The 72,089-nt window shown below is 46.7% G+C and overlaps 1 protein-coding gene and 1 long non-coding RNA gene across 3 annotated transcripts; one reads left to right on the plus strand and one right to left on the minus strand.

Moving 5' to 3' along the window:
• Positions 1-20,299: 20,299 nt before the first annotated feature.
• On the plus strand, positions 20,300-42,339 carry LOC142576397 (monocarboxylate transporter 12-like). Of its 2 annotated transcripts, XM_075686518.1 has the most exons (7): positions 20,300-20,444; positions 21,312-21,435; positions 23,637-23,831; positions 25,370-25,513; positions 32,691-33,033; positions 34,913-35,445; positions 41,691-42,339. In XM_075686518.1, the coding sequence occupies exons 2-7, from the start codon at positions 21,333-21,335 to the stop codon at positions 41,855-41,857; spliced, it is 1,485 nt and encodes a 494-aa protein (XP_075542633.1). In that variant the 5' UTR covers positions 20,300-20,444; positions 21,312-21,332; the 3' UTR covers positions 41,858-42,339. The 2 variants fall into 2 exon arrangements, with proteins under 2 accessions (XP_075542633.1, XP_075542632.1); XM_075686517.1 differs by lacking the exon at positions 20,300-20,444 and having other exon boundaries at positions 21,308-21,435; positions 41,691-42,338.
• A 607-nt stretch (positions 42,340-42,946) lies between these two features.
• On the minus strand, positions 42,947-45,300 carry LOC142576398 (uncharacterized). Its single transcript, XR_012826837.1, has 2 exons — positions 44,844-45,300; positions 42,947-43,150 (listed from the first exon to the last, which is right to left on the minus strand). It is a non-coding gene; the product is annotated as an uncharacterized LOC142576398 (long non-coding RNA).
• Positions 45,301-72,089: the final 26,789 nt, after the last annotated feature.

The raw sequence follows: 72,089 nt of genomic DNA on the forward strand, positions 1-72,089 counted from the left end.
CTTCCCCAGACGTATTTTATATTACGGCGTAAGCTGTTATGGGCTCATTCCAACAGCCGTTTCTGTTGGCGATGGTGTCCCCCGTATCAGCCGCCGCCGCCAGTGTCCCGTGTCCGTAACAGACATCACCGGGAATGAGAAAAAGGGTTTCCAGTTTTCACCGAGACATAGCCTAGGTCCACTGTGTGGGAGTCAGCTGCTCTGCCCCCGAGCCACGAGAGCGTTTGCTAGCATGCAGCCGAAAATTGTCCTACAAACAGGTCCCAGCGCGCGAGGAGACATGTGACCTGCGCGCCGCATAGAGTCGATACACGCACATTTTGCATCGTAGTTGCATATCACTAAACCAGATAGAACGCCATGTAGCGGTTAAAGAAGGCTTGAGGAAGAAAAAGAAGTTATTGTGCACCTGATTAAATCAAGCTGCCAGCGTGAACATGTCACTACCACGCTTTAAAGGGGGTGTCAATAAATTATCAACATCACTAGCATTATATCGTGCCGGTTGCCTTGAGAGGTAGGATGCGCGCCGCGTGGCGTCTATACGTGCTTCATTTGCATTGCAAGTGCATATTATTATACTAGATGGCACGCCATGAAGCAGTTGCATATGCAGCGTAACAAGACAGAGAAATCACGAGAAAAAATGATTACGGAGATGTATAAGTATATAAGTAATGGAAAACTTGTATGGCAAACCTCATTAATTCAAGCAAGCTAGGTGACTGTCACAGTCCCGTTTCAAAAGAATGCCAATAAAAAATCATCATCATCACTAGCATCGTATCGTGCCGTTTGACACGCGATGTGGCATACGCGCCGTGTACCGTCTATACGTACAAATTTTGCATTGCACTTCCGTTGTATTCCAGCAGGTGTCTCAACATGCATATATCGCTTGCATGCTTGAACTGCATGAACCTGGTTAGCTCAAGCAGGCTTGGTGAATATTTGTCACCAGGCCGTTTCGAAGGGGATTCCAAAAAACCATCATTATCATCATAATGAGCAGCAGCGTGTCATGCCACGTATCAAGGCATGTGGCATTTGCGACACGTAGCCTGAATATCTGTGTTTGCTCTTCGGTGCATGTTATGGCCCCTCCTCGCAATGTAGGTACCGCTGCTGAAGCAGTGAATCGCAAAGCTACACGCGCGCAGCTGCAAACAGGAAATATCGGTCTCAGCAGGCCCCTCTGCAGAGAGCAGGGCAAGCCGCAGCCCAAGCCGCAGCTCGCCGTTGACACCACGCAGATAGTTCAGATTGTTCTGGTGAAAACGAGGCGAGGAGGCTTCGACGCGAAGACCATGTAGTGAGTGGTGCCGAAAATTGAGGTCCTCTGAAACCACTGCTCCTGATCACACTGTGGCTGTGTTACGTGCGCCACGCAGGCCTATGACATTTATGTTTGCACTTTAGCTATCTTCCTTTGCCCTTCCAGAGCAAGCTGTAACCTATCAGTGTAATGGTAGCAGTAATAATGATAGGTTGTGTTAGACCGTAATATTTCAGCCGAATATCTTATTTCAGATATATCAAAGCGATAAAAAAGCTTGCCTGGCACATATTGTTGCTTTAGCGCGTAGATTGTAAGAAAATGGAAAGAACATTCACTAGAATGTCGCGGACTTTTCATAGATAATGTCCCTTCTATCAGGAGCATCAATACTTTTTTTCTAGTCATGAAACTCTTGCGTAACGCAATGTGAGCGTTTCATCAATTTGATGAAACTTGTCTAAGCACTTGTCTAAGCCGCAAGAACAGCCTCTTACAGTGACATGGTATATGGGGTTTTTCATGAAATTTGTTTGCAATTCACTAAAAATTGCGGAGCCAAGTTTATGAAATGGTTTTCTCTTTGTTGCTTTCAAGACCACCATACATTAGAAGATGACTCCGAATAGTTAGGCAAGTATGGAAATTTAGGCAATTCCCCATTTAAAGGCCAACTGCAACTAACTTTCCCTTGGGCTAAGTTGCCTATGTACGCTTAGCATAGATATGTCATCAATGTAATCTTGATAATGTATATTATTACTGTAACAGGCGCCTTAGCAGACGACGCTTGCGCCTGGCTTTGAGCGGTAGTGAGGCGGATACGCGGATAGATTCAGAAGCATACAGGACTGCTGATCTCTCCGTTGCGTATAGGCGCCCAAGATCACTGACAGTTTGCAAATCGATGGGTGTCTCTCTCGGCACGCTTTATCGTTCCGCGAGTGATTTTATCTGTCGCAATCATACCCACGCGTTGCTTGGCCGTCGGGTGCTTGAACACGTACTCGAAGGCGAGCGATGTCTGGGCAGCGCACAACGCTGCGTAGAGGAAGACCCCGAACACATCTTTCCTGTCCCAGCATTCAGAGCTTAAGCTGCAGGCAAGCGCAAACTGTGTACCATGCGGAACAGCTAACGCCCACAAAGCAACCAAGATTCTGAATGGTGTTGCAGAAGTCGTGGGGCGAGGTAGTCTTGAATTTAGCTTCCCAAGTTTGCGGCATGAGGTGATTATATTTCTTCAATCGTGTTTTTTTACTGGTTGTAACAACGTGTCATTATTTCGTATTATTCGCGGTGCCTCCAGGATACCAAAGCGGCAATGGGCACACCAGAGCTAGAAGCCGAATTGGTGCAGGGTTTGGGGCTTGCCGAGGCTCTTACCCACTGACTGGCCTGGTTCAGCTTTGATGCTACCGCTGCCCCTTGGGTGTCCTGAAGATCCTGTGCTGCCTGTTTTAACATAACATCCTGCTGCCTAAGGCCTCGGTTGCAGGTTGCATGTGCCCTCCTTGAGTAGTACTTGTAAAAGATCTAGTCTATCGTAACTACTATAAAAGCAACCAGCAACGAAAAAAGGGCCCGCGTCTTCTGCAACACCACTCAGAACCTTGCCAACAAAGCATGCAGGCTGCAGTTCACGTAGCTGTACAGGCTACATTTCATGTGCACAGTCACCTGCCTGTGCAAGATCTGCTTGCCAAACACTTTCTCGGGATGAATATAAGCATTATAATCTGCGATGGCGCACGAAAAAAAAAGCTGCATTCAGTCGCGATATGCTCGAGCGATAATTTCCTGTAGTGCATCTTCGAGGCTTCTCGCGCGTCTCTACATCGGCCGCGTCGAAGTATACGATAACGCAGCACCAGAAACGCTGCCAGCAGGAACCGCACGCCAGATTTGTCACGAAGAAGAATGCGACGCGGAGGCCATTGCGTAGATGTGGCGGCAAGCCATGCAGGAATTCGATGCCACCAGAGCAAAATGGGTGAGACCCATTTCGCCCTGGTGGCACCGACCAGGGTTGTCCGGCCTATCTGGCCTTGACTTCGGCACACTTTGCGCCGAGCCGGCCGCATGCCGAGTATCAGAGATTTCTCATCCTTTAATATAGATGGCGGTAGTCATCTGGTCAGTGAAACCTCATGCCGGAGACGTTAATATCGTTAAAACGTGACCATGCGCGTTACATTAACCTAGTGCGCCTAAAACGTGGCCCGTAGCCACCATATCAGCGCAGCGATCAGTTGTTGCCGCAGCACAAGCGCACAAGTGCGCGGCGAGTGAGCGCTTCCTTGTGTCTCGAAAGCGCAAACTCAACACTCTTCATTAAGTGAAACCGAACTGTGCTGCTTCCCAGCCAAGCTGATGCAGTCTGCTCCAGTGACTCAGGCTTGAGGGATAGGATATGTTCCAGGCACGTGCCCAGAGAAGGAGCATCCCGCCCCCCCCCTCCGAAATTAAGCGGCATAACTCCCCCTTTCCCGCTCCCTTACGCCACCACTCCTCACACACGTTCCTAAAGAGCCGACAGATAAATCTATGCCGCGGTCGACATTTTGCTGCATTTTGCAGCGAAAGCTGTATATGACTAACCTTACGTAGCTTCTTCGGCATCCCTCAACAGAAAAAATAACAATGTGTGCCCGCCCTGGTGATAGTGCAAAAAGTGTCCAAGCTCAAAGGCACATACCCCCGAAGGCTCGAGAGAGAGAAAGAGAGGGAGAGCGAGTAAACTTTATTAAGAGCAAGTAGTTTAGTCGGCTGGGCCTAGGCCTCCCTCGATGGGATGTCGAGTTCTTGCCTTTTCGCCGCTTTGTAGGCCTGCGGAGTAACCTAGAGTTGGTCGTCGAGAAGGGACCTGTGCACAGCGGCGTGCCATCTCGGCGAAAGGGTCACGGAATTAAAGTCTTGGTATTGATGTTTTGACTCCCATAGCACGTGGGGAGTTTTGCTGATTGAGTTTTATAGATCTTGCACGTGTGGCTTGGGTAGATGTCGTGGTATGCGATGTGATAGCATGTGAGGGAGGGGTATGTATTAGTCTGTAACAGGCGAGGGGTGGTTCCCTGGGCTCTGTTTAACTTCCGGTGCGAGGTGGGAAAAGTTCTTCCTAGGTAAAATGACTTCACAAAGTCGTTGTATCTTGTAAGGTGGTTGTGTCCTGTGGATGCACCTACGGTGGGTTACACATCCGGCACGGTTGACTAGTTCTCGTTCTACGGTGTGTGTAACCTAGTTTAGAAGTGCGGCTGGACATCGCCGGCGTGTGCCGAGATCTCGACGAGGGTGATTTGATTTTCAAACGAATGCGGGGCTTGTTGTAAGATATGGAGTGATTGTTGAGAAATACCACTCTTGATGTAGTTGTTGATTGCTATGCGAGAATCGCTCACTATGGTGTAACAAGCTTGGTCAAGTGTGACTAGGGCGATGGCCTCTTCTTTTCTTTGGCCGTCTCGGTATATTAGGTAACGATGCTGAAAGCTTGTTGAAGCAAGCCGCCTGCTGTAGTAACCGCCGCAAAGCGACGTCCATCTTGCTATTCCGGTGCGTCGACGAAGGTGACGCCCCGGTGCAGGCGTAAGCTTTGATAAGGGAAATAGCTCGTGCCTTGCCTTGCTGCGTCCTTTGTTGTGGTCTGGGTGCAATTTCTTGGGAATAGGGTCGGCGTGTATCCATTGCTGAATGTCGCATGGTATTGGGTGTTTGTCTCCACGTTGGCGGTGGTAGCTGATATAGAACTATCTTTTTAAGATACCTTTTTTAAATAGTCTGAGCATCTCCAAGCGACAGCATACAACCTTATGTCGTTCGATCCGGCTCCGTGGCATTTGCATGTTTATGATGTTTGACACAACTTGCAGATAACGCCCAATATAGGTACGCATAATGTACCCTAATCAATGTTTCATTAGGTCTGGCACTTTCAAACGGCAAACTAAGTTGTAATTTCAATGGGACGTGTGAAATATCGAACCTATTGACCAATGAAAGGTTGTAGTGCCCAGTTTACGTGATCAGCGGCTTGATGTCCCGTTTCCACTTGCGATCAAAATGCAGTAAGTCGCATACTCTACGTATAACAGTCCGCAATAAATAAATAAGTTGATGTAGCCTGATGTCCTGAAACCTTACTTGGAAAATTTCGAATAAAGACACCCGTAGATCAAAAACATGTGCAATGGAAGATTCCTTCAGAACCCAGGTTCATGATGACTGTCGACGATAACGCGATCAGAATTTAAGCAAAGTAACGATGCAAGTATTCTTCAAAACACGTTTATTTAAAACATATTGTGGTTCAGAGACTTGCCTTGTTTCTTGAATCTTGTTGATGGCTTCTGGCTGTTATGCCTTATTACAGGCCCGTGATTGTTTTACCACACATACACTCCGTACCCTTCATTTTGCCCTTATTAACAGTCATTTAACATACTGTGTAGAATCATGGGGTTTGAAATAAAACACTTACCTTGATCCTATCCGGCGATTACAAAAACCGGCTTTCCGAATTATAACACAAACCAAGTATACCGAACCAAGTAAACCAATTTTCCAGTTATTAAATATCCTTCCTTTTGACCTTTTGCGGTCTTTAAATATAGCGGTGTGTGTAAACAACATAGTAAAATATAACCAACCTTTCAATGCCTCCCTGTTTCGCTCTCCTTCTCGATTCACGAGAAACCTCCCACATAGTAACTTTAATCTCCCACCGAATAATACCATATACAGTGAAAGATTGGTGTAGTTTTCAGGAACCCAGTCTTGGAATGCTTTACCCCCAGAAATAAAACGGTCCCACGAAACAGATAAAGCAATAAGAACACCCTTTATGAGCCTTATTTGATCTTTGTGACAGTCGTTAGCGGTTTGTGTTTGTTGTACCGTGTTGTTCATTACAGATCTTTATTCATTCTGCTGTATAATGCATATTATTTTATTTTCTCCTCATTGTTTGCTGTACTTTGGTCTTTCGCCGTGATTTTGGGCTTTCCATTTCACACAAGTGCTGGGTCATTGCCATCCTGTATTGTTGTTTCTGAACCCCACACTAGCCTCTGGCTATGGGTTCAGTCAGTGTTTTGATAATTTGTATGGCAAGAGTAGCCATAAAATGAAAATGAAATGAAATGAAATATGGCACCTACAATGTTCTCAGTCATCAACCTCCGCAGTGTAACGCATTCGCTTGCCAAGATATGCCATGTGCATCGCAGCATGACGACGACGACGCAGGGGCAACGATAACATGTCAAAGAAGGCCTAACGTCGGAGGAATGACGAAGGCGCTGTGTCGACGATTGCATTACCTCAACAGTTTGAGGACAATTGTGTGACGACGATGGCATGACCATGACGTGTTGACAAGGGTCGGATGCCCAAATTATAACAGGGACGAAGGAACAACCACGATGGCATCAGGACGATGGCATGACGACCAAATGACGCCAATAGCTTGACAAGGGCATCAGGAGAATGAAATGGCGACGGTTGTACGAAAACGATTGCGTGATAAAGAATATGCGAGAAGAATCCGATGACAAAGCTTGAGCGACGGCGATCAAACAAGCACGACGCCATCACGACGACGGTATTACAACGTCTACGCATGGCGACTGTATGAAGAAGGTGTGACGACGACGACATGACGAGAATCCTATGACGAAGCTGGATTTACGACGATGGAAGATCAACAATGACGTCACAATGACGATATGGAAACCAATGCATCACAACAATCGAACGAGGATGTTGTGGCGACGACGACATAACGAGAGTCGGATGACGAAGATTTAATGATTACAATATAACGACCCCAATGACATGAAGATGACGAATGGGTGAGAACTGTACGACGACAATGGTATGGTGACGACGCCATAACGAGTGGGACGCCGAGAAGGTGGAATGACCAAAATGGTGCAGCCACGACATCATCCCGACGACGATATGACAATGAATGAATGACGATCGTGTGATGATGAGGGTTTGACGATGACAGCATGACGAAAGTCGGACAACAAAGCGAGAATGACGACGATGCAGCGGCCACGATGGCATCACAAACCCTAGCACATAGCTAGTGACCCACTCTATTGGAAATCTTGGTCCACTGGGTCGACATGAAAGGCGTCATGACGACGGTATGAAAAAATAGAAATGACAAAGCCAGAATGACAACAATATGTTCACGACGGCATCACGACAATGTTATGACAACGAAGAAATGCATGACGAATATATGACGAAGATTCAGTCAAGACGACGGCAGTAAAAGATTCGGATTACGAGGCTAGAATTCAGTTATGGTGCTTTACGTGCCAATACCACATCCTGATAATGAGGCACGCCGTAGTGGAGGACTCCGGAAATTTTGACCCCCTGGGTTTTATTAACGTGCACCTAAATCTATGTACACGGGTGTTTTCGCATTTCACCTCCATTGAAATGCAGCCGCCGTGATCGAGATTCGATCCCGCGATCTCGTGCTCTGCAGCCCAACACCATAGCCACTAAGCAACCACGGCGGGTACGAGGCTCGAATGACGACGATCCAATGACCACGATTTCATCAGAACCACGAGCACATACAAAGAGGCCCAATCTATTAGATTCTTGAGCCATTCGGTCGGTATGATAGATAGATAGATAGATAGATAGATAGATAGATAGATAGATAGATAGATAGATAGATAGATAGATAGATAGATAGATAGATAGATAGATAGATAGATAGATAGATAGATAGATAGATAGATAGATAGATAGATAGATAGATAGATAGATAGATAGATAGATAGATAGATAGATAGATAGATAGATAGATAGATAGATAGATAGATGGGCTCAATATGCCTGGCGTATGGAAATAATTCTAATTGCACCTAAACGAGTAGAGTTTGACTTCTATGACCGTGCTATGTCCCAAGGATGACTGCTCCGTATAAAATAGAGGCTATAGTGTTACGAGGCATCAATAGGCTCTAGTCTTTTACACCGGTAGCCGCAACACCATTAATACGGTAGGTTGAGGTTCGTAAAGAATGAGTGCCGGGAGCGGCGAGGTGATGACACTGAACTTCGTCCTCGTGGCTTCAGCTCGCCAGTGGTCTGCTTCTCCGCGACACTAATCCACCGGCAATAGAGCGCCGTCACGGAGCACGCTACAGTAGGGTACTCAAGGCGGGCACGTTGGGCTTCAAACCAGCAGAAGCTTCATATGGGCGAGTTGGTTTTGCATACTTGAAGAAAAGGGCGCTACCAAGACGGGGACTGAAACAGGAACATGTACGACGGACAAGGCGCTACTTCCAACTAAATGGTTTTTTGAACGAACAGTATTTTAAATAGATACAAGCTAGAATAGCCCATCGTGGCATCACGACCTCCCTATCTCATTAGAAAAGCTATCTCTTTTTCGGTAAGCGTCACTGAAGGGCAGCTAATGCACGTGCCCTCGAGCTTTGCAATGTAGAAAGTTTCTAATATCTCCCGTTCTAGTTTATCTATAGATCGTGCCAGAAACCTGGTGGCACGAAGATACAGACGGCCATTGTGAAGTTTACAGTGTTCTGCCAGATGGTCTCGCGCATTCTTATTTACTGCCCAATTGTCCTCACGCACCTTTTCATTAAAACACTGTCCGGTTTGACCGATATAAACCTGTGGGAAACTTAAGGGTATCTCATATACGACATTACTTTTGCAAGCCGTGTACTGCGCTGCATGTTTCTTAGAGCATGGTTCGGGTTTTGCCTTTGTCAGCATAGTGCATATCTTGGCCAACTTACGCCGTACACTGAAGAGAAGATTAACACTGTGCCTTTGCGCCACCTTGTTGAGGTTCTGCGACACCCTGTGCCAATAAGGAATCACATGCAATCTTTTCCTATCAAATGGCTTTTTTGTGTTCACGCCCTCTCTTGCCTCAATGATCTTGTTCTTCTTCATGCGTTCGATGAGCTTCTTCTTCAGAAGAAGACGCTCATCGCACACGCCGTACTAAGTACGCTTCAAACCAACAGCGTGAAATACGTTCGTTTTTGGTAGGACCGATGATGTACCCGGATCGGCAGCGGCAATCTCATTCGTGATAACGTGGCAACAGAGAGAGAGAGAGAGAGAGAGAGAAGAAAAGAAGGACAGACAGACAGGTCAACCAGACTGAGTCCAGTTTGCTACTCTACACGTGGGGAGGGGAATGGGGAGTGAAAGAGAGAGAGAGAACTTAGGTGTAGGATGTCTATAGTCGGGCACTCAAGTCTGTTGCCTTCAGGTAGTGAAAAAGCGCTCGAACTGCTTTCTGCGCAAATAAACTGTGAGGCCAGGCTCCCAAGATCCTCGCTTCCGTAAATGGCCTGTCATCCAGTCTATTCAAGGCACACTGGAGAGTCTCACATTGATTATCGAAGCGAGAACAGTGGCACAGAAGGTGACAGATGGTCTCTTCACACTTGCATTTAGCGCACATCGGTGAATCCGCCATTCCAATACGATAGCTTTAGGAGTTGGTGAATGCTACTCCTACCCACAGCCGACATAGTAGTGTTGCGTCACGTCGTGGAGTTTCGCTGGTAATTTAAGTTTCAGGGATGGGTCGAGGCTGTATAAACGACACTTAGAGTTCTGTGGTGTGTGTCAGTAACTTAACGTGATGCTACGAGCGAGACTACGAAGCTCTCTTGCAGCATCGACCCTCGATAAAGGTATAAGGAGTGTCTGTGAGCCAGCCTGGGCACGTCGGGCAGTGTCATCAGCGAGGTGATTAGCAACGATGCCATAATGTCCCGGCAGCCACTGAAATATGATATCATGTCCTCGTTCGGAAGCGCGATGGCAGGTTTCGTTGATTTGTGACACCAGCTGTTCATAATTGCCACGTCGTAAACTTCGTAAGCTCTGGAGGGCTGCTTTCGAGTCACAAAATATTGCACATTTGTTGGGCGGTTCTTTTTCAATATATTCGACAGCAGCGCGAAGAGCGGCCAGTTCGGAACATGTAGATGCCGTTACGTGTGAAGTCTTAAACTTGATGACGACCGATTGAGATGGTAGAACAACGGCGCCCGTAGAATTTTCCGAGACGGAACCACCCGTGTAAACATGGATTCGGTTAGCGTATGAACGATGCAAAAGTTCCAATGTGATCTGCTTGAGAGCCGCGGTGGTCAGGCTAGCTTTCTTCACTATTCCTGGAACAGCAAGGTACACAGGAGGCTTTTTCAAGCACCACATAGGGGATAGCGTTCTAGTTGCGGGTGAGTGCCTCAAAGACAGAGTCCCGGTTAGCCGCAATGGATCTGGAGAACGCTGCCTTGGGTGTTTTCTCGGGCAAGTGAGCGAGATGGTGGTCAGGCACTCTGGATATATGGCGAACATGCACCCGGAGTCCGTCGATAGCTGTATAAGTCCATATTGGGTGGTCTCCCACGGCGGCAATTGTTGCCACAGTTGAAGCATTTCGAGGTAGCCCCAGACATGTTCGAAGGGCTTGGCCTTGCATGCTCTGTAGGACATGGATGTTAGTTTTGTTAGCATTGCACAGCACTGGTGTGCTGGATCACAAGTATCCTAGGAAGAGCGACCTGTATAGTTGAAGCATAGATGCCACGGATGTGCCGCACGTTTTACCGGCAAGAAACTTTAGTATATGGAAGATAGAAGTAAGCCCCTTCTTCAAGTATGAGATGTGGGGGCTCCATGAAAGGTCTCTGTCGATAATAACGCCTAGGAATCGGTGAGTTTTTGCGTAGGAAATAGGTTGGTGGTCAATAGAAATGGGGTACAAGGTCATGGACTTGTGGGTACAAGCGACTAAGATGCACTTCTCGGTCAAAATGCTGAGGCCTTGAGCACAGCTTTTGTGTTATTCCAATAGGACGTGACCCAGGCCGCAGGAACAGAGGGGAACCAGGTAATAAGTGGATGTCCCTATGGTGCTTGCCGTAGCAGGTGTTAAGTAAGCATGTAACGCCATGAGGTGCATGTGCGCTATTTGACTAGCTAGGGCAGCCAGGCAAGTTGAATAGCGACCATAAGTACTCGATGCGACAGGCAAAACAGGATCACAGCCAAATAGTAAATACGATGGAGAGTAACAAATGGTTAAATTAAAAATTACGTCATTTTACGTACCAGAAGTACGATCCGATTATGACGCCCTTGCCGTATTCGGGGCTCCGGAATGATTTAGACCACGTGGGCTTCTTTAACGTCCACCTAAATCTAAGTACACCGGTGTTTTCGCATTTCACCTCCATCAAAATGAGGCCGCCGTGGGCGCGATTTAATCTTTGGACGTCGCGCTTAGCAGTAAGCCCCGTAGCCACAAGCAACCACTACGCGTAATAACCACTTAACGGTTCGTCGTAAGGTTCATAACAGTGCAGAAAAGTACACGGACAAATCGAAGGTAAAAAACGAGAACGAAGCACTTACTGGCAATTGACTTTTTTTAAAGGAACGTCTAACACATATGTAAATGCCAGTTGAAAAACCGTGGCATACGCGAGGCACAGAGATACATTAAGGAAGCGTTGACAGAGTTAAGCATAGTCACAAGTGACAAAAGTAACAAAATTCCTTGTCAGGAACAGAGCTAGACGGTTTGCTGATAGACACCTTGTCCCTAATCTTGATACTGTAATGTTCAACGATTTCTCTTATTAATTGCCTCCCGTGTTTATAGATGCAAACAGTTTTTTTTTATTGATAGGGTCCGTAACGGCACGACTTGCAATGCTGCAGGAGATAAAGTGGGCCTTGTATAGATACCTCATGCTCCAAAGTCGAACATTCACAGAATGCTTCGTTTGTCCCATGTACTCTCTACCACAAGATAATGGAATGGCATTCACAACCTGCTTAGTGATGTACGTGCCTGTTCACATGTTTGACAGTGTACTTTCCCTTTACTCGCTTATACTTGAGCATATCGTCAATTATCGGCATATGCGACCTACCTTATCTTTCGTAGAAAAACGAACAGCGATTCCCTGAAGTCCCTGAAGATCAAGTGCAGTTTCTAGACCTGAGATTACCCTTTGGTAAAAATCATGTGTGCTTAAAACATGATTCCAGATCTGTTAAGCCCATTTTGAACTATAAATGCGGTCATTATAAGGTAGTGAATAGGGCGAAAACAAAGACTATGCTGCACTAAAAAAGTCGTGTCTTCATATGTCGAAGGCTGCTTTTTCTGACGAGGTTTACTAGATGCTGGTTACACTGAAGTGATAATATTATCTGTTTGTTATAGGTTGGTGCCACGCGCAAAGAGAATAAATCACCAATGTGGTAAAACTTAATTAGAGTATAAAAGAAAGAAAGAACGTAGTACCGTAAGCACAAAACTTGGCGCATGGGCTTAAGACCGTCAGTCGAAGGTACGGCATCGATGTTTGTTTTTCTGTGGAACATGAGGCAAGTCGCACACGCCCAATAGCTGGCAATATGCTCTAGTATATGCAAGTCAAGGGAAAGTGCAATGTCAATCCCGTGAACGGGCACATCACTTGTGCTAAACAGGTTGTGTATGCCATTCAATTATCTTGTGATAGGGAGTACGCGGGGCAGACGAAGCGCTGCGTGAATGTTCGACTTATTGAGCGACACGATGGGGGCGAAATGCGAAGACACCCGTGTACTTAGATTTAAGTGCACGTTAAAGAACCCCAGGTGGTCAAAATTTCCGGAGTCCTCAACTACGGCGTGCCTCATAATCAGAAAGTTGATTTGGCACGTAAAACACCATATTTTTTTATTGAGCGATAGCTATCTCTTCAAGTGTTAGCGCCACTTGATTTCCCAGAGCATTGGAACTCATGCGTTTGCCACTCCTATTTAAAAGAAATGTAATTTATAAACACGTGGGGCAATTCGGGAGAAAATGGCTGAGACTTATATTACGATTAGGGACAAGGCGTGTATCAGCAAACGTCTATCGCTCTTCATGAAAAGGAATTTCGTCACTTTCTTCACTCTTGATTATGCGTAATTCGTCACAGCCGCGTTAATGTATCTCTGTGTCTCGCGCATGCCGGGTTTTTTAACTGGCACCTATATATGCGTTAGACGAACGATCAGTTGACACTCAGTACTGCGTTTCCATTTTTTACCTTCCTTTTGTCCGTGTCTTGTGTTACGCAGTTGCGAACCTTAGGATGAGTCCTAAGCAACTGGCCCAACTTACTGTCTTGATTCAATTAACTGTGTCTGGCGAGGCAAGGTACATGAAAAGGGATTATATAGCAGAAGAACGTAATTGTTAGGTTCAGGTGGACTTAAGCTGAAGAGAACAGAAATAGCGACTTGAGGCGACAACCGGACAAAAAGAAGAAAGGGAAGAAGGTGCAGTAGAAGCAGAGTCAGGTTCAGAAGACTGTATAACTGAAGAAGGCCTGTAGAGCACTCCATCGAGGAATAGTGGGTCGAAGAATGTCGAGACACAGAAGCAGGTCGTGAGGACAGCACTACAGGCTTATAAACGAAGCGGTAGTTAGGTGGCCGGCAATAATCACTTGCGCCGTAGTCTTGCGGACGACAGGGGGCGTACTACTCCAGAAACGCAAACGTTAGAAGGAAAGGTAGGCATGGAGGATCTTTCGTAATCTTCGGGGAAGGGCAGAATTCATCACATATATCTCGACTTCGGTGTCAACCAACTCAACCATCCACCTCAACATATAGTAAGCAACAGAGGATTTTCGGACCTGGTCGCTCACGCAGCGTCACCTTCGGTAGAGCTGCAACGGCTTGTTTTCCACAGGAGTAAAATACCGGCGCCAATGGAGAGGAGCCTGTGGCAAATCAGACTTTCGGCGTAGGGGCGATGTTAGTCCTAAACGTCTAGTTCCGCCTTCGTTTTTCGAAGTCTGGGTGTGCACAAGAAAATGGCGTGGGTTTGGCTCCGGAGGGTTGTTCGGAAATCTCCACTGGGATAACGATGCGCAATGATTGCGTCAGTGTCGTGCGGTATCTCCAACGCGCGAGCAATTCAAACAAACTGTCCTCTCCGCCGATGCTCTCCAGTCGGCCGGTTGAGACGAGTAGGAAATGTAGGACGCTAGTAGATAACAATAAGAGAGTCCGAAACAGTGCTAGTAGCTTCAACGGGAATAAGGGGAGCAAAACCAATGTTGGTGATCGCTTGTCGAACAGGGGCCTGTATCTGCGGTGTGGAGGGCGCATTATCCTGGCCCCCTAAGTGAAAACCAGCAAAATCTATAGGTTCCAGCTCACGGCGACTAATCCGTGTCAAACGTTCCTGGAATTATTTAGAGGTGGTGGGTTATCGTACGAATGTGTCGCAGCCGTATTCTGGGCAATGTCTGTATCTGCTGAGGCACAGTTCTTCCATATGAGAAGACTCAAGATGTTATCTACGGCTACGTCATGTTGGTGTCGAGCTTACGACTGAACGGGAGAATATCCTGAATGTGCGAAGTGTGAGAATCGGTTGACGTCCTTGCGTGGCGGGCAAACTCCTTATTTGTGACCTGGTGAACAAATGGCTTTCCGAAAAGTTATCGTAGCTTTCCATTAAAGACGTACTTGGTCGTCATGTCGACTTAGTGCGGCTCATACTAAGCTCGCCCTCTGCCTCGGAGATAAAATATAGGGTTTACCAACACTACCGTTGCGTCCCGCCGGTGGTGATCGCTTATACGCTCGTAATTAAATCGCGGACTACGAGCAAAACTAACGTCCGATAACAAGGAAATATAGTGGCATTGCAGACAGCTGGCCCTGCAACAGTGGGATGAGACGTGCAACGAAACGACGGGTGGTCGAATTAGAATAGGTATTAAGTGGAATCTGCTTAAAAGCCTCGTCAACGATAAACAGTCCAGGAGTGCGTTAAATCACGTCGTCGATAGTCTCATACATAAGCAGGCCCCGTGGGGCCTCACAAAGGAAGTAATTGCGAACGACCTGGTGCGAACCTACCTACCCGTCAAGGTAGGAGATTCCAAGGGCATACGCAAGAGAGCGGCCCCACACAGGGTTAGACAGGCCAGAATTAGACAAACGTTTCATAATTTCGCAAATGGGAGACGCATTCTTCAAATTAAATGGAAGATTGGCCCCTGGGCCGGATGGGGTCACTTACGAACTCCTCCGGAATCTGTACGACACAGCCATCGAAATCCTAACGGCAGAGGCAAACGAGGTGTGGAGCTCGAGGCAGGTGCCGTCGGAATGGCATACCAGCAGCGTGGCGCTCACCCCCAAACCGGGGAAATCTCCGCGCATAAATAACCTGGCCCTATCTGTCGAATATCGGGTATGAGCAAAGTGGCGGAACATGCAGTACACACTCGAATCGTCGAACACATAGAAAACGACGAACTATTTAGGCATAATGTAATAGAATTTAGAAAGGAACTCTACACGAAGGACGCGATGCTCCTCCTGAAACGATCAATATTCGAGAACGACACTTAGGACAATCCGCCGTGGTTGCTTAGTGGCTATCATGTTGGGCTGCTAAGCACGAGGTCGCGGGATAAAATCCTGGCCACGGCAGCCGCATTTCGGTGCGGGCGAAATGCGAAAACACCCGTGTACTTAGATTTAGGTGCACGTTATAGAACACCAGGTAGTAAAAATTTCCGGAGTTCCCCACTACGGTGTGCTTCAAAATCAGAAAGTGGTTTTGGCACGTAAAACCCCATAATTAAGAGAATCGGGACGTCCAAGGCATCGTTGCACTCTACCTCGCTAAGACATTTGATAAGGTGGCTCACGAACACATCATGAATGAAATTGCCTCTCTCAACCTAGCGCGGAAATTTAATTGCACGCTCTCGTTCCTATCGGAAAGGAAAGCGTTCCTTCGACGGGGCCCGATCTCGGGCGGTCCTTACGAACTGGGCAACTGTGAAACCCCTCAGGGCTCGTTCCTATCCCCACTACTATTGAATATCGCCATACATAAACTCTCCGAAGCGCTGGCCGAACTCCCAAAAATGGGCCACGCAATTTGTGCAGACGACATTACAATCTATTCCCGGGGGAATCTCTGGCCGATCTAAAGGAATCTCTCAAGACGGTCATAGATGTAACAGGAGAATTTCTTACATGTACGGGGCCTCAACCTTTCACCGACCAAATCTGAATTCCTTTATTGACAATCCAGGCAGGCCGTTAGGAACCTCTAAAATCTGGAAATGCTGCCAGTCGAAATTACGAAAATTACGACAGGAAAGAGCACCCCATTCTAAGGGTGAACTCTATCAAAATTGTTAGGCTTTTAATCGATGCCAAAGGCACTAATGCACAAGCTTAAAACAGGCTATGCGCGCAGCCCAGCAATATACTAGGACTCATCACTAGAATCACAAGCAAAAAGGAAGGACTCAAGGAGGACAATCTACTCAGGGTACTCCAAGCTTTCTTTATCAGTCATATTACTTACACGGCACTTTTCCTCAAACGGAGAAACATCGAAAAGAACAAACTCCACCTGCTTATCAGGTCCGTTGTCGAAAGAATGCTCGGTATTACACAGTCCGCTAACACGGTAAAACTACTCGAACTCGAAATTCCCAACACCACAGAGGAATTATTTATTCGAAGCACAGTTTTTTGCACTGATCTCCAGGATTTCATAAACTAAGCCGGAAATTTAGATTTTTGATGAAGCTGGTATATTCCCTATACAGGCACTGCTCGTGAGGTACTCCGTGTCTAAATTAGCCCGGGATGGCCTGAAGGTAGGCCCCGTACCGAGGCACATCCACCCGATATATAACGAAGGCTGCAGACGAGCACGGGCTAGAATCATCCTTCAACGAATCGATCCATGCGGGGCAGACACATTCTTCGTCTACGCCGCCAAACACGGCAGCCTAGATAGGTTTGCAATCTCGGTCGTTGACGCGCGTGGAGAACTTATCAGTGCCGCGTCAATCTACACCAAACACGCGATCGAGGCGGAGGAAACCACGATAGCCTTAGGTCTTCAAGCCGCTAAAGGCCCGACGACCATTTTCTTCGACTCGCACATGGCGATCAGGGCTTTCTCTTCCGCTCTAGTTTCTAAAGACGATGCCGGCTTCGTCAACAGATCCTTTCGTAGTACTACGGGCGAATAAACTGTAAGTCATATCATAGCGTGGTTTCCTGCGCACGTGAACGATATAACTAACCAAACGGGTTGCAACCCTAACGAACGGGCCAACTGTCCGGACCGTGAATCCAGGACCCGCGCCCGAGCTAACAGTCCAACTCTCCCACAGGATTGCCCCTTCATAGATCCTCTTACCAGCTATCACGAAATTATGTCGCATAACAGAAAAAGCAGGCGGAAATTCCCTCCCCTCAGCCCGAAACTGAACAGGACTCACGCAGTTACTTTCGGGATCTTACAGACGAGATCCTACTTCACCTCCAGAGCGCTTACTTCATAACCCTAACTTCGCGCAATCGTGCTCCCAATGCGGTGACGCATGGTGCTCCTTCGACCACATGTTCTGGCTGTGCCCGTAAGACGTGGTCTCCGAACTTCACTTCAAGTCCAAGAGGGACGCATTGCTGAATAGCTCGGAGTTCCCACACTAACTAAAGGCCGTCCAGAGGACCCGCGACGTCGTAGAGAGTCCCCACCTCCCGCTCCCATTCTTGGCAGAGCCACCAACTGGATTGGGCAGCCTTCGGCTTACACCAGTCAATCTTCTCAGAACACTTCGAGAAAGTTCTTGTCATGTGATTCTTACAGAAAAAAGCAACTGCATGATAGCGTTTCCTCTGACACCCCGGTTGAGCTTTAATCCAGCTGTTCTCCAGATGGAGGCAAGTTGTGAGTAAGCTCTGAGGCAAAATGGTGAGTAAAAACACTTCTATTCATCATTTTTCAGAGTGCACCTCTTAGGCGCCCATACCTGCGGCGAGCGTTGTAGTCCTTCGGTGTCGTATCGCAGCGTAAAAAGGCGGAAGCGCACAGCGAAAGAGGAAAGTTACGCGGAGCGCCGCGGGGGAGGAAAGATGCGTGAAGGTGACGGGAGAGAATGGGGCAGCGGAGCCATGCAGTCGAAGTCGGAGGAAGTTATGGGAAGCAGGTGTAAAGATAAACGTAGTCGGGACAATGACTACGAGACAGCGCGAGCCGTGCCGCACGTCGTCAGTGAGGTCGGCCGGCGCCGGCTGTGGTGAATCGCGCCCCCGTATCACCCACGCGCTGGCTCTCGCGACCTCCAGATCAGAGAGGCAGTCGCGCCACCGTACGCTCCTTTTGCGACGTCCCAATCGAGGCAGATTGTCCGCGCCACCCATTATAGCGCGAAATAAAAACACGTTTAAAGCTGCGCTCAAAATGTGCATTAGGGAGTATCGCACATGCCGGGGAATTTTTATGTTTTTATTCCCACAAGAATGAATGAATGAATAAATGAATGAATGAACGAACGAACGAACAAACGAACGAACGAACGAACGAACAAACGAACGAACGAACGAACGAACGAACGAACGAACGTCTGTTGAACTCTAACCCGAAGAACATATAGTTTATGCATGCAGATATTTGCGCACTGTAAAAAATAACCTTTGCATGTGGAAATTATTTATTATTCCTATCAGAATAGGATACAATTTACGCGTGAGAAGACGCTTTTTACAGTAACTGCTTTCATCGTGTGGCGTCTGTTCAACTGCACTGTATTTCCAGAAGCTCCTTATTTGGAGAGAGGATAAAAAAAGGCGTGCGAATGGGAGTGTTACAAGTGAATGGATATTATTCGCTGTTCTTCCATAAACGAAAGCCGCGTTTATTAAGACAAAGCTGGCTATGTTGACTAAGTACTGAGAATGTAGAGGAACAATGAGATCGGAGGGAGACTGTGGCAGTTCACGGCTGATCCCGAGGTTGTTTATAAACATGTTAGAGTAACGATAAGACAAAAAACATGAAATTAACCGTCCTCGAGCCGTATTCACAGAAATCTATTGCGTTAAATTGCTTGCAAGAGCAAATTCCATTCAATCTTGATGTTCACTATATCATTAGCAAGAGCCACGTGCAAAGAGCAGTTAGTAAACAAAATTGTGGCTTTGACCACTAGACCACATGGATGCGACGCGAAGCAGGGGTACTTCTCGGGACTTGCCAGTAGACTCAGCAGAAGGAGCCCTGAAGAAAAAAAGAAGACTTAAGCGAAACTTAACAAGAACTTAGCAAGATATGGATCAAATAAAGAAAGAGATGGATAACAAGGCAATCCTCTTCATGAAATCGGTGATGACATGGCCGCATCAACGAACGTTATTTTACTTTACGAGCGTTATTGATCCTTTCAGATAAACCAGTTCAAAAGGTTGTATAAATGAGCTGCGGGAACTCACAAGAAAAATAATAAACTAGGTTGATGCTCGAAAAAACACAAATGGTGTTTCTGTCACCAGCGCTGACTAATTTTTACTCAGCCTAGTTTTTAGGAAGCACCGACGCTTTCCTTATTGTTCGTAGATCGCTGGGGACATAGAAAGGTCTTAACACGCAAAGCTTTAGCGCTTACATACCTATCACTAAGTTGCGATAACCTCGACAAGGAACGTTCATTTCTGCACACGATTTTTATTCCCGACGATGCGAATGATCAAACAGCCCCTAAATAGCTTTTAAATTGACGAAAGGACCATTTGCCGACTGAAAATTTGAGGACTTGTAGTTTATAGGAGCAAACATATAGAATCGGGCCAAGTGATCATTCTAGGAAATTTCTCTTTATTCAGCCACTGTGTAAAGCGTGAAACAGCATCTGGAGAACTTTTGCCGACGCCTTTATTCGGCAAAATGAATATGCTGATGATAAAAGCGATAACTCTTCCTCGTTGCGTTTGCGTCCACGTCGCCTAGGACGCACTGCACTTGAGGAGGTCGCAACGGCCATGAATGCAAAACTTACCAGAAGAGGCCACTAGAAACTCATGGGCGCTTTTAGTGCGACGCGGCTGCTTTATCAACGTATGTGTGACGGTCTCTACGCAGGAGCCGCGCGGCTTATCTTTCTCTCGACTGCTGCACTGTGTGATGCGCGACAATAGTCCCGTTCAGAGTGTAAAATTAGCCACACGCACATGTCGCCTTCCAATGGAAGTAAAGCATAGGAATATGGCTCGCTTATTTCGCCCACTCTATTTGCCGTCCATGTAAAAGGTATGTTTTTAAACGTTCCATCATTTCCCGGCGGCTGAATGTTAAGCCACCCCGTATCTATACATTTGCTAGAGAATATTTCTATTACATAACAGTGTTCATAGGGTCTGCCAAACACAGATTCGGACATTTGGTCACGTAAGCTTCAGCCCACGTACAGCTAACGTAAGGCTTAATTCCAACAATGCAGACACATATATAACAGCATAACGTAAAGGAACACAGGCTGTTATGTTAGACATTATGTCGCAAAGACGCATTATGCTAGCCCCTTCAGGGCACTTCAACTCAAGAAAGTGAGCGTCCTCCGAAAGAGTATGAAAAATTGGTTCAGGCGCCTTAATGATAAATGTGCCCGTAACTTCAGCATGCGTGAAATTCCGAAACGACTCTTGTTCATATTAGTGTTTGAAATCTTGAGATTTCTCGTTGAAAATTGTAAGGACATGTCATTGAGGAGGTTACGTGAGCGTTATTGCAATTGCTAATTTGTCAGATTTAATGTCACTGTTCAGCATAATACCTAAATCGACTTTCTTGCGGGTGTTATGAGACATTTTCCGTGACTCACAGTAAACGCGTTCGCTGCTATTTAGGCCATTGTTTTAGTACGCGTTTCTTCTCTTAATGCTACGAACCAGTTGATGGGCTGACATATTCGTGACTTCTTCAGTCTCGCGTTGCTCATTATATCAATTTGCTTCGTCCATGGGTTGAAGGTGTCGTTTGTGCACTTTTAGCAGTATTTGGCGACCGAATCGCGGTGAATCAAATTTTCTGAACCGTTCTCGTAGCCTCCGCGGCAAGTGTTTTGTTTGTTGTCCTCAAACATCTGCTCTTATGTACTTTTTTTCTAATACGACACAGTGCAAGCATCGACTCTTCACTATGGTGGGCGATTGCACGACACCCGAAGAGCCCCCAAATGGGGTACATCGAGGAGAAGTCATCAAAGCAAACCTTCCTGACCGCGGATCGTCCAATCGAACCGGTATGGTCGAAATCTATATGTAAGCGATAGCAATCCTCTCGCAGCATTTTTGCGCTCCAAATAGGGCTTCCAGCAATTAGGCTATACGAGCTGGAAATTCTGCATGTGTGCAGGGCCACTGCAAGACAAAGGCCTTTGCTTGGCTTTTGTTCTACAGTTGGCCTCTTTACCCACGCGTGCATATGTATATGTATTTGTGTGTACTTAAACCTGCTGGAGCTTCCGCGTATCCGTGTTGGCGCGTGTGCATTTACCTTTGTACCTGCGTGCTGCTTGGTTCACAAGCACCTGCGCGTGGGTTGGCGTATGGAAGTAAACATTATTTTCTTAACATATATTTTCTGTACTCTCTTCCAGAAAAATTGAATCATTGGGTGCACATTCATAGGGTTGTCGCTTATTCATGTGCGTGTGTGTGTGTGTGTGTGTGTGTGTGTGTGTGTGTTTGTGTGTGTGTGTGTGTGTGTGTGTGTGTGTGTGTGTGTGTGTGTGTGTGTGTGTGTGTGTGTGTGAGTGTGTGTGTGTGTGCGTGTGTGTGTGCGTGTGTGTGTGTTGTGGCGGGCTCACATGTGTACACATTCTATACCATAGACCATTGCTAATTTATTTCAAATATCCAGCGAGCACTCGACTTTTGTTGGTGCAACACGTACATACAGTAGCTGTCCTGAAAATAAATAGACATGCCGTGGCTTTGTGCGCTCGTAGGTTTCATCGCGAGACCAGTAGTGGGCTAAGGGGGCGGGGAAGAGGGGTAGCTAGCTGTTAGCTTCACAACACAATGAGCTCAGTTGGCTTCAAGCAGGAGAAGTGAGTAAACTCGGTACAGGGTGTACCGATGTTTTGGTGCTGCGTTATGGCAGCACTGGAGCGAACGTGGGAACATTACCACGCTGTGGAGGGAGCCCCCGATCGTGTTCCATGAATGCAAGAGAATCGTCAATAAGCTTTTTGTTCCCTTCGGGATTAGGGTAAATGTAAGTTTCTGCGTAGAAGTCGCAAAGACGCGGAGGTAAGGCATCCCGCGCGTGCTTCAATAGATCGCAATGCCATGGGGTCTGTAATATCGCGTACATCGCTCTCTGCCATGATGTTTTTTTTTTACCGGAGAAGGGGGATACCACGCTTCACCAGCCACCATTCATGCACGCCCTCGGCCTCTAACTTCTTCCTGCTTCCGAGGATGATATGCGCATTCGAAGCACACTAATTCAGCGTCGGGGAGGACGCCCAAAAGCCAGCAACGAAGGTAGTCAACGAGATTGCAGAAAAGGACTTACGATACGCCTACATGCAGTGGGAAACTGGCGGGTCTCGCGGTGTCGCTGCCCAAGTTCCTTATTTTGCCCAAAAAAGTGCCGCCTATATACTCGGCCTCCTTAATTTCAGGACAGACCCAGTATCATTGAAGCAATGATGAAGCACAGTTCTGTGCAGTGCCTTACTTCAACAAAACGAACATGCCCGCTACTCCTGCGTATACTTCAATAATAATAGACGCGGATGTTCTCCACGCAGCGATGCGTTCAGCGTAACAACTCGCTGTCAGTAGTTCCGTGCATCCTGCATCTACAAAATACACTTCGCTCTGGAAACAAGAAATCACTGGCACGTCGCATAATGGTTCATATGCCGCAGTGATTGCCTAGCCATGGGAATAGCTCAATTATTGTGATGATGACGTGACAACAGGTCGACATCAACATCGAAGACGACACAGGCAACGTTCAATGAAGACAATAGAAGATCACGCATCTATTTACAGCCAGCACGTATTCTTTTAAAACTTGGTGTGCCTTTCTTGCTATGCGTGAAATCATGACACAAACGCAGAAAACGGTGTCGGCATATGACGTATTTACCCAGAATTGTCGTCCCAGGCTGGGGCTATAGTAACTACTCCACCTTGAAGTCGCGGATGCACGGTATTTTTACCAATTTTAGTTGTTGCCCAGAAACAACAAAACTCTTGACGGTATGACTCGGCGGTTGGAAAAGTATGTGGATCACGGTTGTCTAACCAGCAACCTTACTTTTATACAGTTCCTTCGCCAGTCTTCTTCTCACTTGCAAAAGTATACTAAGTTTCATATCGGAAAACTTCGCTATCGCTTCACCGAAGCCTAGTTAATTACAACACAAAGAGCACAGTGGCGCAGATGTTGATGTGCTTTTCGCAATTTCCGCTCTTCAAACTGCAGACCGATTCTGTCAAAGTGCCCCTATGGATAGCTGCTGGAGCGTGCCGGTGGCCATGGCCGCTGCAGCATTCCTTGTATGCATGCCGTGGTCGTGGTTCGGCCTCTTATTTGTGTTCTTCATGGAGAAGTTCGACATCACGAGGGAGATGGCGTCCTGGCCGAAAAGCACCGCATCCATGCTGAGCCACATTTCAGGTAAGTTTTGCGCTCCAAGCGAAGCGCAGCCAAGATTTGCCAGCGGCTTTCATGGTGCTTCATATTGCGTGTACAAAGCGTGTTTCTTACAGTGAATTGCATTATTTAAGCACCAGTGTAACTGAGCGGAAGGATCTTCGAGACCGAGTCCTGGTTTTCGACACGCGTAAGAGTTACTGAATGTCGAAAATACATCGGCTTGAGAGCCAATACAGCATGTTTTTCTTTTATTTTAGTTAAGCTAAAATATTCTGTCACCAATGCACTTATCCATATGTTTATGAGTTACGGAAGAATAGATAATACCTGGAGGAGAAATCTCTCGTGTTATGAGGATAGGTAATAAAATATCCACTCACTCTTTAAGTTATTCCCATTATGTCTCATGCTGTATTTTCTAAATTAAGACCAAGGAGTAATTAAGACCAAGGAGCCCTTGAGAGGAAGATTTAGCTCGGGCCCAACTCCGACGCGCCTATTTAAATACATGTAGAATGCAAGAACGTTTCTCAGAGATAAGCCCGGGACCGATGTTAATAAACTTTGTTGCATTTGAGAGCGAAAGCTAAAGTCTAGTGACTGTTGGAAGCGGAATGTCTATTTAGGGCCTGAATTTTGTTAGAAGGATTTAAAAAAAATTGAAAGCTGGAAAAAAGTAGAAGCTTGAAGTTTACAAATTCGTAGCTGTGTATCAAGCACAAATATCGAGGTTCTGTAGGTGGCACCTATTAGATAACTAAAAGCTGAAAAATTCGATATGTGATTTTATATTTTACATGAATTGTTACTTTGTGTACAAGGGTTCTGCAAAGGCCGTATTTGCATATTACTAGATTTTTTTTAAGATTCATGTGTAACATATCACTTGCGTCCGCTTTAGATGTGCTATTAGATGGAATTCACAGAACTTAATATTCTTTTTCATTGCTGAGTTACAGAGTTGTAAACCTTATAGTTTCCGTTTCTCAAAATTTTCTGATTTTGCCAATTTCTAATAAATAATTGACCACCTAAATTACAATTCGGGACCCCCAGTCGCTAGATTTAAAGTTTTCTGTTAAATGCAACAAACCTCGTCAAATTTGGTACAGTGGCTGCCGAGAAAAACCAATTCTACTTTTACGTGTATTCAGATAGGAGCACCCGAGCTAAAGCTTCCTTTTTAAAGAAATCCTAACACTAACGCCAATTTTCTGACATATGTCGGTAAAATGTCTTCCTCAATACACAATTATTCAGTCTACAATATCGCCAAACACGCGTCTACCTCTGCGAGATGATCTGAACTAATGGATTTCAAGTCCATTTCGTGGAAGAATTTCTCAAATGTGGCGTACCACATTTCCTTAAATAAAACGTACCCATATTGCACCAATATATTATGTTAGAGGCGAGCGGCTATGATAGACACTTTTTTTACACGTCTGTACTTATTCTCAGAAAGTGTGTATCTCCGAGTGTATAACATACTATTCCTGCATGTAATCCTTTGGGAGGAAAGTATGTCTTAATATCACATAATGTCCTTCACCTTACAGGACTGGCAGTCTACGCCCTTCAACAATGCAGCAAAACCTACTATATCGTGTTATTGAGCACCATTCTTTGTTCAGCGGCTTTTGTTTTGTCGGCATTTGCATCGAACATATTCTGGATGACAATGACTTTTGGCGTGATGCACGGTAAGAAATTTTATCTATTAAAGTTGTTGCGAGTGTGTCTAATTTATCGCTTCCATTTCATACACTAACTCTCCGAGCCGCCTTCTGTATGAATCAGAGGTAGCGCTAATATTCTCGTAATGCATATCACCGTTTAAATAGCGCTCCATACGTATGACGGTATCTGCGGCGTTATATTGACTGAAAACGGTGCTTTCGGCCGACTCATTGATCAAAGTTACTACCACTTTGTTTGTAACCTGAAAAGAAGGAAAACTTAGATATATTCCCGGAATGTCAGGCGCCTATCTTTAGGGTGAGGCCAAGCTGCTGCGAGGCTATCCCGTACTCTTCATCTACAATTAGTCTAATTCTAACCGAAGCCGCTTGCCTTAGCCCATTATCCAACACGTCAACAAATGTTGCTGAAAGGTGCTCTTGAAAATGGAGCATATTATAAGACATTTTTACAAACGCTTCGAAAGCAAGGATAGCTCACTATATGATATTGAATGATGACACCAGTTATGTGTGATAAATTCAGCACCATATAAGAAACTAACGTGGAAAAGCAGTAGCGGTACTCTAAATTGTCACTTAACCAAAATCCGCAGATAGCGTCCTATAATTTCAAAAAAACGTCAGCTTCATCCACCATTTCTTGCTAGATGAAATCGGATCATTAGTATTTTAATTGGCGTGCTCAAAGAGATCACTTGTGACTACTGTAACCATCGCAAAGGTGCCTTAGTGCGCTGTTCTCTCTTTCTTTTTTTTGACCAGAAACGAATTTTGAGGGCTCCACTGTTTATTTTTATGCTCTGTGCCTCACCATAAGTATTTGTAATATACCAGGTTCATGGCTGTTATTGCGGTGTAGAATAGTTCTACAAAAAGAAACATTGTTGCGACGTTTTTATTATTCTGGCGAGAGAGCAGGGATCATAACGCCACCGCGCTTTTGCAACTACTTTGAACTTTGCTAATCCTGTGTCACAGTATTCAACCTCGACCTCTAGCATAGTGCATTATTTTTACGAGGCTTACTGCCATGGAAGAAATGGCAGACACAATATATTTATTCTATAACTAAACGATAGCTCAGTAATCTCATTGTCAATGCGCATGATTTGCTGCTTCAGGAAGTTATCATCATCATCAGCCTGGTTACAGCTACTGCAGGGCAAAGTCCTCTCCGATACTTCTCTAACTACCCCGGTCATGTATTAATTGTGGCCATGTCTTCCCTGCAAACTTCTTAATCTCATCCGCCCACTTTATGCCGCCCCCTGCTACGCTTCCCTTCCCTTGGAATCCAGTCCGTAACACCTAATGACCATCGGTTATCTTCCCTCCTCATTACATGTCCTGCCAATGTCCATTTCTTTCTCTTGATTTTAAGTAAGATGTCATTAACTAGCGTTTGTTGCCTCAACCAATCTGATCTTTTCTTATCCCTTAACGATACACCCATCATTCTTCTTTCTATACCTCGTTGCGTCGTCCTCAATTTAAGTAGAACCCTTTTCGCAAGCCTCCAGGTTTCTGCACCGTAGGTGAGTACTGGTAAGACACAGCTATTATACACTTTAGGCACCCATTAGCTATTAGGCACCCACAACGATAATGGAAGAGAGAATAGTCTAGCGGAATTCGAAATCCCACAAGTAACGGCGGAAGAAGTAAAGAAAGCCTTGGGAGCGATGCAAAGGGGGAAGGCAGCTGGGGAGGATCAGGTAGCAGCAGATTTATTGAAGGATGGTGGGCAGATTGTTCTAGAGAAACTGGCCACCCTGTATACGCAATGCCTCATGACCTCGAGCGCACCGGAATCTTGGAAGAGCGCTAACATAATCCTAATCCATAAGAAAGGGGATGCCAAATATGTGAAAAATTATAGACCGATCAGCTTACTGTCCGTTGCCTACAAAGTATTCACTAAGGTAATCGCAAATAGAATCAGGAACGCCTTAGACTTCTGTCAACCAAAGGACCAGGCAGGATTCCGTAAAGGCTACTCAACAATCGACCATATTCACACTAGCAATCACGTGATAGACAAAGATGCGGCATAGAACCAACCCTTATATATAGCTTTCATTGATTACGAGAAAACGTTTCATTCAGTCGAAACCTCCACATTCATGCAGGCATTACGGAATCAGGGCGTAGACGAGTCGTATGTAAAAATACTGAAAGATATCTATAGCAGCTCCACAGCCACCGTAGTCCTCCATAAAGAAAGCAACAAAATCCCAATAAAGAAAGGCGTCAGGCAGGGAGATACGATCTCTCCAATGCTATTCACAACGTGTTTACAGGATGTATTCAGAGACCTGGATTGGGAAGAATTAGAGATAAGAGTTAATCGAGAATACGTTAGTAATTAGCAATTCGCTGATGATATTGGCTTTCTTAGTAACTCAGGGGACCAATTGCAATGCATGCTCACTGACCTGGAGAGGCAAAGCAGAAGAGTGGGTCTAAAATTAGTCTGCAGAAGACTAAGGTAATGTTTAACAGTCTCGGAAGAGAACAGCAATTTACAATAGGTAGCGAGGCACTGAAAGTGGTAAGGAAATACATCTACTTAAGGCAGGTAGTGAGCGCAGATCCAGATCATCAAACTTAAATAATCAGAAGAATAAGAAGGGGCTGGGGTGCGTTTGGCAGGCATACTGAGATCATGAACAGCAGGTTGCCATTATCCCTCAGGAAGTTATCAAGTATGTATTAATATTGTATTGTAAGCCTCTCCTGCGCATAAGTAACACAATATCAGGCCTTTGCTGCCAATGGTTGAGCCATTAAAAGCCATCTGTGACTATACGCACGCTTCTTCCCGTAACATCATTGGAGGAGTTGCTGGGTAATCACTTGCGCAAGACGGAGCACCGCAGTGGACGTAACCTGGCCGCCATGTCATCCGAAGGAGAGAGTTCAACCACGGCCCCGTCGTCGCCACGGACGGTCATCCTGGCCCAGCCTCGCGACCCTGGCATTTTTATGGGATTGACAACGTTTGCGTCGATGACTGTTTGCAGACTTACGAATGGCTCAGCGCACGCAACAGGTGGGATAACACACTTATGCCGGCTAATATCATATTCTACATTAAGAAAACAGCACGGGTCTGCTTCGAGACACACGACGAGCTTAGAGATTTGTTCGGCAAGCCCGTCGGCTGCCAACGTGCTGCGAAGCAGGACCTTGGGACCCGTGCACAGGCGTCCACTGAATCTTACGTGTCGGATGTCGGATATCCAGGACGTCCTCGCTCTTTGCCGCAAAGTGGATTACAATATGGCAGAGGCAGGCAAGGTACGCCACGTTTTAAAAGGCATAGCGGACGACGCGTTTAACCTACTTGTTTACAAGAACATAACAACCGTCAATAAGTACACTAGCGAATGTCGCCGCTTTGAAGACGCGAAGAGTCGCCGCATAGTTCAACAGTTTACGCGTCTACCCGATACCGCAGCTTCATCGATGTGCGAGGACATTTGGCCACCGCGTGAGCCCAACTCCTGCGAGAACGTCATACGTATCGTTCGGCGAGAAATCGAAGCAGCGTCTCCTGCCACGCCAGTGACGCAGTGCTTTGACAATTCCAGGCCGTTTGTGTCTCTCATTCAGTCGGTCATTCACCAAGAACTTGCCAATATGAGTCTTCCGTCTGTCTGCTCCACCAGCCATCCTAACTTTGCTTCGTCTGCTGCCTCTGCCCCTGCTCACCGGAGCCAATAGGGTTCATATCCGAGCTACCGCAACCCGGCCGAATGGCGCACATGTGATGATAGGCCCATCTGGTTTTACTGTGGACGGGTGGGCCACATCTCTCACCACTGTCGAAGTTCCTAGCCAGCCCACTCTGGACCAAGCTTCCCCGCCTAGCGCCGCTCCCCACTGAATCCTCGCCCACCACCAATGTTGAATACGCACCTGATAACGCTCGAGCCACCGCGACTACCAGCTCGCCATCACCACATAGTAATCGCTCCCGATTGCCCCAGGTGCGTCGCTGTCCATCCTCCGCTTACCGTCGCTGCTCTTCGACGGGAAACTAACTCGGGCAGCTCCTGGAGTTGACGCTGTTCTAGAACCCCGGCCTGAAATTCCTCTGCTGACCCCGTCTACTGATCTGAACATTCTGGACGTGGTCTTGAATGGTTTGCCCGTTACAGCACAAATCCGCACTGTAGCCTAAATTTCCATCATGAATGCGGAGCTTCGACAGCTCTTGAAGAAAGTACTTACTTCTGCTCCGACTCAACTACTCCAGGTCGCCGACGGTGGAACTCCCGCTGTACTTGGAATGTGTACTGCCCGTGGCAGTGTCACCGGTCGCCGCACGTCCATTTTGTTTAGTGTACTCGAATGTTGCCCTCACAATGTGATCCTCGGACTCGACTTCTTGGCCGCCCATTCTGCTCTGATTGAATGTTCAGCCGGTGTTGTACAATTTGACCTACCCCTGCCTGTTCCCGTTGACCTTCCTGCTCAAGCTCCAACTCAGCTTTGTTCCGCGGATTTTATTCGCCTGCCAAGCAGCAACCTGCATCCCTGTTTTTGCCTACCCACCTGTACCTGACGGAGACTATGTTCTTACTCCAGCGACTTCAGTCCTACTTTCTCCCAATGTCAACGCCCGCTCCGACAGAAATCCGGACTGACCCCAGTGGCTACGGCATCGGCGCAATTTTATGTCAACGTCAATGTGGACACAACCGCGTTATCGCTTACTTCAGCCGTCTCCTTTCTCCGCCCGAGCGCAATTGCTCGATTGCTGAGCGCGAGTGTCTCGCCCTCATTCGGGCGGTGGGCAAATTTCGACCCTACATATATTGTCCACCATTTACAGTTACAACCAATCGCAGCGCCCTTTGTTGGCTTTCCTCCATCAAGGATCCCACCCGACGCCTCGGTCGCTGCGTCCTACGGCTGCAGGAATAACCATACAATGTTGTGTACAAGTCGGGTCGTCTACATCATGACGCCGACGACCTGTCTCGTCATCCCGTCGATGTACCGGACAGTTTAGTGGATGTCGCACCGATCTGCGTTCTTTCACTCTCTGCCTTGCAAGACATCGGCATTGAACAACGACGCGATGAATCGTTACGGCCCCTTATCGAACGCCTGCTCTCTGATCCATTTGACCATCCCTTCACATGTTCGTGCTACAAAGTGGCATCCTGTACCGCCGCCACATACACCCCGACGGGCCCGAGCTCCTCACCGTCATTCCGTCTCATTTTCCACTGATTATACTGCAACAGCTGCACGACGTTTCCACCGCTGTACACCTTGGCGTCACGCGGACCTATGACCGAATTCGGTGACGGTTTTTCTGGCCCTTTCTCAACCACTCCTTCGGGCGTTATGTGGCCGCGTGTGAGTCGTGTCAACGCAAGAAAAGGCCATTTGTGCATCCTGCCGCTCTGCTGCAGCCTTTGGATGTACTGACCGACCCTTTTTTTCGCGTTGGCGTTGATCTTCTCGGACCTTTCCCTATATCAAAATGACGGAAATTGGTGGATTGCCGTTGCTACGGACTATACAACTCGCTATGCCATTACTAGAGCCCTACCGACCAGCTGCGCTACAGACGTCGCGGACTTCTTGCTTCACGCCGTTATCTTACACCACGGTGCACCTCGTCAACTTTTCAACGATCGCCCAAGATACTTTCTTGTCGAAGTCATAGACGACCTACTTCGATCATCTTATACTAAACACAAACTTACTAAGGCTTACCATCCACAAACTAACGGTCTTACCAAACGCCTGAACCGCACATTAACTGACATGGTAGCAATGTATGTTTCCTCCAGTCATAGCGACTGGGACGTTGCTCTACCATTTGTCACGTTCGCCTATAATACATCACGCCACGACACAGCTGGCTACTCACCCTTCTATCTCCTCTTCGGCCGTGACTCGACTTTGCCTTTCCAGACTCTCCTTTCGACCACAGTCGACTCGCCGACAGAGTACACTCGGAACGTCATTGCCACAGCGACACAACACGCCAGATTGCCCGCATTCGTCTTTCTGCTTCACAGACACGCCAAAAGATCCGCTACGACCAGCGCCATCACGACTTGGGCTACGAACCAAGTGCTCTTGTGCTAGTTTGGTATCCAACTCGGCGTGTTGGTCTTTCGGAGAAATTCCTCTCGCGATACTATGGCTCTTACCGCATCCTTCGCCAGTTGACCCCTGTCACATATGAAGTGTCTCCGCTGAATGCCACCGTGCCTTCACCTCTTTCTGACTACATCCACGTCAGCCGTCTCAAACCTTACCTTTGTCAGACCGATGCGGCGCACCAATAAGGTGCATTTTCCGACGGGGGTCACATTTTCCGACGGATGTCACTGTCGGTAATTTGGGAAGCAGAGGACGCTGATGGTGGCCTTGGGGACGACGAAAAAGAGTTTAATCTCATCGCATCTCTACGCTTGTTGGCTCAGCCATTAAAAGCCATCTGTGAATAGCCGCACGCTTCTTCCTTCCCGTAACATCATGTTCCTGAGGTAACAAGCTGATAGCCTATGCAGATAACGAGAATAGAAGGAGAAGGAGAAACAATTTGAGTCTAGCTCATCGCCGTTATCGACGACTTATGTCATAAAATTAGAAACTAATTAATTAAATAATTAAGGCAAGCGCGGTACATTAAGCTTACGAATTTTATAATCGTACGTATCAGAAGAATGGCCACAACGTCTACTAAAGATAGTAACACCTCGGAAGAGACATGCTCTAAGCATGCGGGGCAGAAGCCTACCTGAGAGGTTTGCGGCTAGTGGAACTTTGCAATGTTTCTGAGCAACCATATAATCTGCATAATGAACCTGCAATAATTAGGCAATTAGTCTGGCTAGCACTCCTCTTGATTTCTGAAGTTTGCTGAGGCTTCTGGTTGCATCCATCACATACTCCTAGCAAAATATTATGATGCCCCTAAGGTATCACAGAACCAAAAACTGGTCAGAAAATGCGTGATGACAAAAGCATTGTTATAGGTCAAGTGGTGCACTTACACCCGAAAAACATTGATGAATTCTTTCATTCATAGATACTCTACAAATTTACTACTCGGTCACCTATTTCGCGAACTAAAATTAAAGCTGAAAGTGGTCAGTCTATTAACGACCTAAATGTTTACTGAGCTACTGTTCCTAACTTGCAGGCTTAGGCCATGGAATCTTCGTCACGTCGTCCTGCATATACACGCTTCTCCACTTCGAAAAGTACCGCGCCATTGCAACATCATTAGGCTTCCTTTCGTTCGGGGTATCCGCAATCATCAGCCAGTTCGCGCTGGCTTACCTCGTGGAACTATACGACCTCGATGGAGCTCTGCTAGTCTACGGCGGAGTGCTTCTAAACTCTACCGCCATTGTTATGCTAGCAAAGAACCCTCGGGAACTCAGATGTTCTTGGAAAGCAAGAAAGTCCCAACCTCTGCTCAAGGCGGACCTCAACCCAAAGCGTTATGAGGCTACCACTGAGCACAACGCTACCCAACAAAGGTAACGCAACCCCGCTACTTACTACTTGCATTTCTCAGAGGTAATCACTGGGTGCAAAAATATTCATGAGGACTTATTGCTGAGAACATCGTTAGCAGCGACTCACGATTACGCTACATTGTGCCTGGCAAAGCACGCTGATTGCTAGTAACGGAACATGTAGGCAGTAGCAGGGCTGTTGACTCGTCACTTGCATTGCCCGACTAAGACAAGCTTTTCTTTTCTTTTCTTCTTGCGGCACGATTGCGCTAATATTACTGCAGTGACATCTACAGCTTTTGTTTTCTGGAACGTTCAAGGAAACACAATGCGCACATTGCATTAAGGATAAAATACAACTTCCGCGAAAACAGTTTAATCCTCCACACCAAAAATTAAATTGCAGCATCAAACAAGCATAAAGACTAGGGGATTACGCTTTGAAACTACTCTTCGTCTCCGCCAAGGCATGTCATTTGAAATCGGGGACTGTAGTCTAAAGTTATACAGGATGGCGAAATTTCCAGTGCGTTCGTCAATTTCTGGTTGCGCGCCCGAATTACGAAATAATACCAATTTTTCAACGACCCTTTCATCCACTGGCCTTTTTCAAGGCCCACTGGTATACGCTTTTAATATGACATGATTCGCTTTCAATACGGTATAGTTGTCATTTATTATATTTACAATAAGTTCTGCTACTCCGCTGCTCATCAAAATTGCTAGATGATGCGTACACGAACAAACAAATTCATCGACAAGAGGGGTCAAAATTGCAGTAGGTGCCCAGTACAGAAACAGTCTTTGTTTTCATGGTGTTGAGAGCGCATCTGTAAAAGGTAAATTTAAGGTTGACATGTAGCATGAGATCCCTTGCTGCGTGTAAAAATGCATGTTATAGTACGAGCGTAAAGAAACATTCCAACAAGCGTTCTTTTTTAAATCGCAATGGTTCAGAGATGTATGCATAAAACTAAACCATTCACTAGGCTACTCGCATTTCCTAGACGGAGGTGGACGGTTCTTGGAGGTAATAATTGCATTATCCATGCACGCAAACTTCATTTTTGAAATTTTCCCATCTATTGTGAGACACGAGAAATAGCGCTCCACGATATTATGATGTTTTTTGTAGTGCAATAAAATTTGGAAAAGCAACTAAATACAGAGAAGAGGGTATCAATTATAGAGCTCGTGAGACCCAGCTTTCAAGATGTCGGAGCGGAAAGAAACAACGTGTCATTAAGAGACTTTACAGATTACCAAGCATCATAGCTAGATGATCACCCAAAGCATGGTCAATCATGGATTCGCGGAAAGAAAATATATTTTTTTACTGATACTGGCGCTGCTTTCAAGGAGAAATGCATTTGAGAACCAGCGAAAACATTACATTTATTCATTGCACTGTTGTAACTGTAAGTTAGGCTTCACCGATATTAGCACAAAATCTTAGATAGAATAAAACGTGCTCACGGCGCAGCCTTCCGCGTTTAATTTTTCAACAAATCCTTATAGGAAAAATGAGTGCTCAATCAGAACAATTTGCCCTCCTTACCTGTGTTCATAGGCGAAATGAAAGATTTGCGGTATAATTCTCAAAGAGAGTTTCTGTTAATTGATGTAATGACAATGAAGGTTTAACAATGATGACGGCAGCTTGAGAACCGTGTTTATAGGAGATACCGAAAGCAGTTTTCCCAGAGTCAGCATTTGTGGCAAGCATCTTTGCTTTGATGTTCTGCGTTTAGGGCGCTACGCTATGCCGAAACCACTACCGATACCGAACAGCCTGTAAATCAAAGACTTGGCCAACTTGTTTTCTCGACGTCGCGTCATGTTTCTCTAGCGCAGGTGAGAAATATCATCTAATGCTTCATTTTTCTTTTCTTTGCGGAAGCCCAGGCGAACCACAAGGCCTATATTTGCCAGAAAAGAAGGCACTACTGGAGAGCTGTACCGTAACGCAAGCTCTGGCACTGCTCTGCACGCCAGCGTTCTACGTTCTTTTGGTGACTGTCGTTGTCGGAGATTACACGTATCTGGAATTCTCGGCGACCATCGTGGACTACGGCATCGACAAAGGCATAGCCCTGGACAGCGCCAAGCACCTGATAACGTTCAGTGCGGTTGGCCAGCTTGTGGGCCGTTTGGTGGTGCCTCTTCAGGCAGACTTCGCACCCTTCACGCGGCGACTTCTGTACACCCTTAGCTTTCTGACCATTTGTTCCTGCATGGTGGCATTGCCATACGTTTCTACCCCTTCGACCATCTTTGCGCTGGCAACTGTGACAGGAGTGTCACAGGGATACGTAATATGCATCAAGTACGTGTTCCTTGCGGAATACCTTGGCGTCGAACGGACGGCTGCTGCAATCGGCATCATCGGCATCTTTATGACGCCGGTGTTTCTGGTCAGCCCAACAATTTTAGGTGAGCGGAAATGTCCTTCGTCATAACAAATTCCAGCAGATATTCTTTTTTTTTGCTGTTTCCAGTATGGCTATAGTCAAAAGCCACAACTGTTGCCGACATTCTGACATTTATTGTACGATATTTAACAGTTGTTGACACCTTCGGGAACACGTAGCAACACTGTTTTGTAGTGGCGTGTTGTGTATATCCGCAAACATTGTGAAGCCGAAACGCTCCTAGCCATAATTTACCGCTAGGGCGGCCGCCATGAATGCAAAAACACATTTTTCTTCGACAGAGGTTAACAGTACCGAATAAGCACAAAAATAAAGGCAAAAACAAGCGCAATAAGCGCAAATAAGCGCAAAAACAAAGCACAGCGAGACACGCCAGCTCTATTTACTCTCTCACCTCCTATGCCCATGTCTCTGTTTGGCGCTATAACTCTCTCGGGATGCACCATCAAGGCCGAACAGCTCACGTGTATCAGAACCTAGGCGTCCTTTTATTGCTATATCAACTATGTGCGGGTGATTGAAAGGCCCTGGTGTAGGTTTATATACTGTGCAATCAAAACCACGTTCCGCAGGAGACATTTGCGGCACACGGCATTTTATGAAGGCGCCTGGTCATATACGGAACTGAGCACGTGCTGGTGGGCTAGTTGGTTACACATTATTACAAAGAAGGCGCCAAATAAAACAACAGACGAAGGATGGAGACACGAGACAACCACGGAGGCGCCTACGTGGTTGTCCCGTGTCTCCATCTTTGGTTTGTTGTTTTATTTGGCGCCTTCTTTTTAATCATATACGGAAACATTTTTGTACCTTCGGCAGAGCAGCATTTAGAAAATGCCTAGAAGACGGTTCACCTCGTCTAGCCGGCATCTTTAGAACCCTGCGTTTCTGTCAGGCAGGCGGCAGTAAAAGTTGATGTTTACATGGCTGGCGGTAGATGCATACCTGGCTTTCCTTAGATAGATGTGCCAAAAAAAGAAGTAGTGGGGCGTGATAAAGAGCGAACGAATGTATAGGGCTGCTAATGATAAAAAACACAGATTTTGTGCATAAAATACTTAAGTGCTTGACCAGCACTTGCGAGAGACTTGCGCGACGATCAAAGTCGATGCGGAGCGGTGATGCGCCTTTCACACATTCTCAAAACCAGAGAGATGTACATGCTGAGCTCCATGAATTGTGGCATAAAATGCAACTGGTGACTATTATTTAGCGAGAATGTTTAACAGAAAAATATAATGCGTTGCCTTGTCCCTGCGCGATGCAACCGATTGATGAAGTAATTTACGCTCCTAGCGAAGATGCTGTGCCACATTCACTAATAATCCAATGGCACTTGATCCGAGAGAAGGTGTTCTTTGCAGCCCCTTCCACGGAACACAACTGACAAGGGATTTGAGCAAAAGTTGGAGAGTCGAGACGGGAGGAGGGCAATATGGTAGCTGAGGGATGGAAGAGAGCATACGTTTATTGTCTCAAACTATTTTTAAACTACTATCTGCATGATTTTTCTAAACTTGCTGCGGACAGGTGGAAAGTTTCGAACTTGGCAGAATAGCAAATAAGGTGATAAGTGATCGCTTAAAGAATATCTTAATGTAGTGATGTAAAGAACATTACAGCTATGCCGGCGCATGCTGTCTCAATCTCGTAACAATTTATAAGCTCGAACAGTGTTAACGATCCAAGTTTAACTAGACGTAAAGTAAGCAAACACAGTTTAGCATTTGCTAACCATCTGCGTTACTGTTACAGTGTCTAAGTATTGTGAGGCAGCTGTGTATTATTGAACTTCCTGACCTCGCCCTTCAATCAACAAAAAAAAAAGAGTGACCGTGAACCAAACACTCAGAATACGTACAGATAAAGTTGAGGACACTCATGAAGAATGTACACACAAATTTTTCCAGCGGGTCGAAAACAGTCAGCCTGGACGCGTGTAAGGTGGAGAAGGCGCGCCGAGTGAACGGCTTCAAGTGAGAGATTTGCACAATTTCTGTTCCGCGATAACGATGTACTCTTGAAGCAGAGAGAGGAGAAACGAGATAGCTCGAAGGGGATGCTTGAGCAAGGATCCTACACGGGCCGAGCAAACGGTTTCGGAGCTTTTCACCGTAACCAGGCGACGGCACAAGCGTCCACAGTAGAACTTCGTCGCCTGGACGAGAGGACACAGTGCAATGAGCAGAGTCACAGCGGAGCTTACGGTGCTGATGGCTAGGTTGAGTATTACTTCGCGTGCGTTAGCGGCAATGTGCAATTTTTCAGCAGTAATGTTCGCCTGGAGGATGCGGCTGGTACATAGGCCGAGAAGGAAGTGGTATCGAGGACAGGCGAAGGCGAAACGACCATAGACAACGAAAATTCGGGAATGGCTGGTGGTGCGTTGTACGGCTCTGCTGTGAAGCGAATCAGATGAGCGGAAGGCTGACGTGTCAATTTTTGTAATCGGCCTCGATGCAAATAAAGGTCGTATTGGTCAGTGTACATTGAAAGTGCTTGGTCGAGCCTTTGTTTATGGTGGACGGAGATGCGGACATGCGCTGCACGGACATGTACTGGAGGTGCTTTTTTGTTTAGGTTGTGTTAGAGGTCCCAAAAACATTGCTGCGTATGTTTGAAAGAAATCTCTTGCCCCGCCCACTGAAAAGGACGCATGGAGCGCCATGGCCTAAGAAACTACTGAGAACAAAGATATCTCCGACTAAAATATATACGCATGTTCATTAAAACGATTAACGGATGATTATGCTAATTACTCGTAGCTTCACAAATTGTACCCAAACGGTACCTGGTGAGCAAAAGTACAAGAAAGTTGTCTGCCCGCCGCAGCAGTTCTACTGGCGCTGAACTTATACACGGAGATAGCAGAAAGCGCGAAATGAACAGCGCCATTGTTCCAAGAACAACTTGTGCACTGCAACGCGAACAACGAAGTTTTTGTTTGCTGCAGTATTGTCTGGAACGTAGGCGCATAATTGCATGAGCAGACGCAACCACCCACAGAATCAAGGCTTCGCAGTGATCCCCGCGGATTGATATTGGCACAAGCAGATATTCATCTTGCGACCTGAAAACAACACATGGCGTGATAAGCAAGAGCGATCACTCATTGAATCGAGCAATCTATCAATTAAATAATCAATCAATAAACCAATCGCAATATCTTTGTCTAGTTTGATAAAGGAGCAGAAAAGCAGCGGATAAAAGCTGCTTTTCTGCAGCTTAATGAGCACGCTGCATACATGATTAACAACGGCACAGAAATATGAATACAGATTACATCAAAATAAATGTACAAGGGCAAAAGAAAACCGATAACACAAAACGAATTTCGAACTTAAAAATTGGGGGGATTTACGTGCCAGAACCTCGATCTAATAAGGAGGCACGCCGTAGTCGGGGCTCCGGAAATTTTTACACCCGGAGTTCTTCATCCCGCACCTAAATCTGAGCCCCACGGGTGTTTTAGCATTTTGCCTCCATCGAAATTCGGCGGCCGTGGCTGGGATTCGATCCCGTAACATCGTGCAATGCAGGCCGACACTATAGGGACTAAGCAATCGCGCCGGATAATTTCGAACATTTAACAGATATCGCAGTAACAGTAAAGTTGGTGAATTGAAATTCACCGACAGTTATTTGTAACTCTTCCTGAAGACGGCCTTGAAACGGCGTCCCTATCACCAGGCCTACTGAAGGCATTTTCGCTAGAGGTATTGAGTATCAGACGTGTGAAAGCCATCGGTCCGAATGAAGGACCATATACGCCATTAGTAGTCGTGCCAAAGAATTGCCAGTATCTTTTGCATCTTCCTTAATAATCAGTGTTCGGGAGCTTGCAATAACAATTCTAAGGTCCATCATTACTAGAGTGTAAGGCTGAAACTGCCATTGAAAGCGTGCTTCTCCTACATAAAGAACGTGCTGTTCTTGCAGTGCGTCTGCCTCTTTTCGAGCCAAAGATGTCCATCCGTTGGCCGTATGCCGCCTAGGGAAATACACACGTGGTTAAATAAGAGCAAGTCATCTATTTTTAAACGGAAGCTTTCCTTGCATCACCAGTTGACTTTGCCACTGCTGCTGCTGTCTTAGACGGCGTGTCGAGAGGCGGTTGAGTCTTCAGAACGCGCTTATAAATTGCAGGAGCGCGGCAGAGACAAAACGCAACTCAAGTAACTCCTTTCCTCTGTTTCATCGCGCCCCTACAATGCCCTCTGGAACGTCCCTGGGCATTGACATAATACCATTGCAACAGCTTTAATTATCCGCGAAGCACCGCAATAGCATTGTAGAAAGTGCAGCCCCTCACCTTAGCATTCGCGTGCAACAGTTCACAGGCGAAATAGATAACATAGCCTTGGTTAGATAATAGCAAGATAAAGATGAAGTAGGAAGAGTAGGCACAGAACAGGTAGAACGAGCACGCTCCGAAAAATAGTGAATAACTACTCTTGCCACTTCTCAATGCCAGCTCCCATACATTATAGGTGGGCGGTAGAAGGAAAAGGTGCCATAAGAAGGCAACCAAACGATACAACTAAACACGACAGTGGTTGCAAAAAAAAGTAGATAAATTTAGGTTAAAGGTATGATGCGGTATGTTTCTTCTATTTATGAGCATAAATACTGTGTGAATTTCTCAAGACGACAGCTGACGCAGGGCGTGCAGACGCAAAACATCATTAAAGCACCGTAGTGCCTAGGCGGCACTACGGAAGTTGCCGCACGTCAAATCGCCACTTCTGTACCCGCCACTACAGCTTTGCACCTAAGGCTCTGCTCGAGGCGGCGGGTTCTAACCTGACTGCTGCAGGCGCATTTCAATGGGATCAAAATAGAAAAAAAAATACTCGTGTACTTACATTTATTGGCACGTTAAAGAACTCCACGGTGCCAAAAGTAAACCGGAGTCGCCACTACGGCATTCCTGACAATAAGATTGTGGTTTTCGCACATGGAACCTCATAATTCAATTAAAGCTTACCACTTCTGCCACGATGCGATGTTTCGCATGAGGCAGGGGGCAACGCTAACCTTTCCGGAGGTTATAAACAATAACTCACAACAATCCCTCAAGCAAACACGTCTCGTGGTGTATTCTGTGTACTAAGCAGACGAACAGCAGTGATGTGCGCACAAGGTAACGTTTAGCATTTGCTTACCATTCTAGCATTCAACTAACACTGGAGAAATTGAATATTCACTGTCAACAACGCCACTAACGTCTAGCAAAGCGCACAGAAAAGAAAGTTTAACTTACATCGATTTCCCACAATGCGTGAAATCTGCGTGATGTTCTCGCAGGTCTTGTATGCTGGTGTGTAACGCTGCTGGTGATTTACCGCTCCCATTTATCTAGTATAGCACCCGCCTGACGCGTATCCTTTTGCGGAGTAAATCGTTGCCCTTAAATTGTCGCTACACATCTGCCTACCCCTTTTATGCCTTTTTAAAGCGCGACGCTTGCTTTTCCACCCATCATACCCGAATATTCTATATTTCTATATATTCAGTAAAAATAACGCCAGACAATGGGTGAAATTAGCGGTACAGACAATATTCTAGGTATATTTTTTTGGCTCTGAGTAAGCTTATGCCATCTGGCATGGAAGCACTACTGCGGCAATATGTCATGCGCCTTCCTCAATTGCGACACCACACGATGAGCACAGATTTTCTATTCAATTAGGGTAATTAGCGAAGACCAGAAGGTAGTGCTTTCTGGGCGTATATTATTGGGGGCGTGGCCTTACGGGGACACCTAACTTCAGCCCACATGCGCAGCGTTGCGAATACTGCATTGTTAGCAATCAGTACTCGAACGTACAATGCGTGTGCGCAGAGTTTCCCTACACTGTAATAGCTGCACAAATAAGTCAATCATTACGGTGGCTATAAAGTTAAACGCTTGTGTGCTGTGAGTGTCTCACGCGTTGCGATTTGCGCAGAGTATTTTCCTCTTTATTTGGCACTGAATAGTGCCACGCAGCTGGTACTAGACGTGTTATGCCTGTTAAAACAACTTTGTGGCTTTAAATTTCTTTCTCAAAAAGAAATCGCTATACTTTGTTTAGCTTGTGGGATGGCTGGCTCTTCTGTGACCTTACTTTAGGGGATCGATATCACTACAAAAAGCCTGAATCTTCACAGGTATGCGCGACACAATGATATGAATCGACAACGCATCTCCCGAACAAAGTTAATGTTTGATTGTCTTTGTCTTCTGCATTGTTTTCGCAGGGCAATTTCGTGATGTTTCGGGATCATACGATGGCTACTACCAGCTCATGGGCGCCGTCAGCTTGGTGGCAGCTGTGCTCTTTGCGACACACGATGCCTGCAGCCAAAGAAGGACACAGCGGATGCACTGCCTTACAAATAAGTCTCCTGCCAGCCAAGCAACATAAATCTCTAGCTATCAAAGCGGATTCGTTCTTTACATTGGTACCCGACACCTTCATAATGACATGAAAGTTTCTCAAGCCACAGGTAAATTGCGCAATTGATCTCCTACAAAAAGTAGTCATGCGCCTTCTTCGAGACTTATCCGAAAATATGGATACCATAATAAAGTATTTACGGACGCATCGGTAAGCAGCGATGCTCAAGGCGCTGCAGCAGCTTTCTTCTGCCGTTCTACTGACATAAAAGGATGTTTCGAATATTCATCCATCCTCATCAACAACTCCTGAGCTGCAGCGATTGATGTTGCTCTGAAGTACGTACAGGAAGAAATAAACACATCGAAGTTCGTCATCTTTACAGACTCCCGTGCTGCCCTTAGCAGGCTGTTGAGAAAGGATGCCAATAGCCCAATTCTACGCGGTATAATAGAGTCCGCCGACAAAGTTACTTCTCGTGCGGTGTGTCCCTCATTGCCAACAGGATACTTTCGCAAGTGGGTATTCCTTGAAATCAGGAGGCTGATCACCTCGTTAAAACTGCTGCTCACAACGAGAGTGACTACCCAGAAATTTCTTGTATGATTGACAACTCCCATGTAGTCTAAAACAAATAGAGTTCCGGGCACTCTCTTCAAGGGAGTATCTGCTTGTCCCAATATTTACTCTCTTTTCGAGAGTAGATCGACCCTCTTTGAGAGAGAGAGTAGAATAACTCCTCCTGACGTAGTTTTATTACTCGACCGCAAGGGAGTACTAATACTCTTCCGCATAGTGTTAATACTCTGCCCACAAGAGCCATAGTACTCCCTTAGACCGAGTGCTGCTACTCCTCCAAACCGAGTACTTCTATTCCTCCAAGGCGGGTGTTTCTACTCCCCCAAACAAAGTTCTTGTACTCCTTCAGAATACAGTGCTAGCACTCTTCCCAATACTGTGAAAGGACGACGTAGAGCCATGGTAACGTTAGAAGGGACCCGTAAAGCTTACATGTGGGGAATATTTGATTCCTTCATTAGCAGCTCCTGCACTTATGCTTGGTGAATTGCATGTAATCTGCTGTAGCCTACTTACTCAAACGAAACATTTTCACTCTCAAAAGGTCAAACTCTTTATTGATCAGTCACAAGACAAACTGCATAACAATTTGAGAAACATACTCTCAAACACATAAAATCAGATTAAAATGATGCCCATGAACTTTGCAACAGATCTTGTAATCAAACATAGATATATTCTCTAAAGTTTCATCAATATTACAGTGTAGAAATATCCTTTACTTTCAATGGACTCCACCATCTGAAAAGTAAATACAATGGAAAGTTAAATATAGAACAAACCTTTGGAGACTCAGAAAGTATTGACACTACGATCGAAGAGAAATATGCGCCACATTACTGACCAGCAAACGCATTTCTGGCACAAAATGCGCGCACTCATTTGACAGAAGTTACCAGATTAGCTGCTAAACACGGGGCAGGTAGCGTAGATAAATTGTGCAAGAAACTTTTTTGTGTGCCGTACTGTAATACAGCAGCTCATTTGATAACGTCCTTACAGCGGTATCGATGCTCCTGGCTAAGAGTACAGTGCATTCAGAAAAGTGTTCTATATTCCCACGTGAGGGCACAGGTGTAGCTAGCTTCGCTTATGTTTCACATATAGTTAATCGTCTATGGGCTGCACCCCCTTGTTTCTAAGCGTGTCTTGTCATGGTTCTATAGCAATATCCTGCCAGTCTCAAAGTGGTACAGAGGCGTATCATGTTTCTTATTCGGTTGGCCTCCTCATGAAAGTAGTTTGCTGGTGCTGTTGGGATTTATCCATTACACTTCCTCACAAATAAATAAAATTAGATTTAATATGTTATCTAGTGTGTGGAAAATTACTATATACTGCAAGGAGCATTGCCATTAAAATCTTGCGCATCTAATTTCTTGTCATATATGGTAGTTTTTCATTCTACTTAAGGTAAGAATGCTATACTTCTGAGGAGCAGCTTCCATAATTACATGATCAATTATTGTGATTAGTTGAAAATGCAATCTAACTAAAGTATAGCATAGCTTCAAATGTGAACCAAAAATCAGATGAGATGAATGTGATGCATCAAAGGCAACATTAGCATTATTACAGGCAGGGGAGTGCACGAAAAAGGCAAACAAAGAAGCAACTCATACACTGGGAAAGGCACTATCCTGTTTCACATATCCCTTCCACGCATGTGGATTTTGCATGCGGCTATGCATATACTTGCACAATGAACCAACTACCTGAAACTAAAGGTTTTTTTTCCTGCTGAATTGTTTAAAGTGCACTAAAATAAGAAAAATTTTCGCGCTTCACAGAATCGCATCTTCGTTTCAAAACAAGTACATATGTGTGTGGGACGATTAATACGTAGCCTCACTGTGCATTCTGTCTTAAGTCAAGAAATTCACAGTGTGCAAAAATGGTTTAAGTTTATTTTGCCTCATAAAAATTATGTCTACAGAAGCCATGAAACTAAGGGGTTTTTGCTTGAATAACATCACATGTTCACATCTGCCAATTGATGAACAAATGTTGCACTCAGGTGGTCTCAGTTCTTTCATTGAACACATCTCTGCCTCCACTAGCATACTTGGTTAGCAAATAGATAGATAGCAAATAGCAAATATGTCACTAAGGAAATGTGTCATTTCATTGCACTGCTATTTTTTTATCACATGGATATATCTGTTGAGAGGCAAGGCAAAAAGCAGCCACTTCTCACAAAACTAATCAGCTTTTTTAACATATTTCGAATTTTTCAATGACACTTGTTCCTAAGTGTTTGCCTACAGAGAGCATATTTGATCTTGACTTTCCCATCTGCGACAATACATAAATATACCATAATAAGATGACTGCCTAGAACACGTGAGAATTTTGATCTTGGCGTGACATACTGTATTCTGAAAGCAGTGTTGACATTTAGTCAAATGGTACACCCGATATACCCGCATTCTACCTTTCTAGTCCAAATTGCATGGTAATGTATTTTGATTCTTTGACTTGCGCTGCTATGCACTACGTGGAGTCGCAATGAGCTGGCTCTTTGCCATCCTTGTGTCCTTGCCGCTGCCTTCTTGCATTATATAAAGTGGGTGCCCGAAAAATATCGTGTGCGAAAGTCAACACGAGGGTATGGTGTAAAACAACATCAAGAGAGTCAAGAAATAAGGTCACGGCACTAGAATAAAGTCTTAGCTCTTAGTCTTCCTACTGAAATGCATGCGAAACATTTTAATGACTGCAACAGTAAACTGCTAAACTAACTTCAATTTTTAGATTTAAAGGAAAAAGAAGTAACTGACAGTTCATACTCGCTCAGGCACCAATGTTACAATACTCCTACTAATAAATAGAATATTTGTCATTGTCAGACGCCATAAGTCTCTCATCAGTCTGGTGTTTGACAAACACCACTCGTGACACATCTTAAGCACGTCTCCAGTGTTCTCCCCGCAGCATTTCTGGATGAGCCACTGCTCAAGCCATAATTTGAAGATCGTATCTGCAAACATGATGCTAAATAGGTATGAAAATATGGTCCTCCAATTCAATGAATGTGACTGGATGTGCCTATAAGATGGAGCAACAAGGCTTGTTGTGGCAGACTTACCCACATTTCAGTACCAACAAGAAACAGTTCACTGCGGCCTGCACGTAACCTTACTAAAACGCACGAACTTATTTTCTTTTGTGAGGTGCGCATTGCAGTTCATTTTTGCATTCTTGAAGGTGTATAAACGTCGCAGTTAGACCTCAGTTATTAGTTTATTAGACCAAGGGCCCTATAACGTAAAGCTATTCCAACATTTTCTATTCCAATCTCCTGACGTCAAATTTGCGTAACCGCCGACGCAAGGATCGGGCGGTCACACGCTGTCAGAACAGACCAATCAAACGCTCTCCTCGTTTATAGAGGTCACTGTTATTTGCTTTAAAAACGAATAGCATTGCCTACACCAAGCTGCTTGTCGTATCTAACTGGCTGACAAGAGACGATGAGCACGTTCTAGTTGAGAGGGATTCGATGGGGCCGAGCCAGTTGACTGAAGATTGATAACTGGATCAAGGAGGTGGTGCCGGCGTCTCCGGTTGGTCCGCTTTGCCTTACTTAGCTTGCGGTGACTTGCCGAAAACCGCGGCGGCATGCAACGGAAGCTTAAGAATGACGCTGATACGGATCCTTAGCAAAGAATATTTGGCAGAACAAGGTCATAAACGTGCCGAAAGTGCTCGAAAACATTACACGACCAGGCAAAAAGTTTTATTATACGCAATTAAACCCATGCTCTCCGGCAAGTGCGAGTCGCCAGTGCCTGAGCGATCGGTGGCCGCCATCTTTTATTCCTTTTGGAACGGGGCAGCCTGGGCTATTCAGAAGAAAATTCAGTTTTGTTCGGCACATTAATGCATCTTTATCGCGTACACGTCACTTTGACGTGTGAGTTTTCGCGGTTTTGTGATGGCGCGTGACAGGCAGGTGAAGTGGGTGCAGCCCGAAATCTTTTGACCAATAGCCGAGGGCTAATGGCAAAAGAGGGTCGAATCAGAAATAACTACTTTTCTTTTGCTCGACCAAATTATACATAATCAGTGTGTACACGTCATATCAGATGGCGAGCTATCACGGTTTCAGTGACGTCGCTTGACAGACAAGTTAAGTGGGGTGGTCCAAAAAAGTTTTGACCAATCGTGGAGCGCTGATTGTAGAATTGGAATAGAAAACTTTGGAATATTTTTACGTTATGGCGCCCCAACACTTTGTTTTGTGTACGACAGACGACTGGTAACACGGAATTAAAGCAATGTTTTATTTTGATGCTTTATTTCTCCACTAAAAATATTAAAGCGATAAACACCTTTTGATCTGCCTTGCAGTAGAAAAATGCACACATTATGTTTGTACACCCCCAGAGGAAGGGTGATTTAGTTGTTCATTTTACATAACTCTGAAGCGCCAGCTCATTTTAGTAAATGCCGAGGCATGTGCAAAACAGTAAGCGTATGCAAAACGCCCCTGCAATTGTAATTCCACACATCAGCCGTTATACTTGATGCCGATGCATAACTCGCTGCTTGACAATTCACCGAATTAGTACACATAAGCACCCTTTCAGATTCTCACCGTGCTCGGAAACCACAACAGGAGGCATAAAATCAGACATATAATCGCACCATTCCAATACATGAGCAAAAACAGTTCAGTCTTAGGGCTAGACCTCACGAGAGTGATATTGTGCGCGATGGCGACGATCGACGGCTTCGACCTACAAAACGGGCCGTCGCTTGAATAGATTGCTCGGTTCTAGAAATTTAGAATTCGTTGATCGTCCCCGGAAGTGCTATGAGCGACTAGCCAATAGCGCGAAGCCGGAAGTGGATGTACATCACTCAAATATTACTGATTGTCCCACGGAACGAGCAAACTATTGAATTTTTATTACGTGCAAGGATAAGAACCTCCTGCAAAACATTCACAAATATTTTATGCTGCATTTTACTGTAAAATACATCAACTTAATTTACTCAAGCACACGTCACGCTAGTTGCCACGTGTGTTTTCAGCCCTCATATCGGCAACACCGGGGAGACGTCGCGCAAAATCGCCGCTCGCACGGAGGGCGACTTGTATGCGAAGAGCGAAAGCGACAGCCATCTCCATCGCATCGCTTGTCGCTGTCGCCCGCAAGATAGCTTATCTGGGGCTTATACTTTATTCAGCGTCAAACATTAATTCCTCTTGCGTTTTCAGTGAGTTCAAGATAACGCGCCCAACTGACCCCTTGCAGCATGCAGATGAATGCCTGCGGCAATGTTTCTAACTAGCACTGGCGCTGGACGTAACTTCGGTGGTCGCAGATTACCCATGGGCGAAAGACACCGTCAAGCGCGCGGATTATTTATAACGAAAGCATGCCGCCAGCAAAATGACGTCTTATGTTATGTGACTTGTGGACATTTACTGTGCACTTCTTCATCATCTGTATTTTATGATCATCATGTGTGTGCCCTTCATCGTGCGGGTAGTCGCATCGTCATAGTGAGAGTGCGCCGATGGTCCTTCGCCGCGTCTCTCAGGCTTAATAAAGGTCGGCCCTTACTGTGACATCGAAAGTGGTGGGGGAGCTTCTTGGTCTCCCGTCCTGTGCACGCCTGGCATACTCCCTGGAGCGTTGTTCAGGTCGCCGCTTGTGCCGCCTGTCCGCCAGCATGTCGCAGGACGAGCAGCCTGGCGCTTTTACCGTAACCGTCTCGACACCGCAAGCCACACCTTCTCGGATCATCAGTGGTCACCAGCGTGATCCCCATCTGCTCGCTGGTCTTCGCGGTGAAGATGAGGACTAGCTGGACGATTACGAGCTTGTAAGCTCTGGTAATCTGTTGGATGACCTACTCATGCTCCACCATGTCTCGTTCTATGTGACAGGTGTGGCGAAGACCTGGTTTTTAAACCATCAGATTGATTCCTTCGATTGGGCCACCTTCAAGCGGCAGCTTCAACAAGTATTTACAACGCCGGCGGTTCGCTCCGCCCTTGCGATGTAAACTCTTGATGCTCACAAACACTCCGGTGAGTCCTATACATCGTACATCGAGTATGTGCTTGCACTCTGTCGCCCTCTCAATGATGCTATGGTTGAGTCGGACCGAGTACGTCATATTCCTAAAGGTATTGGGACTGTTGCCTTCAACGCGCTCGCCGTGAGGAAGCCGGCTACCGTCGTTGACATCGTCTTGACTTGCCAGCGCCTCGACGAGCTCGAGTCCATACGCTTGCAGCCGGATTGCGAACACCGTACTACGGCTGACCCTGACCTGCGTGTAATGATTCAGGCGATTATCCGTGAGGAACTTCAATCACTTCACTTTTCATCTCAGTTGGGTCTTCCTCCTCAGCCTTCTGGTGCAGCGTTGCGCAACGTCATCAAGGAGGAGCTCGCGTCCATAACCTTCTCTACGCATGTTGACCCTCCTGCTCCTCGCCCCCTGCCGACATACACCCAGGTTGCTTCCGCGCCTCCAACGGGCGTCCGTTTAACGTTGTCTCTACCCACATACGCACCAGTTAGTGTTGCTCCTCCGGCCGATGTCTCCTCAATACCACTTCAGCCTTCATCGCCCCATCTGACCACGCTATCTCCCAGCGTATCGAGTGGCCCCTGCTACCCGCCTTGGCGACCTTCTCGTTCTATATGCTATTACTGTGGTTATCGCGGCCACATATCACGTTTTTGCCGCAAGCGCTAGCAAGATGAGCGTCGCAGGTACGACATGAGTGAACGCTTTGCGTATTCTGGTGGGGCCACTTCTCAAAACCGGCGTTACGCGCTGACTCCGCGCCCGCAACAACCGAGACACCTTAATGGTTACCGCAGCGCCAGACGCTGCTCACCTTCGCCCTTCCGACGCTTTTCGACACCGCGCCGGCCTGCCTCGTTCACCTCTGACCGTCACCCGCAAAACTAAGTAAGGCAGTTTTCGGAGGAAAAACTGCATTTACCGACAGGACTACAATTGCTCCAGCGCGCCCTTGTAATATGATGTATGCGTTCGTTGAGGCTGTGTAAGTTACAGCTTTGGTGGACACTGGTGCCACTTTATCTGTTATGCATGCTGATTTGTGTAAGCTTCTCAGGAAAGTTACAACACATAAGGTTGGTTGCAGCTCAAGGGAACTCTATCCGCTCTTCCGCGTTTTGTGCTGTGCGTGTAATGATAGACAGCATTATCCAATACATTGAGTTTGCTGTGCTGTCGCCATGTTCCCACCAGCTCATTTTAGGATGGGATTTTCCTGCCTCTGCTTCTGCTGCTCTATGTTGTGGGCAACGTGTCGTACCCATGACCGACACCAATTATTCGCTTGGCGATGAAATGTACCAGCCACTTCGTCTGCTCGCTGCAGAATATACCGAGCTACGTCCAGGCTCTTAGCAAATGCTGACCATCACGTCCGACGCCCGACTCCTTATTTCAACAGCGTTCCGTACACAGTATAGTGCAAAACTGAACAAATTAAAACACAGAAAACGCACGCTAGGTACGCTCGCACAGGCTCGGAATCATGGAGTGCTGAACAAACAATCTTAAGCGTCCTCTCGCCTCACATCTTATTGAACATACCATGGTTCTGGGAGTGTTTGCTTTTTCGATTGATACCGAGAGATACAGCGCGCTTGCCCAGTCCATTGTCAATCGCGTCGGCTAAGTGACGCGACAACTTCCTGGCGATAGCATGCCATGTACGCAGAATGTGCACCGAAGTTAAGATTCCCTTACCAAGGAGAATTTGTTGTATCCAACGAATGACGAACAACTGTCGTTGTTTTCGTGGCGATGCAAGGTGGTTGACACACGGCATTCCTTGGATGGCATTCGTTCTTGGAGGAAGGAAACTGGGGAGAGGCCCTACCCCCTCCGCGCGCTAGGAGAAAAGTGTGGAGGCAATGACGTAGTAGGTTGTCCATTCTTTTGCTCTTTTTAGATTTCTTTGCTATAGCGGCCACACCTTTCGGGCCACAATGGCGGCTTTGTTATGGTTCTGTGCGCTCACACGTGTTGCTCCGTAGGTTTCGTACCGTGGCAAAGGCGCCGTGCGGGCAGGTTTGCGTTGGTCTTCGTGTTTTGTTGCGCTGCGTTATCCGGACCATGCCCTCCCGGATGTTGCTGTGGCCACTTGGGACACGCGGAACTAAAGTTCGGGAAATGAACCCGCATGCAACGCTGTACGCAATGTACCGCGCCACGGCGATGACAACGGACGAAGGAATATCCGTGGGAAATGTTGCCCTCTTTGGCAGAATCATGATAACGTGCCATCGCAGGCTGAAACCGATGCGTTTCAGAATCTGCGCAATGAACGCCTTGCAGGTCAGTGCTTCCTGCTTTTGACAGCGGATATGGTGCATTTGCGGCACGTAGAACGTACGTAATGAAGGCATAGTTCGTGTTCAGTAACAACTTGCTTTTGTGCATATTAAAGCACATGTTGCTGAACTGTTGCTTGTTTCTCGCAGTACTCGCGACAGCACGAAGTCTTTTAAGCAGAGCGCGTTCGACGTTCATGCACACCTGCACAGGTGTACCTCAGTACACGTGCTGATCGAGCATTACGCAGAATATGTGCATTTTGCTGCCCTTGGCAACGTGCGCCTGGCAGCCGACGCTTCACATGGAAGATGGGAAATAAGCGGCTGCTTTGAGATAAGAAAAGAATCCTCCCTACCGCAGGCGTATCTTATCTGTGCGAGCGAGAAGCGCGGGGAAGTGAAGGTTAGCGGATGCGCTGCAAGAGTGAACAAGGCTCCACAGAACGTACGTCTGCGAACACATCAAACGGCTGTTCCGTGGTCGCGTGTAGGCGGTTCTACGCGCATATTGTTCTGCACCGTGCGCTGGCCATAGCAAAACTTCGGTTCCGTGATGCTTCACTTACCGTGGTAAGAAGGCACCTCAGGCTGCAGTCAATCAATCTAAACGCGAAGTCAGAAATAACATTCTGCCTCCTCGCCGGCGCGCTGTCGTAGTGATGCGCGGCCATCCGAAGTTTGTTCAATAAAGCACGACGATTCCTCAAGCGAGAATGTGTTTGTGCTGATAAACTTCAAGAGGATCGGAAATGGGTCGGTGTGTCGTACGTGTCTCCAGTGCGTTCTTGCAGTGCAGTGAGAATGCTCAAATTTTTTTGTATCGCCAGATGTCTAGCTCGCAAGTCCGTCTGAGAGCCCGAGGAAGCCCAAGAAGAGAAAAGCAAGTGGAAGGCAGCGATAAAGGTGACCCTTTTTAAAAACACCCAAGGACTGGGCAGCGGCTGGTGCGTGCGGTTGATGAGAGTAGTTCAGTTGGCTGGCCTTATAAGGCATGTTTATTTTCATAAAAGCCGGTAAAAGCTGCTCATTGGAACCTCAAGGCCCAATTTGCGAAGCTCATTATGAACTTCTTTCAACTTGACTTCAGCAACAGTAATGCAATGAGAGATCGAGATTGTTTAGTATTGCTGCGGAGTGCGCGCGTCCGAACAGCCTGGTTGAGCGCAGCGCGGCGGGGTTTCGCGAGAAATGTAAACGAGAGGAGAGCTGGCCCCATACGCGGAGCAACGCCAACTTCCGGCTTCCCTAGCTTCACAAAGAGTGACGTCAGGGCGTCTCCTGAGTTTCCTTCCTCTATGCCTTAGTTGCTGCTCGCTGGACGGATCACCTTTTTCCGGTTCTGGGCTGTTCCGCGATGTTGTGTGCGAGTGCGGTGGGGCAACTCCGAGTGAAAAAGTAGAGCACTGGCTCCGCGTTGCTTTGAACTCTGGCTGCCTGTTCTCTTAGAAGCAAGACGGCGTGTTCTTTGCTCAGCGTTCGTGAGTTATTCATGGCCATGTTCGGGGCCAGCCTCCTGCAGTTGAAGCACAGGCTTAGGCTACGTTTTGTTCTCTGTTGCCGCAAGAGTAGAACGGGCGTTCTACTCTCTCTCAGAAGGGCAGATTGAAAAGCACATTTCGCTCTCTCCTTGGTGACGGACTCAACAATGCATTTCACTCCACTTGACATTTTTCGAGAGTAAAACAATGCTTTAAAGAGTAAATCGGCCCCGTCACTCCTGCGATACCATCGCTAGTTTTTAGAGTGTGTGTTATTTCGCCGATACCTCTAAAGCAGCACCCAGACCATCGTGTTGCAAACGGCTCGCTCCCTCCCCGCGTTGGTGGTCATGGCTTGCCTCGTAGGGCTAGAGCATTGTTAGTGAAATTAAGAATTGGCTCTGTGTGTGTGTGCGAACGCTTCTATATTCAAGGACGTGTGGATAGTCCGTCGTGTACGTCCTGTGGCTCCTGTGAGACACTTGAACATCTTATATTGTAGCCTCCCGCATTCGTCACACAACGTGCACTGCTAATTAAGAATATGTACTGATTGGATTCAATTGTGCGTACCTTGACGATTGCCTGTTTCCGAGAGGGAGTGCTGCTCAACACGACCAGGCCCTTACAGCCTTGCCAACTTTCATGCAGGCAACTGATTTGGCCTCCCGTTTGTAGACATTTTTTCAGTGTTCTTGCTTTCTTTTGTCCGTGTCCCTGCCATTTGCTGATTTCCTATTTTCTTTCCTATTTGTTTGTTTTCTATCTTCTTCTCGTCTCCTCTTTCCATACTCTCCTCCCGAAAGAGTAGGCAGGCGTTGTGGCCCTCTCGGTGGCAGCTGTGAGCTTGCTCCCTCCCTGTTGCATTTGTACGCTGGTATGTTTCGATAACTAATAATAATAATAATAATAATAATAATAATAATAATAATAATAATAATAATAATAATAATAATAATAGTAATAATAATAATAATAATAATGCTGTCACTTTGCGTCATTTGGCAATTTACTGGCAATCCCGCGGCAGGTACGTAAGAACATGTAAGCTAAGCGATGTCCAAAATGTGCTCGTGCAGCATGTAGGACGTTTACAATAACTTTATCATGTGTTAGCATATAATCAGACGTCCTCGCTGTCCTAATTAAGTGTAGTTATGTGCATTTAAGTCATATGTAGTTACACTTACCGTGATAAAGCTCATAGCCTGCCGCCAGAGGGAGACCTCGAGCCCCAACAATCGGCGAGCGGTATTTTTCTGTTCAACAGAGAACTAGGCTTAGGAGCTGAGTCTTGGTATATTGCGCGCTATCGAGCCACTACCTGGTTGAAAGCCCACTACTATGTAACATCGGCAATCACTCGTGCAATTGTCCCATCTCTAGACTTCGCTGGGAATAACGACCGATTGCAGAGGGGAGACGGCCCCAATACCAAAGTGCCCCGTGACATTCGCGGCTGAAATCACTGAGTAGGCGCCACTCGTGTGAAAACTTGGAGCTCGCGATTGGTCGGCCTTATCGCTGGAGGTGCCGCACTGGTGGCGTTTTAGCGGTTATTGCAGGTATTCAGCCGTTTCACGCAAGTCCATAGTTTATGGGCCGCACGGTGAGTTGGAAAAATGTTGCTCAAAATACTCATTCCCTTTCTAGTTGGCAGCTCCTCGATGTAATGTGTTCACCGATAACAGCGAGGGGATTGCAGGGCCTAATATCAGAATACAAAGAGCGCCAACAGGACCTGGTGTCGGCGTACCGAGGCACCAGTCCACGGATTACGAGCAGTTGATTCTGAGCGATGAGTTCCACTGGCCACTTATGGAGCTTTTTCACGAAGAGCAACTGCAATCACTTATTTAAATTATATTCCGTATGGCAATCCGCGCGAATAAAACGATTTGCCCAATGACGTCATACACAGTTCCGATAAATTAAAAGGCTATCGCTATTAAAAGAATTAATTTATCCTTTGGGGGTAACAGTAGGCCGAAACGTCTACTGTAGCGCGATTGCTTATATCTGAAAAAGACACAGTCGCCTAAAACACGCCTACTGGAACTGGTCGGTTAGAAAACGTAGGTGAAAACATGGTTCCGGTGTACAGACACCTTAATACTTGAATGCGGCGTGCTTAAATGGATAGTAAAGGAAAATAAAATCAAGCTAGATTGAAATATTAAGGTTGCCTGATAATGAATTCGCTCTCAGTAGATTGAACAGTGCTTTTAGAAGCGAGACAATGACGGCAGTTAAAAATAGGTACAGCGTGACATTTTGTCGACTTTCGTGTCTCTCATGTGACGTCAGCACTGGAGGATTCACAATGAGTGGCATAGAGGAAGGTCACGTGGACATTACGACAACATATCTGTTTTGGCGTAGGCTTTCGTGTTGAGGTAAAGCAGCAGAACCATCGGCGATAATTTTCTACGCAGGGAAGTGATCTACTGGCAAATAAGAAACGTTCATAGGCTTGAAGACGAATATTATATAAATCTAGCTTGACTGAATGTTTTCCTTTAGGGTCCTATTAATCATGAAAATAACTTTCCACGGGGCGCTTCTTCTGTTTGTTCACAACAGGGAAGGATTTTGCTTGCTGACTGAAGTGCAATATGCAGTGAGGTAACCGAAGTGAAAGAGCAAAAAGAACGACTTGCTAACTTTAGAATTTTCTCTATGCAGGAACCTGGGCTAGCTGGAAAGCAGTCATGTGAGAAAACATGGCGCAAAACATGGTGCCAGTGCATGGGGGGAAGGCGAGGGAAGGAACACGTTTGCCGAACATTGAAGGAACGAAAAGACAGGAAGTGCCTGTTCCTGTCTCGTGGTTGTTCCTGTTTCTTAAGGTTTTCTACCAGGATTTCTACCAAGTGTTAGAAATCTGTCAGATATTGGGAATTACTGTGACCCTGAACTCATTTACTGTTCCAGTGAACGACGCCCTCTCTTAACTTTTTTATATACCCAAACAATTGCTTCGGCTAGGTCGTTATCCATGATTGTGAGAATAGCCACCCTGCTAAGGCGTACTTCTATTTCATCGTGATCCTGCTTGTCTGCTTCTCTTCATCCATATATACTCATTATCCTCTTGACAGTAACCATCTGCATTGCCCGTGATTTCACCTTCTGTGTTCGTGCAAAACGCTTGCCTCCGAACATCAAAGTCCGGCTTGATAGGCGCACTTGAAAATTTGCAGATGAACTCTTTTTCATCGACTCTCTAGCATCTGCCACTTATATTTTTTCTTAATGTTTGTCGCACTAAAATTTCCAGCGTATTTTTTTAACCAAAACCGGCTCCTAAAGTTTGTATTCTCTGAAGCTTCTATGTGTCAGGTGCTACAGGAGAGTCTTATACTACACACGAATATTCAGAAACTGATATAACATATGTATATAAACAACTCACGCGTAGATTGAATGACTAATAGAAAGTTGCGCGTGGGAAAACCCAAAGCTTTACTAGCTTTAGCTACAACGTTGTCGACTTGTCGCTGTCATGATAACTCCGCTGTGGTATATACCCTTGAATATTTAAACTCTGCGAATATAGTCAGTAGATCGTTGTTAGTGTGGTATTAAATACTAAATGGGCTCTTTTTTTCTAGAAGGGAGGAGGAAAGAGAAATGCAGAAGGCAGGGAGGTTAACCAGAATAACGTCCGGTTGCCCACCCTACACCGGGGGAATGGGAAAAGGGAAAACAAAGATGACAGGGAGAGAGAGGAGAGAAGGACAGAAGGAAATAAGTGGTGGGTTCGCTGATGCGTGCGGTCTAATAGAAATTGCATTATTAGTCACAGACGTTCACACAAGCCCGTCGTCATCAAGAAGCACAGAAACGCCTTCAGCGCTGTATGGGCTGACGAGCGATGGGGGCGGTGTTCCAGCAACACCTGCACAGAAAGCGGCCGATTGTCCAGTTTTTGGAGAGCATTCGCAAGTTCTTGTCTTTCTGGGGCATATCGTGGACAGTGGCACAGCAGCTGGTCGATATTTTCTTCGGTGCAGCAGACCTCGCACGCTGGTCTTTAAACGTCGCATGTGCTGTTTGCGAAAGACAGCTATTTTGAATCCATTCAGATGTGATTACAAGAGATTCGATTACAATCTGTTTGCGTAGCTGATTCATTACAACATTATTAGAATTGATCTAGGTCCTTCTGAAGGCTTTCAGCATCAGCCGTTGCAGTAATCGTTCTGTGCAAAACCCCGTCATTTAAAAACCTAATGTGTGACGTCGGATGTTCAGTTATAACATTTCTTTATAATCGGAACAAGAGGGGCTCCGAAACGGAACCGTGAGGAACCCCGGACGTAACTTTCTATGAACGTGACTGAACCCCATTGCTAACTACAAACTGTCGTCGTAATGTAGGATAGCCCATGACCCTAGCGACAATCTGAGCATAAATATTGTAAATGGTACTTTTTTTAAGAAGAAGAAGAATTTTATTTATTTATTCACGAAAATAAAAGCACAGTAACAAGATATGCAGAAGGAGGTCCCAAAGCTTGAAGAACAGATGGATTTCACTGCATCTCAGGTGGGTGATCCAACACCGCACCACGAATGCAATAAGGAAGCCACGATCAACAACAACATGCAAAGCGCTACCGTGGTCAACGAAACGACCGCAGAAGCCGGATGGGAGCGCGTTCTTTCCTTGAAGGAAAAGAAAAATCTCGCGCAGCAGCGCCGCTCCGCGCAAGGAAGCGCACTCCCATCAGGTCCGACTACCAACTCGTCTAAACCCATGGCGCATCGCGGGCACCCACGACTCAAGCGTCTTCCGCCGCTACCGAAGAGTGACCTGAAGGTGGTCATCAGACCACAGCAAGGGCTACCACTCAAGAATGTTACCAGTCAGGCACTGGCAAGAGCCGTCATGGAGGCGTGCGAGGACAGAACTACTGACAACAATTTTATTCTAAGAATCAAGTCAGGTTCAAACATTGCAGTGATATCCACTCCGAATCGCGATACGGCCAAGGTCATGCAAGCCATTAAATCCTTGAACATCAACGAATGGTAGAGGATGTGCAAACAAAAGCCATTAAATCCTTGAACATCAAGGAATGGTAGAGGATGTGCAAACAAAAGCCGCAGCCGTCCCCCGAAAGAGGGTCAGTCAAAGTCTGGGAGCTCCTACCAGGACACCGAAAGCTATAGAGCACACTGATAGCGACAGTAATATCCATGGATAATATGGCAAACAACACAAAGACCGGACACATTGAAATCTGGCAATGGAATCGCTGCACGCTACGCACTAAATTGGCTAATTTCACGCACTACATAGAATCGGCGCCAATCCCTCCCGACGTTATCTGTATTCAGGAAATAGGGAAAGAAAATCAAAAACTCAAAGGGTACGAGCTTTATGCTCACCCTGACTACCCTCAAGTAGCCACCTTTGCCAAGAAGGATGTCGCGATTAGCGTAAATTATTTTTTCCGGGAACCTATTCAGCACCAGATAATCACGATTTGGCCGCAGAAAAGGGGCAAATCTAAAACAATTATTGTCAACGTTTATAGTTCTCCCAGAGAAAAACAGGCGGATTTTGAAAACGTGGTGGCCACCGCGGTGCGACTCGCTCAAGGTAGGGACAAATTAATATTGTTAGGCGACTTTAACGCTCGACACTCAAACTGGGGCTACAGTAGAGTCATTCCGAAGGGCATATTGTTAGCAGACGTTGTAGAGCGCTACGGACTTTTCCAGCTAACTCAACCGGATCTCCCAACGCGAATCGGGAACAGCGTGTCCCAGGACACTTCCCCCGACCTCACGTTCACCAACAACGAAAGTGAGACGCGATGGACGAACCTAGGTGAAAACCTAGGAAGTGATCACTATATCTTAAGCATATCGGTTAATGCAGCCAGGATTCGAAGAGCTATTGGCAAGGCAAGGCTATCCGACTGGACCAAATTTCGTGAAGAACAGAAAACAATCGGCAGCATAACAGACGTAGGAGAATGGGCCGAGCAGATCCGAGTTATTCACTCTAGGGTCACCAAAACAATTGAAACGACAACGGAGGCTCCAGCCGTGGATCGTCACCTGTCACATCTCTGAGAAGCCCGGAGAGGCCTCACAAAAATGTGGAAAAGGCAGAAGCTTAATCGTAAACTCAGGATACGGATAGCTCAGCTAGCGGAGGAAGCTAACGAATACGCACAAAAGTTAAGCGACAGCAATTGGCGTCAGTTCAGCGACTCGCTTCAGGGCACGTTGACTACAAAGAAAACATGGCGCATTCTTCGAAGTATGATTGACCCGGGAGGAACAAAAACAGTCGCGAATCGCACACTTAAGCTGCTTGAAAACGAGTTTGAAGGTCGGGAAGCTGACATGATAGACAAAATTAAAGAGATATACGTAGGAACTGTACCGACCGGGCAATCCACCAAACCCGTTTACGAAGGTCAGGACCAACCGGAACTGGACGCCCCCATAACCTTTGAAGAGGTTTACGCAGCGGCACACTCCTTCAAGAAAAACACGACCCCAGGGGTAGATCAGGTCACGAACGCATGATTCGCAAAGTGACGACACGCTAAAGAGCTTGACCAAATTCTTTAACGACACGGTCTGGACAGAGGACGGCGTCCTTCCAAAAGAATGGAAGGAAGCAAAAATTATTCTTATTCCAAAACCAGGTAAGCCTCGTAACATCAACAACCTTCGACCCATCTCCCTAACGTCGTGCGCGCGGAAACTCTTTCAAAAGGTTGTGCAGGTCCGGCTCTCGAACCACATAGAGCTAAACAACATGTTCCCCTCCAACATGTTCGGTTTCCGACCCCACGTCTCAGCGCAGGACGTTTTTCTACTACTAAAGCACGAGGTCCTGCACCCCAACAGAGGGTCGGAAGATAAATTTGTACTGGCATTGGACATCAAAAAGGCCTTCGACAGCATCTCCCACCACGCTATTCTGGAGGGACTGGAAGCGGTGAACTGCGGAACGCGAATTTATAACTACGTGCGCTCGTTCCTCAGCCACCGCACGGCCACAATCGGATTAGGCCCCACGAGGTCCGACACCTTCAACTGTCCCGACAGAGGTACCCCTCAGGGAGCTATACTCTCTCCACTGCTATTCAATGTAGGGATGAGAAAGCTAGCCCTGGAGCTAGATAAACACCCGAATCTCGGTTGTGCGATATATGCCGATGATATCACGTTCTGGGCTCACCAGGTGTCCTACGGGGACAAGCAAGAAACCCTTCAAAAGGCCATAGACGCAGTCGTGGAATACGCGAGGGCGGCGGACATGGCATGCGCACCCGAAAAATCGGAATTCATTCGGGTGCGTGCGAAGTACGCAAGAAAGAAGGACTGGGTGCCGCTCACTCTGACTCTCGACGGGGTGCCAATTCGTGAAGTGGAGACACTCAGAATATTGGGGATGTGGATACAGCAGAATGCTGGAACATCTCACACCCTACAAAAACTAAAGGCGGTCACAGGAAACGTGGCCAGAATGATAAGGAGAGCGGCAAGAAGCAGAGACGGCCTAACTGAGGGAGAGACCATCAGCCTGGTTCACGCATTCGTAATTAGCCGACTCACATACGCCCTTCCGTATCAGGCCTTGACAAACCAAGAGATTAAACAGGCAAACGCAATAATAAGAAAAGCCTTCAAAGCCGCCCTTGGTCTTCCCGAATGCACTAGCACAGAGAGATTCGAGGGACTGGGCCTGCACAATACTTTTGACGAGTACGCAGTCGCGACGTTATATGCCCAGAAAGAAAGACTTTGTTGTTCAACTCAGGGCAGGGAAGTATTGGCGAGGTTAGGCTTTCCCCTGAGACCCCAGTATTGCGGAGAGGAAACGGCACAGATAGACCGCAATGTTCGATCGCACATCGCGGTGGCCCCAATTCCCAAAAACATGCACCTCAAGTACCATCCCGGACGACGCAGAGCAAGGCCAAAGACTCTTCACAAACGTTTCGGCATGGGACCGGGGGTGTATTATACGGATGCCAGTCGAGCCAGCTCAGACACTTTCAGCATAGTCTCTACATCCAACAACAACATAACAACGGCATCCTTCAAAACCTCCTCGGCATGCGTGGCAGAGGCTTTTCCCGTAAACGTCTGAGTAGACGTTTCCCGTAAACGTCTGCTCAGATTCTGTACCATGTCCACAGGGTGCTATTTGCCCTGATGCAACATCTCGTCCCATGATTGCTGCTGACCTATTGCGTGAACAAGCAGCAGCTCTGTATCGCCTTTTGTTTTCCAACCGGGACATCTCCGACCTCAACAATCACCAATTGGGCCAGACTTCAGTTATTAAGCATCACATAAATACTGGTGATGCCAGTCCTATTCATCGTCGGCCATATCGCGTTTCTGCTCCAGAGCATAAGGTTATTCAAGATGAAGTGAACAAGATGCTCCTAAAGGCATTGTTGAACCTTCGTCGAGCGCTTAGGCGTCGCCCGTGGTGCATGTTAAAAAGGAAGATAGCACATGGCGTTTCTGCGTAGATTATCGTCATATAAACCGCATTACCAAGAAACATGCCTACCCCTTCTCGCATTGACGACGCCTTCGATTGTCTCCATGGTACCAACTACTTTTCATCAATAGACCTTCGGTCTGGTTATTGGCAAATTTCTGTGGGTCAAAAGGATCAACGAAATACCGCGTTCGTCACTCCTGATGGTCTATATCAATTCAAAGTCATGCCATTCGGTCTATGCAACGCCCCACTAACATTCGAATGTACGATGGACTCTTCGCTTCAAGGGTTCAAATGGTCAGCACGCCTCTGCTACCTAGACGACGTTCTCATATTTTACGTACATTTGAGGCACACCATGAGCGCTTATGAGCTGTTCTTCAAGTCTTCCACCAGGCTGGGCTCCATATAAATTCATCGAAGTGTCACTTCGGCCATCGGCAGATTACAGTGCGGGACCACATCCTCGAGGACGCGTCCGGTATTCAACCCGACTCGCTGAAAATTCTTGCTGTCACGTGTTTTCCTTTACCTCAGTTTATGAAAGACGTCCGACGTTTTGCAGGACACTGCTGCTACTTCGACGCTTCGTTAAAAGCTTCGCAGCGATTGCCCGACCACTTACTGATCTTCTGAAGAAGGGTGTATCGTTTACGTGGGGCTCCGCTCAAACTGCTGCGTTTACCCACCTCACCAACATTCTCACCACGACACCTATACTGGCCCACTTTCACCCGTCCTCTCCTACAGAGGTTCATACCAATGCCAGTAACAGTATTTGAGCCATCTTAGCCCAACGCCACCAGGGTCAAGATCGCGTTATCGCCTACGCTACCGCCTCCTCGCAGCAGCGAAGCGCACCTATTCGATTACAGATCGTGAATGCTTGGCTCTCGTCTGGGCAGTTTCAAAATTCTGCCCGTACTGGTATGGCACGCACTTCTTTGTAATCACGGACCACCGTGCACTACGCTGGATTTTCTCACTCAAGGATCCTATCGGTCGGCTTGGTCGCTGGACTCTGCGGCTGCAAGAATATTCCTATGTGGTAGTGCACAAGTCGGGCCTATTACATCAGGACGCAGGCTGTTTACTACGCTATCCAGCGGACGAACCACCCGCCGACCCTGACCCCGATGCCAACGATTGCGTTTTCTCAGTTTCTCAGCTGCTACACGTTGCCGACGAGCAATGCCATCACGCCAACTTGCGCGTCATCACAGTTGGCTTGGAATATTCGCCTTCTCATTCGTCCCTTCACCTGTTTGTTCTTCGGGGTGGTGTATTATACCGCCACAATGTACGCCCCGATGGTGCTGCCCTACTCCTCGTGATTCCGAAGCACCTCCGGTCAGCTGTGCTCCAAGAACTTCGAGATTTACCAATGGCAGTTCACCTTTGCGTCTGCCACACCTACAACCGAATTCGCGACGGTGCTTTTGGCGAGGCTGTGCCCGTTCCCTCCGGAAATACGTTGCGGTGTGTGAAAAATGCCAGTGCCGAAAAACACCATCAACGCTCCTCCTGGCAGGTGCCTTCAACCGCTCGACAATCCTTCGGAGGCGTTCTTTCGCATTGGTTTAGACTTCACCCTTTCCCTCTATCCACGTCTGGCAACAAGTGGGTCACTGTGGCGACAGATTACGCCACGTGCTATGCCATCACCAGAGCACTTCCAACAAGCTGCGCCACAGATGTCGCCTATGTTGTTTTACGCGACGTGATTCTGCAGCACGGTGCTCCACACGAACTGCTCTCTTGCCGTGTTCGGACATATCTTCCTAAAGTCATCGCCAACATCCTGCAGTCCCGCTGACGAAGCACAAGCTGACTACGTCTTACCATCCACACACGAATGGTCTCACGGAGCATAATAATCGCACCCTAACGGACATGCTTGCAAAGTATGTATCGTCCGACCATACTGATTGGGACCTTGCCCTAACCTACTTCACTTTTGCATATAATTATTCGCTTCACGACACTGCCGGTTATTCCCCATTCTTTCTGTTGTTCGGCTGAAAACCCACATTGCCAGCGGACGCATCCCTTCCATCCACCGCAGCGGAGACCAGCGAGTATGCACTTCACGTATGCACGCGAAATTGCCCGCGCTCGTCTCCTGACCTCCCAAGAGAAGCAACGGCGTTTAAACGATCGGCAACACAGAGACATTCCCTTTTCTCCTGGATCTCTGGTGCTCCTGTGGTGCCCGACTCGTCACGTTGGCCTGTCAGAAAGACTCCTGTCTCGGTACACAGGCCCATATCGAGTGCTGCGTGCCGTGACATCAGTTACCTACGAAATCGCCCCAGTCGGTACCAGTGCCTCATCTGCCCTAAATTCCACTGACTTTGTGCATGTCGCGTGCCTCAAACCATGCGCCTTATAACATACAACTATTCCAACACGTTTTCATTTTAATGTCCTGGCGTAAAATTTGCCTAATCGCCGAAGGAAGCATAGGGCGGTGACCCGCAGGGTTGTCTGAAGAGACCAATCAAACGCTCTCCCCATTTATAGGACGTCGCTTTCGTTTGCTTTAAAAACAAATAACATTGCCTACTCTGAGTGACTTGTCTTATATAATTGGCTGAGAAGCGGCGAGGAGCACGATCACGTGGAGGGATTCCGTGGGGCCGCGCCATTTCACTGAAAGTTGATAACCGGATGAAGATGGTTGTGCCGGCGTCGGCGATTGCTCCGCTTTCCCTTACTTAGTTTGCGGTGGCTGGTCGAAAATAGCGGCCGCATGGAACGGAAGGTTAAAAATGCTGCTAAAGCGGATCCCCAGAAAAGAATAGCTGGCAAAGCGAGGTCGTAAACGTGCTGAAAGTGCTCGAAAACGGCACACGGCCACGCACGAAGTTTATTATACGCAAATATTTTCCAGCAATTCACACCACACATTGTATCTTTGATTCATGTAATGTAAACATTGCAACACTGTGGTGAAATAAATTCCGAACTCCAAACTCCCAAAAACCCATGCTCTCCGGCAGGTGCGAGTAGCCAGTGCCTGAGCGATCGGCGGCAGCCATCTTTTATTCCTTTCAGAACGGGGCAGCCTGCGGCTATTCAGAAAGAAACTGCGGTTTTATTCGGCATAATAATGCATCTTTAACGCGTACACGTCAGTTGGACGTGATGAGTTCTTGTGGTTTTGTGACGTCGCGTGACAGGCAGGTGAAGTGGCTACAGCCCTAAAACCTTTAACCAATAGCCGAGGTCTAATGGCTAAAAGGCGTTGAATCAGAAATAACTATATTTTTTGTTCGGTCTAATCATGCATAATCAGTGTGGAACGCCGTATTAGAAGGGGGAGCTATTGCGGTTTTCGTGATGTCGCGTGACAGACAGGTGGAGTGGGGGTGGTCCAAAAAAAGTGTTTGTCCAATCGCGGCGGGCTGATTGCAGAATTGGAATAGAAAAGTTTGGAATAGCTTTACGTTATAGCGCCCCCATATTACTCTCCTGTTACCGCCGATATTTAGAAGCACCGGAACGGTGCTTCTGCCCCCGGGGATAATGATTCATGCATGTTGCGCGTTTCCTGTTGACGATGCACGCGGGCGTCCCGACGAAGGCGGGGAGCGCTCTCTGGCTCTCGAGCCGTCGGCTGAACTGGCCAGCGCTGCAGTTATCCTTTGTAAACATACCTTATAAATAGTCTCCAGTTTTTAATCCTTCGTTCGCGTTACAATATTTTCTGCTTCAACAGCCACATCTAAATGACACTCAAGACCTTAGCCAATTGGGTTTCAAATACTCTAAAATACCTGCCTAACAGTTAACGTATTTTACATGGATCGCTCTTTCTCTGGTTTAATACATTTAATACAGGTACATGATCGAACGTAAGCCGACGACATCTCTGACACTACAGCTTTGTGGTTGCTCATTAAAGAAAAAAAAACATTCGTGGAACAAACGATATACGGTCAGTCATTCAACAGCTAGTCTAACAGGTGATTTCTATGCATTGGTTCAAGGATAGTCTGCTGTACTGCATGCAGACCAAATAAGTTTCTCATTTCTAGGTTGCAACTTCCCGTCACAAAAATGTTGGTAGATGCTCCGGTCCATATATCAGGTAAATTATAGACCCCGCCTAACACCACAATGTCTGCTTGTACTGCATGGAGTAAAGCTTCAAATGGAGAGTTGATGTCCGACGAGGAGTTTAGGGCACGATAAAAGCTACTAGTATTATCGACAGGCTGATTGTAAGTTCCAGTTTAAAAAAGTCCCCCTGGCACGCACGAGCATCGACTTGTATTTCACATGAGCAAATATACCTACCCACACAACGAAAATACGCTACCCCCATGTGCATTTCTAACTTCTTAGCTTGTGTGCTCTGCTGCAAAACGTCATGATCGCAAATTGTCTGGCATAACCAACATTCAGTATCTAGAACAACAAAAACTCTTAATTGTATTTATAAGCAAGAACTCGTCCATTTTGCTTTTTGTACTGCGTTAATTTAACAGCGGGAAACAAGAGAAGGAACGGTAGAGAGGTCAACAAGACGCACGTCCGGTTCGCTAACCTAGAGGGGGGACGGGGATTATGGGATGAAACGAAAGAAAGAAGGCACTCAGGTACTCAGAGGGTACTCAGAAGGTGCTCTCAGCTTGAAAAGGAGCAGTTGTACATCACTTCATGCTTACAACCGATCACTCAGGCCACTCGATTTCATGAATTTTAGAAGTGCCTGCGTCGCTTAGAAAGCCTGAGATGTCTGGCGTCATGGTCCGAGAATCTTAGTCTCTGAAAATTGTCTGCTGTCTAATCGGTTTAACACACCAGGAGAATGTCGCGTTTAATGTCATAGAGATCACAAAAACAACACATGCTCGATCACCTCTTAAGTATTGCATGAGTCACAGATCGGTGTGCCGGATAACCCAATCACAACTTAGTAGGCTTTCGTGAAAAGTCACCCCTAACCGAAGGTGGCCCAGTAAAGTTGCATTTAACAGGAGGAATGAAATACGTAAAAGCTATATTGGCACGGTCACTTGTTCAGTACAACTTACACTGTTTCCACTAATGAAATATATTTTATTTATTCAACAAAAGATAATCATACCTAAGCATCGCTTTATCCTCATCGTGGTTTTGTGATTTTGCAAGGTTCTATGATTTTTTTTTTAATTCCTTCGAACCGCCTCAAACAACACCTCGAAAATAAATATATTTGTGCCTCACGTAGGATATTCTCCAGGACGACTTGGGTAGTGACCGCTAAGTTCTCGAAATCGCGGTGCAGGTCAAACGCAAACCTGCGGTGAAATACGAACACGTCTATTTGGACCTTTTCCAGAACATTCGAGCCGAAACGTCCCCCTAAGCGAATCATTCCAAGATCTGATTGCCAATCTACACAGGCTGTCAAAAACGCGACAAAAGATCAGCACACAACTTGAATTCCCTCAAATGGACTCGCGGTTAGGGCATCTCCTGGAGGCTAAACACGCTCTCGCGGAGAAGTGGAAAACGCAGAGATCAAATCAACGACTGCAAGCCAACGTAACGTCAGTGAACTAGAAAATATAGTGACATTCCAGACAGCTGGCCCGGCAACAGCGGCACGAGACGTGCAACGAAACGGAGGGTCGCATTAGCAGAGGCATGATGTGGAATCTGCTTAAAAGCCTCCTCAACAAAGAAAATACAGGATTGCGTTAAGTCTCGCCGTCGAAAGGATCCTACATAAGCAAGTCATCTCGGGCCTCACAAACGAAATAATTGTAAACGACCTGGAGCGAACCTACCTACCCATCAAGGAAGGAGATTCGCAAGGCAGAAACGCAAGAGCAGCATACACGGAGCTAGATGGGTCATAATTAGACGAACCTTTCACAATTTAGCAAATCACACGTAATCTTCAACTTAAATGAAAGATCGGCCCAGTGCCGTACGGGGTTAACAACAAATTCCTCCGGAACCTGGCCGACAAGCCCATCAAAATCCTAACGGCAGAAATAAAGGAGGTGTGCAGCTGGGGCAGGTCCGGGCGGAATGGTGCACCACTAAGATTGCGCTCATCCCCAAACCTCGGAAACCTCCACACATAAATAACGTGGGTCCCATCTCTCTAACATCAAGCATTTGCACAGTCGCAGAACATGCAGTACACGATCGAATCGACGAACACATAGAAAACCAGGAACTATTTAGGCATTATCTAATAGGCTTTAAAAAGGGACTCTCCACGCAGAACGCAATGCTTCTCCTGAAAAGATCCATATTAGAGACCGAGACGCGGGACTCCCGAAGAATCATTGCACTCGACCTCGCTAAGCGCTTTGATAAGGTGGCTCACGAGCACATCTTGAACGAAATTCACTCTCTCAACCTAGGGAGGAAATTCTTTAATTTCACGCTCTCATTCCTGTCAGGAAAAATTGTTCCTTTGACTGGGCACGATTTCGGGCGGTTCTTACCAACTGGGCAACTGCGGGAGCCCCAAGGGCTTGCTCCTATGCCCGCTATTATTCAATATCACCATGCATAAGCTCTCCGAAAGGCTGGCGAACTTACAAAAATAGGCCACGCACTCTATGCAGACGACATCACATTCTTGATGAGGATAACTACAGGGGCTTGTTGGCACGGCATATCTTATTTTGCTGTAGCACAAGCTGAACAAAAGCAACAGAAAGGCCCATCTGACACGCGCAGGGATGTGTGTGTCAGATGTGATTTTCTGTTGTCCGTGTTCAGCTTGCGCTACAACAAAATAAGATCACATTGTAGCCCCCTGGAGGACCTCCGGTCGATCTAGAGCAATCCGTCCAGGCGGCCATAGAGGTAACGGAAAAATTTCTTACAAGCACGGATCTCCTGCTTTCACCGAACAAATCAGAACTCCTCCTCTGCAGACAGTCCAGGCAGAGTGTTAGGAACCTCGAGCCTCTGGAAACGCTGCCACACGAAATTACGACACGAGAAGGGACCCCATTCCAAGGATGAACTCCATAAAAATTTTAGGAATTCTAAACAGCGCCAAAGGCTGTAATACAGAAGCTCTGAACAAGCTAGGCGCGCACGCGAACAATCTACTAAGACTCATCACTACAACCACAAGCAAAAAGGGAGGGCTCAAGGAGGACAACCTACTAAAGGTCTTCGAAGCTATTTTCAGCAGTCATAATATTTACACGGCACCATTCCTCAAATCAAGCAAAATCCAAAAACAACTAACTCACACGATAATCAGATCCAGGTTCAAAAGAATACTCGGTATTCCACAGTTCGCTGGCACGGTAAAACTACTCTAACTCGGCATTTACAAAACCACAAACGAATTATTCGAAGCACAGTTTGTGCACAGATCAATAGTATTTCGTCAACTAAGTCGGCCATTAGGATTCTTCATAAAGCTGGTTCACTTCCTATACAGACACTGCTTGAGAGCTACTCCCTTTCTAAATTAGCTCGGGAATGAATAAAGGTAGAGCGCGGATCGAAGAACATTCACCCGATATATACCGAATGTCGCATAACACGGGCTTGAACCATCCTTCAACGAATTGATCCTTACGGGGCAGCTACATTCTTCGTAGAACGCACCGAATAGAGCAACCAAGACAGGTTTGCAATCTTGGTTGTTGACGCGGGCGGAGTACTTATCAGCGCCGCGTCAATCTACAATAAGCATGTGAACGAGGCCGAGGAAACCGCGTTAGCCTCGGCTCTTCAAGCCGCCAAAGGCCCGACAACCATTTTCTCCGACACCCGCAAGGCGATGAGGGCTTTCTCGTCCGCTCTAGTTTTTAAACACGCAGCCGGCACCGTCAACGGATGCTTTCTCAGTACTACGGGCGAAGAAGTTGCAGGGCATAGCACAGCGTGGTACCCGGCCCACGTGAACGACATAACTAACCCTAACGAGCGGGCCAATGGTCTGGCACGTGAACTGACGAACGGCGCCCGAGCTAATAGTCTGGCTCTCTGACAGGCTTGCAAGTTCAAAAATCCGCTTACCACCTATCACTCAATTACGTCGCATTACACACAAAGCAGGAGGAAATTCTCTCACCCCCCCCAGCCCAAAACTGAACAAGGCTCAGGCCATACTTTCAGGCTGTTACAGACGAGATAACACCTCAGCGCCAGAGCACTTAGTTGGATAGACCCCAACTTCCGGCAGTCATGCTCCAAATTCGGTAACGCATGCTGCTTTTTCAGCCAGATGCTCTGGCTGTGCCCGAACAACGTTTGTTCCAAACTTCGATATAAGTACAAGTAGGACGCCTTGCTGAAAAGCTCGGAATTCGCGTCCAGAGGGCCCACGACGTCGCAGAGAGTCACCACCTCCCGGTCCCGTCGTGGGCGCAACAACTATAGATAGGGGAGCCTTTGGCTCCCGCTAGTCAACTTCCTCAGGACACTACAAGAAAGTTCTTGTCAATAGTGGCTCTTAACTTTCTTAATTTATAAGAAATTTGATGTTATTTTTTCTTTGAACAATGCAATCTATGCAATTACACGCCAATTCTTACGTGTTCGAGATCAAGCCAACCTGTAAGCCCTTTCTATTGAAACTTACTGGATACCACATATTGAGGAACATGTTTCCAGATGTGCCTTGCTGTGTCGATGCTTCTCCTATGAGCTTCGGCATCGGGAACATCAAAAATGACCAAATTTCGGCTACTGTTACCATCCCCAAGGTAATGAACTTTTGACGGTTGGGACTCCCAAGCGCGGCGTTTATCTTCTATGCTTTACACTTTCTATGAACGCTGCATTCAGACATCTCCTGTTAAGGGGACAGGCGATTTCCTCGCTAAGCCGTCTATATCGCTGACGAGAAAAAATAATGTTTGTGCCTTTGTAAGACATCTTGCAGATAGTCTCATTGGGAAAATCGGCAGGCGCATGTTTCCCTATATATCTTTGTTTACGTTGGTGTTTCTTTAACTCCAATGTGGCGCACTTACTAGTGTTCTAAGTCTTCTAGGCATGACATGTAAGCCCTATATTTAGCACAGGCAAATCGGAAAATATGACATTCAATACACATATGAGTAATTACGTGGTGAATTGAAAAGCAAGTCGCACCCATAACATAGCAACATAAATGCCTCAGCGTGCACATAAATCAACAAAAGAATGACTCAAGCAGACACCAAATTAATCTAAAATAAAATAAGCGGAATGCAGCAGTACTGAAGCCATAGAGCACTTTGGCACTAGAATATTGTGACAGAGGCGAGATGTAGGCGGATGGTATTGTCACGTGGTGGTGACGCTGAAGACCACAGTAGCAATACTGTGAAAGACAAAACGAACTTTTATTGGACGAACCTGTGCCCACAAAAACAGGCTACACTTATAGCACAACGATAACACGGTCGGCGATCGTCGAAAATCTGGTCAGTGTGTCAAACGCGTCGGATTTTATACATCAGTCGTCGAATGTTCCAGAGTAATCCCTGTGACCCGCGTGCTTTCCACAAAGTTCTACATGATTCCCGTCGCCAACAGATCTGATCAGATTACACAAGGTTCGGTCCCAGACAGCAGATGGAAGCGTCGATAACATTCCAGAAACTTCCAATACATGCAGGCACGTCCTGCGCTGTGCGATAACATTTGTTAGGCGGTGAAGCGTGTCGACCGATATAGACAAAGAAGTACACGCGTCAATACCCCCATTTAAATAAAAGCATCGATCCGATGCTGCAAACACACGAAAGTGATATACAAAACACCCGTAGCAAAGAAACAACAAACTAAGGAAGTTCGTCAGCGTAGGTAAAAGAGCTTAAGGCGCACCACGTGGACCACTTCAGATCGTGCGCGGCACCGCTGTGAATGCGAAATGCTCTCTGGCACAACCTCATAGTGGAGTGCTCCAATACGTCGGATGACCTTGTAGCCTCTCAAATAGCGTCGCAATAGTTTCTCACTGAGTCCTTGCTGGCGTCTCGGGGTTCAAGCGCAGTCATCGGGCTGGTTCTCGACGTAACATCATCGGAGGTTGTAGTGTCTGCTGTCGGTACGCTGCTGGGTTCTTGATCCGTAGGCGGGCGAGTTGTCGGAATTCTTCGGCGTGCTGGAGATAGGTTAGCGACGTCGACATTCTCTTCGTCAGTGACATGCGGCATCATGGCGTCGAGCATCGTCGTCGGGTTTCTGCAGTAAATCAATTTGAAGGCGTGATCTGTGTTGTTTCTTGCACCACCGAGTTGTAATCGAAGGTTGCAGGACCGCGTCCCACGTCTTGTGGTCGACGTCGACGTACACTGCTAGCACGCCGGCGAGGGCCTTGTTCAAGCGCTCCGTGAGAACATTCGTCTGCGGGTGTTAGGCAGTTGTCCTCCTGTGGCTTGTCTGGCTGTATTGCAGTATGGCTTGGGTGAGCTCTGCTGTAAAAGCCGTTCCTCTGTCGGTGATGAGGACTTCTGGGGCACCACGTCGCAGCAGAATGTTCTCGACGAAAAACTTCGCCACTTGAACTGCGCAGTCTCTTGGTAGAGCTTTATTTTCAGCGAACCAGGTGAGATAGTCCATCGCTACGACCATCCACTTATTCCCGGATGTTGACGTCGCAAACGGCCCCAACAAATCCATTACGATCTGCTGGAATGGTAGGCGAGGAGGTCCAATCGGCTGTAGTAATCCTGCTGGCCTTGTCGGTGGTGTCTTGCGTCGCTGACAGTCTCGGCATGTCTTGACGCAACGGGCGACGTCGGCGGTCAGACGCGATCAGTAATATCTTTCGTGTATCCTCGACTGCGTCCGGGAAAATCCGAGGTGCCGAGCGGTTGGATCATCGTGTAGGGCGTGCAGCACTTCTGCACGCAGCGCTGACGGCACAACAAGAAGGTAGCTGGCGTGGAATGGTGCGAAGTTCTTCAGGAGCAGGTTGTTTTGTAGCGTGAACGAAGACAACCACACTTAAGTGCCCTATTGTCAACGTCGGTGTTCCCTTCCAAATACATCACGAGGCTTTTTAGCTACGGGTCTGCTCGTTGCTGTTTAGTGAAGTCTTCCGCGCTTATTATTCCAAGGAAGGCATCGTCGTACTCGTCGTCTTGCGGCGGGGTATCGATGGGGGCGCGTGATAAGCAGTCGGCGTCAGAGTGTTTCCTTCCGGGCTTGTATATAACCGTGACGTCATATTCTTGCAGTCTCATTCTCTACCGCGCCAGCCGTCCTGAAGAGTCCTTTAACTTAGCTAGGCAACACAACGCATGATGGTTGCTGACGACTTTGAATGGCCTGCCATAGAGGTAAGGGCGGAATTTTCTGTAGCCCAAATGATGGCGAGGCATTCCTTTTCAGTCGTAGAATAATTGCCTTCCACTTTTGACAGCGACCGGCTAGCGTAAGATATCACCCGT

Source organism: Dermacentor variabilis, chromosome 3, assembly GCF_050947875.1.
Source record: "Dermacentor variabilis isolate Ectoservices chromosome 3, ASM5094787v1, whole genome shotgun sequence".
Classification (NCBI taxonomy): domain Eukaryota; kingdom Metazoa; phylum Arthropoda; class Arachnida; order Ixodida; family Ixodidae; genus Dermacentor; species Dermacentor variabilis.

Bases quoted from the DNA above. Each gene is read 5' to 3' on its own strand.
- LOC142576397 (XM_075686518.1), top strand. From the start codon at position 21,333: ATGGTGGGCGATTGCACGACACCCGAAGAGCCCCCAAATGGGGTACAT. The intron at 25,514-32,690 runs GTAAGAAATTTT...CCTAACTTGCAG, and splicing joins GACTTTTGGCGTGATGCACG to GCTTAGGCCATGGAATCTTC. The intron at 33,034-34,912 runs GTAACGCAACCC...TCTTTGCGGAAG, and splicing joins CACAACGCTACCCAACAAAG to CCCAGGCGAACCACAAGGCC.